The sequence below is a fragment of the Manduca sexta genome, chromosome 28 (assembly GCF_014839805.1).
Source record: "Manduca sexta isolate Smith_Timp_Sample1 chromosome 28, JHU_Msex_v1.0, whole genome shotgun sequence".
Taxonomy (NCBI): domain Eukaryota; kingdom Metazoa; phylum Arthropoda; class Insecta; order Lepidoptera; family Sphingidae; genus Manduca; species Manduca sexta.
The window spans coordinates 2,157,743-2,218,690 of NC_051142.1; the positions used below are offsets into that span (position 1 = coordinate 2,157,743).

Consider the following 60,948-nt stretch of genomic DNA (forward strand, 5'->3'; position numbering starts at 1 on the left):
GCCAGACTAAGTATATCATCACGCTATACCCAATAAAAGCGGAGCAGTAATGGCTCATCTCAGGAAATACCGGTCCAAACTGAAAAATTCTTTTTGCGTTGGATAGCCCTTTGTTTAGGAGTACTATAGGCTATATATCATCACGCTATACCCAATAGGAGCGGAGCAGTAATGGCTAATCTCAGGAACTACCGGTTTCAACTAAAAAATTCGTTTTGTGTTGGATAGCCCTTTATTTGTGGACCGCTATAAGCTATATATCATCACGCTATGACCAATAGGAGCGGAGCAGTAATGGCTAATCTCAGGAACTACCGGTTTGAACTGAAAAAATCTTTTGTGTTGGATAGCCCTTTGTTCCTGGAGTGCTATAGGTTATATATCATCACGCTACGACCAATAGGAGCGAAGCAGTAATGAAACATGTTGCAAAAACGGGGAAAATTATTAGTTTTGAGAGCTTCCGTTGCCTGCGCTGCGTAAACGGTTAAAGTTATGCAACAATGATTTATGACGGGATTGTTCCACTTAAAAAGTTCTAAAAAATATATTATAAAACAAAGTCCACCGCTGCATCTGTCTGTCTGAACGTGTTAAACTCAAAAACTACCCAACGTATTAAGATGAAATTTGGTATGGAGACAGTTTGTTTGGGAAGAACATAGGCTCCCGGGAAACTTCTACTTTTATAACGGAAAACTTTAGCCTGAAAAACTTTATAACGCGGGCGGAGCCGCGGGCAAAAGCTAGTTTTAAAATAAAGTTGTAAGTTAAAATAAATATTATTTTATTCCAATAGATTAAAAAATAATAATTAATAGTGAGGGTTGTAATATTCTATAGTCGTGCAAATATTAGCAAATAATAGTAAACCAGAGTAGCATCATCATCAAGTGGTGACTTGTCTCCCTACTGGCTAACAGACGAAACCTCGTCTTTGCTATGTCCATCGTTTGGTGTATAAGTTAAGAAAGTTAAACTTTAATACTTGTGAACTTTGGCTCGTACCATTGATGTATGTTCCCCACTATGGCTCTTTTTACTTTAAACGTCTTAGTAGCAGTGGCGAAGTATCCATACAGCTCCATTTTTACCGGCTTCCCTTTAAAGTTTATCTTAGTTTTTTTTTCTCTTAAATTGGCCACGATAGATTAACTAAGGCAATTTTTTTTACCTCGGGTTTCCTTTTGAAAAATTCCTCCCTTCGCCACTATTGAGTAGTATTTTAAGTCATCACTCACTGTTGGCTGTACATTAAAATACGTAACATACTCCATAAATATATATTTTAAAAAGGTCAATGAATCTATAATTACATTTATTTCATAACAATAAAAAAAAGGCTTCGCAACCTGGAAAAGAAGACACATGTCCCACAGTCATCTTGTAAGCCTGACACTAATACGGCGGTAGGAATTGTAAGGAAGGCATTAGGAAGCCCCTTGGTCCCCCCGCACCTCTCCGCCCCACCCCCGCTGTCTCACGCAGCCGGGACGCCATTATCCTCGGATGGCGCGCGGTTTAAATGATCATCAAGGTTTCTGGGTCACTGTTCTAAATATATGTTACACTCGTTATTTTTTAATGCAAGTATGTTTAGTTAGAATGGGTGGGGTATTTTAGGACAAGCGAAGATATCATGAGCTTTATGTTTGAATGATAAGTAGAGACGTAATTGGTGGAGTCAGGGAAGGATTTCAGTATTTGTTTACTGAGTTTCATATTGTGTGTGTATTTTTAATTGCCAGCTACTTTCAGATAGATAAGAAATCACAAACATCTACATTATTCCCAACATGAGGAAGGGAGATTGGAAAACACAAAGGGTTTTTTGGGTTTCCAAACTCCTTCTGCCTCTATCAAACTACATGTTGTCGAAAGAGAAATCTTTTATAGATAAACGTAGTTTTTTTGTACATTCGCCTATGTTTGTTAGTTTGACAAGGGTCAGCTTAGGAAACACACCGGACTTTTGGCGCTTTAGGCGCTCAAACCCTTGAAAATTGAACGACCATGCTGAGGGCCACCCATTAACGGGTTAAGAATTTCGGACTGCTACTGGTAATTAAGCTGAAACCATTACGGTGAATTGTAATAGACTTTTAGCCACGCACATGCGCATTGCGCACTTGTAAAATTGTCTTTTCGGTGTTTCTTTCGCGCTGACATGTCAATCATCAAAATGACATAAAAATACTAGCTGTACGACTAAGTTGCTTAAGGCGCTTCGCCGAGCACACATGGCCGTAAGCATAAATTCTGTACATTTTCGGCGCACTAGTTACGGGCAGCAGACCTTTGCATGATGCCGAATTACGAATAATTTAAAGGTATTTTTGAAAAATTTAATCTACCAAAACATTCCCCTTTAAATTGTGTATCTAATGGTGTTAGTTCCAAATTAAGCGAAGTGTACATACTTTACAACAATTTTAGAGAATTTTTTATTATGGTATTTAAAATAATATCCACATTATAAAATAAAGTAAAGATAACGTATTGTAGAAATGTGATGTTTAATTGTTTTTCTATATGTGTTATAAATTTCGAATGTATAGTTTTAAAAACACGATGAGCGTGGAGTTTTTTTGGGGGTATTGCCTTAAGTAAGGATAGCAAAGAACAGATCTCGTGCAAGTCAATATATCCGGGCAACAGGACCACTGAACTGTAGCTGAGAAATCAGCTTTCATCTTAGTTTGGCAGTTATAAAAATTGAAATTTTTTGCCGATTTCAAAAAAAGGGGGATGTTTTCAAATCGCCTGATATTTTTTTGTAAGAAGTTTCCCATTGCGGTCTAGCCATTTCATATAATACATAGTATGTATAAAAGTCAGCGTGACTATCTCATAACACATTTCCTAGGGTAAAATAATTAGCTTGGACTCCTAAAAATGATTTTCAATAATTACTTGCCACGGACAGTCGCGACTGGCTCGTAAATCAAATGTGAGGGGTGTATGACGACTTTCTCTCTCTTCAAAGTTTCTCTATACTCTGTCTCTTTCATACGCATGCATCCCCGAGGGGTGTGTTATCTCCGGTTTCTAAACGTTGTATGTACTAAAGCTGTAAGAGTAAAGTGGAGTTTAATACTGAGTTGTGGAGTTTAAAATTGTCCGTATTGTATAAGTAGTAAAATCATAAAAGAAATAAAGGTGAGGATGCACGTATTTCAAATATAGTAATATATTTTTGGAGTAGTTGATGGTAACTTTTGGGAGAGTTGCTGATATAAGTACCGTATGAAATAGGGATCACTGTGCTAGCACAAAAAATAGTCATAGTGGCTATAAAATTGTGGTAGTGTTTTTCGTACTTACTTATGCATAAACCAAACTGCATAGTAGGATGAAAGTTACTTATACATATATAGGTTTTTGTTTTAGTGAAATCTTAAACTGTGGCAAAATATATATTTAAAATTACTGTGTAGTCCGCCGATTCATCATTCGTAAAAAGAAGAAAGGTTTGAAGAAGATCTTTGCTTATCACTAAGAGTAATGAAATATGACGTTTTGGAATTCACTGAAGAACTTAACCGGGCAAGTTCGAGTTGGGAACGCGCGCCGAGTGTTGCAACTTGTAGGTAAGATAGGTGTATAAGTTATACTTAAGTTTGGACTTGATAAACTTAACTTTCCATTCGATCTCTTAACACGGTTATTTTACCAATCGCAAATAATGAGTTAATATTAAAGTAAATTAAATATAGCTTTGTGCTAAATTACGTCATTCTATGTTAACTGGAAGAATCCTGTGGGTTATGATTGCCTTGTAAAGTCGCATATGCGAAAATATTAGTATGACAAGTTTGGTTTAATCAAGCTGAAATAGACCTTAAAACAAAGTATTTAATATAAATTTCTACTTGACATCACTAAGCGTTCCTGAAAAAAAGTTTCTTGTCAGACAAACAGATGGACAGCATGGTGATCCTATATGTTTATAGGATTACCAAGGATCGCTATCCTTTTGACGTACGAAACACTAAAAATTACTTAAGGGTGGGTTTTGATAGGGTGTATTGTGCTCACAACTTAACATTATGCGAGTAATAGATGCAACTGAGAGTATGTCATATGCACTTGAAATAAGGATGCATTTCGCTTGTAGACGTATATCCTGTGCACTACTGCCGCCTACTGGATCTTATTTCCTTCAGTGTAGCATTTAGTTTTGAGTGTCACTGTGCATTCTTTGTTGCAATAATCTCTTCTCGCCTTCTGATGTCCTAGTAATGAATGCCCTTTAACACGTGACGTCACGCCCGCGATTCTCAAGCCGAGGGGAAACACGCCACTTGGGGCGCCGAGCGTGTTCCGTGCGTGTTTGGCGCGAATTAATTACCTTTTGTACAATATAGATCCAGCAACATCAGTAGAGATTTTAAAGTTTGCTGGTGCACACTAGAAGTAGAGTTACGAATAGAGTTGGTCATAAAAATATAAAAATAATATACATTATAAAATATCGATTTAAAACACTTGAATGTAGTTTTTTATACAGAACGGATGAGTAGCATGCAGCATTAAGTATAGTTGTATTCTTCTAACTTCCATAGAGTATACAACTAGAAGAATTCCTCGCCATAGTGGCCCATATCACTGTCACGTTACGGGATCAACTTGGTTCCAAATTCGAAACAAGTCGGTATAATTGTGTTGACTTGCGGGGAATGAACCAATGGAGGAATAAAATAATTGTAAGTGGACTGACCAAATATTTGGTTGAAGAATGGTTAATTCCTCGCCAGTCGACATAACTACCCGGGCTTATTTGGAAGTTGGAACCAGGTTGATTCCGGAACTAAACACACTGACGTGTGCTACTATGACGGGTTTTAGGGTGAATATTTGACATGTGCATATTACGCGGCTCTAAGCAAATAACTACCTAGACAAATATTATTAAATGTTTTTTTTTATTTTTCCTAAAGCTTGGTTCCTGGTCTATATGTGCATGTGGAAAACATATCCGTATTGTAATAAATAGAAAAGCTATCCTCAAAAACATGCCTTAAATCTAATTACCATCCGTGTCACAGTTTCCAAATTTTAGAAATAAATGTGCGAAAAGTAGTAAAACCTTTTGAAGATCGTATTTTTTTTAAACTATTCAGATAATAGAATACATACTCTACAAGCTACCCAAATTACAAACTATAAAGAACACTTTAATATTATTTTTAACCACTTCGAAATTTGTCCCAACACATTATTCTACCTACCATTTGTTGAAATAGTCATAGTGTTAAAACTTAAACGGAACGTGTCGGTGCCTGTTTGGTTTATTCTACGGCTAGAGCTGAGTTTCCTCTCGCGACTCAAGCAGATTACACATGAAGATTTTGTTATACGGCAGCTGCAGCTCGTATTTATCGTCAAAAAAAAGCGTTTGTCACAATTTTTTCTCATTTCCGTTTGAGCTTGCTGTGGTAAGTCTGTGTTGCTTATTTACAATTTGGATTAACTATAATTATCGTCATAAAAAACTGTCCCGTTTTATGGTTTCTTAAATTATAAAGTAGTATAAAGAATGTTTTATAAAATAAAATGTAGCAAAAACTACTTGCCGTCGTTATAATTACCGTGTTTACCGTTTGAATTTTGGTAAATGGTAATTGGCAATAACAAATTGTAATTAGTATTGCGTAAAGTTGAAGTAAACAAAAATGTATTATTATCGTATTTTATACTTTGTTTATATAAACTTAAGACTATAAACGTTATTTGATCCCTAAAAAGAAAATAATAGTATAACGAGTTATGCAATTAATGGTTTAATAAATTCTTATATTAGGAGAGTTCACTAATAGTTTTTTTTATTTTATTAGCTTTGAATGAAGAGACGAGCCCTCCATTCGCCTGATGGTAAGCGATACGACAGCCTATAAACAGCAGAAACACCATCCAACACCTTAAATTACAAAGTATAGTTTGGTATTCCACTGCGCTCGCTATCCTGAGACAAGAGATGTTAAGTCTTAGTATGTCCAGCAGTTACACTGGCTACAATGTCCTTCAAACCGAAACACAACAGTGACTACACACTGCTGCTTGGCGGCAGCAATAGACATTGCCGTGGTACCTAACCAGGCGGACTCTCACATATGAGAGACTTACCACCAGTCAATAGAAGTTTTAGATAAAATGAAGGTAGCTCTCTTGAGTGTCTATTTCTGCTGCCAGGAAACAGTGTGCATGCACTGTTGTGTGTCAGTTCGAAGAAAATTGTAAACAATGTTATTACAGGGCATCTTGAGACTTAATGCCTTATGATTTCTCAGGATGACAACCGCAGTGAAGTATCACACAGTACGTTGTAATTTAAAATTCCAGGTAGACTTGCTACTGTTTATGGGTGATCGTATCGCTTACCATCTCACTGTTTTTGAATTTAAAGATGCCTGGGAATAAAAAAATCTAATCAAGAAGTATAAGCAAAACACTTGAGAATTGTCCTTAGAAGTAGATACACAAAAATTAAAGCTGATCCTATTATTATACGCCCAGGAAAAACAGAAAGAAAAATAACGATAAAAAAACGAAGAGCACAGAAAAAATATTATCAGCTTAAGAATTAACACCAAGAGCTAGAAGACTGCAAAGAAAGAAATGTTGAAAAGATTTTACATCTATCGGAATTGTTATATGAAAACTAAAAATCAACTAAAAATAATATTTTGAACAAGTCGCATGTAAATGTATTTCTTAATTAAGGTTATGAGATAAACTGATAAATTATAACATAGCAAGTTAAAAGATATTTAAACTTGAATTAGAATCAGATTCATAATATTTTTGAACAACAGGACATCCAGGGTCTTCTGACAGATCGTCTAGCACAAGAGTTTCACTAACCCAACTCATCAATAATAGTTTCTTTATTCATAGTATTAGTAGATTCATTTTTGCTATCACATTGTAATTTTCCGACATACTTAGTATGTCTACAATTCATTCCAAACACCCAAAGCAAATAGTCCCTCTGAATATCAGGTGGTCCGTCGACATTCGACATATTGTATCATTTTAGCATTATTTCCTTGAAGAATTAAGTCAAGATCAATGTTTAACGCATTTTTATAATGGATTTTCTCATTTCTGTTGATTTTAAAATATAATATTATTGTAATAATTAAACAAGACTGTTGTTTTGTTAGATGTATTTATTTTGCTGACCAAACTCTGTTGATTATTAAGAGCAAAATCGGTTAATCATGTTGCGTTACAATTATTATATATTATAATGTTGGCAATGAGTAGATATGTTTGTTTTCAATCTTTATATATTAGAGACTTATATATAATTCATAAATATAATATATTATATAATTTTAACGGTGTTTATTTATTTACTTATTACCTACCAACCACCTATTATAATTACCATTTAGCAAATATTAATTACCATTTTTCAAATACTAATTACCATATGTGTCATTTCTCATTGCTATTCGTGAACATTTTTCAAATCCAATTCCGACCTGAATATCGATTTACAGACTGTGCCTTTAATTTATATAGTATATAAATACGATAAACTTTACATCGAATCGATAAAGATCGCGATTAGGAGCAATATTTGAATTTATTTTAGGAACACCGAATATGTCTATTTTCAAATATTCACCCTTTAACACCTTGTTTACGGTGGTCGCTTTCCGGGCGGATATAAAATATATCTTACCAACAGCAAAATGCACACCAGTTCTTAAGATAAGTGATGTTTCCAGTGGCCCAGATATTCCTTTTTTCGTCCTTGTCCTAATCCCAAAGTATTATTGTCTATTAGCTGGAGATATCTTTTATACGAAGACCTGGTTCTACGCTAAAAAAAAACACAAAATACCTACTCTCCGCCATCCTTAGATGTCAGCTGGTTGAGACACAATATTCAACAAGTTCAAAAACATTATTATTATAACCGGATAATTCCACTTGCGGCTTACATACCTACTAAATGATTGGTATAGACAATTTTTATAGAGTTTTAGGGCTATTTAAAAATAAAATAATTACGATCAATTAATTCTGAAGAAAAGGAAATGAATTATACGACCTCAAATGTTTTATTTACTTTAGAGTTATCCATCCATTAGTAAGTATTTTTTGAGTTTATCCATTCAACACACACAAAAATCAAGTCTTATCTCTTCATAAAAGTTTAGATGCCCACTAAATAAAGGTCTTATTCACTCTTTTATTGGCGTGCATAAAAAATCCTAACTTAGTGTATCAGAGATAGCGCTCAGTTTCGCTTGTACTGCAACTATGCATAGCGGTACAGTGATCTCTTAGTGCCTTCTGTGTGCCTAGTACCGAATACCCTTTAACACGTGACGTCACTCCCGTGATTCCCAAGGCAAGGGGGAAGCGGGAAATGATTAGGGGATCCATGTTCCGGTCTTGACTCGACAAAGAAGCTGTTAGTGTTGTATCAAGTCGATATTTTGCATTTAATTATTATCGTAGTTTATTTTTTTTTTTATGAAATAATTAGTTTAATGATTTGTTATGTTTACGCGAATGCTAGACATTAAAATTAAACTAATTTTCCGGATTCTATCGCGGTAATCCGCAAAGTTGTATAATTGTAAAATGTAGGTAGATATTGTAACTTTGACTTTGCGGATGAACAACACCTCAGTCCCCCCGTGACCATGAAGGCTGCAAAGTCTTCGAAACGTCGGAAGAAAAATAAAAAACAAAAAACCGCGATAGAATCCGGAAAATTAGTTTAATTTCAATATAATTAGTTGTTGTTCGCGCCTTCGCTCGCGTGAAAAGCCTTTCAAGCAACAAAATACTCAAGAACATAAGCGCTTCAAAGAGTCAATTCGACGCCATAGATTTAAAAAAAATTGATTATACAATTGCACTATGTACATTAAACTACCGGGATAAAAGGTAGCATATGGTTAATCTCGGACACCGGTAATCCGTGTAGTAAATTACATCCAATTTTGTTAAACTTTTTCTGCGTTGTATTCTGACAAACATCCAAACATGTATTTCCACAAAAAAACTTATTTATAATATTAATATAATAATAATAATATCAGCCCTGTATTATATACTGTCCTACTACTGTTGGGCACGGGTCTCCTCTACTAATGAGAGGGATTAGGCCTTAGTCCACCACGCTGGCTTAGTGCGGATTGGTAGACTTCACACACCTTCGAAATTCCTATAGAGAACTTCTCAGGTATAATATTATTTACCAGCCCAGAACTTCATCTACGTGGACTTAGATCTATTTGAGTTTTTTTTTTATTAATTGGATATATCTTAAATAACGATAACTTTTTTAAATGAACCAAAGCTATATTCTGCTCCGGATTATAATACTCTGTCCAGTTGTGAAAATCTAAATTCATTCAGTGCTTTCGGAGATACATGTTCCAACAAAAAAACAGACAGACAGAAAAGGGTTTTAAAAATGGCTGATTTGTGTTCTGTTTCTTTTTTTAGTTTCCTTTTTGTAACTTTTCTTTCACTTTACGAACACATCGAGACTGCTAGTTTATTATTTATAATATACATATCAGGAGTTTTTATAACCCACTTGACGTCTTGTTGAGTTTATTAATACTGCATGTATTACGGTATTGACTGAATGTGATCGGTGAAATCGTCAGACTGTAATGCAATTGGATATTTTCAGTTCTTATAATGTTAAAAATGCCCCCTAGTCTACCCTTCTCACTTGTAAGCACAACCGATTTGTTTATACATTACATTATTGTTTTTACATACTATAAACCCGAAAAACATTAACATTTTATAGAATAAAATAAATATTTTTGTCAATTTCACGCAGCGGCGGGATTCCGTAACATCCCTAGTAACTTCTATCTATTGGGGATACTTGGAGTTTATAGATTCAATGTGTTTAAAAGGGAACCTTATGCCACAAATCATACAGATGCTATTGGCTTGTAAAAGCTTTCGTTTACTTCTTATTTAGGTTAAAACGAACTTATCGTCATGTGAATAAGGTTGACTTTGAATTGTACACATGTTGCATAGATCTGCAGTGATCTCTCAGCGCCTTATGAAGTCCTAGTACAGAATACCCTATAACACGTGACGTCATTCCCGTGATTACCAAAGGAACCGGAAGGCGGGAACGGGATGCGGGAACAATGTAGAGGAACTCTAGTTTCCTGCAATGTTCCCGTTATAAGTTCGTATAGTTTCCTATACTTTTACCGGGTAATGTTTTTAGTTTTTTATATTTATAGAAAAAGCTGCTATTTCAGTATAAAATTTTAGAATCAGTGCTTTGGGCTATAGTTGGTTTCAAAAAACAGTATTTTTTTGTTCAATATGATTGCGAGAATAAAACATACATGATTTACATTAATCACAGATTAAAATATATTAGATGATTGGCAGATGTTTCTCAGTGCTCTATTATTCGAATTATGCATTATAACTTGCATTGGTAGCTAAAACTGTTAATAATAATATTGTATACATTTTTTTTCATAATGTTTATAAATATTGCGTGGAAAATATATAGAAAGGTGAGGTGGTGGGTATCAAAACAAAATGTTATAAAACAAAAATTAAATTGCGATAATATTTACACACACACACACACCTTCTATTCCTGAAAGGTTAGGCAAAGGCGCAACTGTTGCATCTACTTTTCGCCCTATATATTCCGTCCCATGATGTGATAAGAGGCGAAATTCAAATTTATGTTTATCAATATAATCTAACTTTATTGCTATAGCTTATTGGCGATTTCGCACGTTCAAATCCCAAGGGCACACACCTCTGATTTTTCTAAAAAATTATGTGTTTATTCTTTGTGAATTATTGCTTGCTTTAACGGTGAAGGAAAACATCTCGGAGAAACCTGCATACCCGAGAAGTTCTCTATAGGAATTTCGAGGGTATGTGAAGTCTACCCATCCGCACTGGGTCAGCATGGTGGACTAAGGCCTAATATTACCCTCTCATAGTAGAGGAGGCCCGTGCCCAACAGTGGGACAGTATATAATACAGGGCTGATATTATATTATTATATTATATTGCTAACACATATTTATACCTATCAATAAGTTTTTTCACTTTTTGAAATAGCAAATATTTTGTGCGGGTAATAGACGACTAGGGTAAATAGACCTCTTCCAACATATCATCCAGTAGTGGTGAAGGGTCCATATAACCCGATTCCCTTTTGTAATTTATGTAAAATCTATTTATCAGAGCGATTTGTAGACCACATTTATACATACTAGTAGCTATATGTTGTGTCGGCTTCGGTGGCGTAGTTGTACTGCGTGCGCAGTAAGACAGCGCTCTGAGGTCCTGGGTTTAAATCTCGTGTCGGGCAAAGTGATATTTGGCTTTTTCTGCTTAGTTTCAGCTGATGCCCAGAGTCTGGAATTTGTGCCCGATATGGCGATAGGCTCGCCCCCTATCACATCATGGGACGGAACATACTTGGCGAAAAGTGGGTGCCTTGGTTGCGCCTCTGCATACCCCTTCGGGGATAAATGCGTGATGTTGTGTGTGTGTATGTTGTGTCGGGTGACTCTTCAGAAAACTACACCCTACGAGGCTTCGCCCCTGCCAACCAGAATACACAACCAGCCATATGCTTAAAGACCTACCTGAGCTCGCAAATTCCTCTGGTACCAAGCGTGAGGATATGAATCAGTTGTACAATAAATCCGTCGATAACAGCTCCCAGTACATTTTATACACCCGTTTACCATTGCAAATTAGTTTAAAATGTCTAGACTAACATGAGCTGCGGCGGTTATGGGAAGTGATAGTTAGTGTGGATCTTCAGACATTGGGCTTACGTCGGTATGTAATACATTTACTGGAGATATTCATAGATGTTCAAATAGGTGTACTGCGGTGGAGAATTTGGATCTATAGATTATTTCTGATTTATGACCTGGTCAAAGGTTTCACGTAATTATTTCTTGGTGTTCGATATTTATTTTCAAGATGATGGCGCCGAAAAGATTTGGTTAAGTTTTACGATTACAAGTCTGTCTGACGTTCATCCTTCCTAGAGGTTTAATTTCAGATAATATATTATAAAGCATTGCCCATATTTGATGCTCCAGGGTCAAGATCCAGGAAATTAATCTGCTAGTCTACAGTAAACTTTTTGGTAAACTTATTATATTTAAACTCTATCTTAACTAATATGTACACTTATCATACTTTACAAAACACTCGCTCATACCTTTTATTAGTGTCCTAGTGCATTCAATTTTCTCCCTATGTACCCTATAAAGTGATTGGAAGCGAGCGTATCGCCATAACGAGCACGAATTCCAGACTCTGGGCTGATATTTACCGGTAAAACAAAATATAATTTTATCCCACCTGGGATGTTAACCCGAAACATCAGAGTGGTGGTTGCGTGCATGCAAAATAACAACAATATATACTGAACTGTTCAAAGGTTTTTACCATCTCGATCCATGTTCTCAACAGCCGTGCATTACATTATAATCGTAAAGGCAGATTCCCCGGTCAATTTGTAACTATTTCCGTTCCTCGCAGACCACATGCTGGTAAAATTAACTCCATTCTATAAAAAGGTTTATAACCCTAGAACAGGGTAAAACCATGGACAATTGAATACTTTTACAGTTCAGGGCCAGAAACAATTACAAATACCTGATATGAGTATGCTATATATTGTACCTCATTAATGAAAATCACAATTAGGGATGGTTTTGAATAAAACTTGATGCAGTGGCCGAAGTAAAAATGGAGTTTCGCCTTGCAAAGATTAAATTGTAAATAACGCGCATTTTCACATTCCACAGATGCACACTGCCTCGGTGGCGTAGTTGTATTGCATGTCCGGTACAATAGCGCTCTGAGGTCTTGGGTTCGAATCCCGGGTTGGGCAAAGTGATATTTGGGTTTTTCTGCTCAGTATCAGCCCGGAGTTTGGAATTTGTGCCCGATATGGCGATAGGCTCGCCCCCTATCACAATATGGGATGGAACATACTTGGCGAAAAGTGGGTGCCCTAGTTGCGCCTCTGCATACCCCTTCGGGGATAAATGCGTGATGTTATGTATATATGTATGTATGTACAGAGGAATCAAAAATTTTAACCGAACAACGTCTTGGAAATCGAACCCCAACTCTCACGATGCGCAGCCCAAATAACACGAACGAGACAAGAAACGATGTTAAAGGACGTCCTTGAATTCGACAAAAACAGGTCATCGACATTAGTTAAAGTAACCCGTCGAGAATTATATCAGTTTTTATGTGTTTTTAACTATGGAGAGACGCTGGCGCTGCGAATAAATTCACTTCGCGAACTATTTCACTTTATTTGTTGACGTAGTTCCGAAGATGTATGGCCGCTTTAGTTGGAATGAATATATATAGCCTACGTTTATTGTACTGGATGATACGAAGACAGTTTCCTGCCGAAACGCCTTTTCGACCGAAACAGCATCGAGGAATTTGAATAATGGAATATTACATCGTTCTGCTCAGAATCCGGAGTCTGGAATTTGTGCGCGATATGCCGATAGGCTCGCCCCCTATCACATCATAGGACGGAACATACTTGAAAAGTTGGTGCTGTGGTTGCGCCTCAGCAAACTCCTTCGGGAATATATGCGTGATATGTTTGCTTGTACATCGTTCTGTCACGTATTGACACGAGATATTATATAATACCCAGAAATTACATGATTAAAATATCCTTTAAGTAGAAATGTAACTTTGAACCTTGCTTAGCGGTAGAAATAGACGAAATGCCAATATTAGTCCGTAACCTATCATATAAGAGATAGTCTAAATGTTTGAGAAAAGCGTTCAAACTTATTCAGAGCAGACAGTAATAAAACAAAAATAGCTGCAAATGATCAAAAGAAACATTATAATTTCAGTACCCAATGATATTGAAATTCACCGCCGTTCAAAGTATATTGATATAGAAGAAGCCGCAAAACTATTAGATTAGTGAACGCGGATTAGTGACGTCACTGGCCTAATTACCGCATATTTTGGGTATCTAATAGGCGATTTGAATTATCCGATCGGTTTCATCTTCATTTTAGTTTGTAACCTATTTATATTCGACCATAAAATATCTTATTAATATCCATTTTTAGCTTTAAGTTGTGGCTCAACCGGCTTGATTTATTTCCTGTATAAGAAGTAGCTTACGGCACTCAGGAACAATGAAGCGAAAAAATATTATTAGTGACAAAAAATTCATTGATGTGCTTGCTTGCGGCTTTTATTGGTCATAGCGTGGCGTTATATAGCTTATAGCCTTCCTCAATAAACGGGCTATGCTATAATACTAAAAGATTTATCAATTCAAACTTTTAGTTCCTGATATTGGCGCGTTCAAACAATCAAACAAACTCTTCAGCTTTATATATTAGTATAGATTGTTTTACCTCCGAAAGCAAACAGGCTAACGGTCTACCTGATGGTAAGTGATCACTGTCGCCCATGGACGTCGACCATACCAGGGGCACAGTCCATCCGGTGCTGAACATTAAACACTTTTTTAAGTCTCAAAGTCAATGGCATACCGAGGAAACACATGGGAAGTGTATCTAGAAACTTTCGCTTTCCCAATAAAAGCTATAATATAGCTATTTGGAAAAATTACGAAAAGTAGTCATATGATTTTTTTCAAAAGAATTTCTAGAACCATGTTTTTAAAATCTAACTAGAACTTTAATGTATTATAGATCGATTCCAGTTCATACAGGCCGACACACATTAATCACACATGAAGTAGAATTTCTGAAATGGTTGTAATGCAACAGACTTCCATACGAGGAGATTTTTGGCAAAATACTCGTTTGTTTGTTGTCTGAGTCACATGTCCGGCTCGAAAATGTCCAACCTTTTTCCTTTACGAGTTTTAACTCCGTGTTACGCACATTTAGCACGTTTATCGACACTGAAAGTTCATAACGTTTGCTTTTAGATTGCTGCCAACATCAGATCAGTAATTATATTTTGAAAATGGAATGCTTGAAGGTAATTTTTTTTATTTTTAAAATTATAAAGCAAATTTTGACTATGACTGAGCAGTTTCAAAAATACAAAAATAGTTCAAATGTAAAATGGTTATTTCGTGTATATTTATGAATAAAATAAAATAAGTCGTAACGTAAAAGTGCATATTGGGCGCACATAAGTTTCAAAAGATTTATTATTATATTTATAATTCTAGAACACGGCAAAACAGACCACTTTTCTATCAAAACAAAACCTTATGGACGTATACTGTAGAGATATATTTATTTACAACTCAGCGAGTTCCTAGCTATCGGATTGTGTCCAACACGGACATTCCATATAAGTTTCGTCTAGTGCCCGTGTACCTGTTTGGGACTTAGCTGTGGTTTTTGTAGGAGGTCATATAGATACATCTTTTTGGAAATGTGATTGTATGGTAGTAAACCATCAGCCATCGATCCTGCAGCTGTGGTAAGATCATCAGTTATTTATTTTATGGAATAATTTAATAGTTTGAAGATATTCAACCTTACAATGTTGAATGAAGGAATGGGATTAATTTGCTTTAGTAATTACAACGTAGCTGTCATATATTTGTTTTTAAATTATAGGTATCTATAATATTAATATCATCGCATTTTAGAATGAAATGATATACAATATTATAAACAGATTACAGGCTTCAATTAAATTGTTTGATATTTGGGCTAAAAACCCGCTGTAGAAAAATCTTAGTTTTTATACTAAAAAGTTCAAGAAAGACTTCATAAAAATGTTCAACGAAGATATAAACGTGCTATTAAATACGTTGACATTTAAATCTCATAAATTTCGGCTAATGGGTTCGCAAACTATCGTGTTTTTGAATGTAGGGCCAATTAAAAATAGCCTCAGATGTTCCCACATATGACACGATCCGTTGAAGAAAAATCCAATAGAATGATGTGACACTTCGTCGAGCCGCTCGCCTCCAGTCCGACCCACAACTTTTCGCGCGCTAGTCGACACCTACGCGCTGCCCTCACGCTAAACAATAACTTTTACTCAGAAAAAATATAATCTATGATATAAAAAATAAAATATTGTTTATACCAGTGACATCTATTCGATTTTTAAAAAGTGACTCGTTCCAAATATGATATTGACATTTGGTTGTTTTCGTGTTAATGACATTTCATTTTGGCGGCAAATGAAGACGGGTTTCACTGATGACGTTCTCGCACATTTCCCTCAGGTGTGTTTTAGTCAATAGCTTCTATTTTCTTTAAATATCATTAATCAAAGGACACATGAATTTTCAGGCAAATTACTCTAAGTTTAAAACCGACGTGGAGAAGTGTCATTTGGTAGAATAAATTGCTTTGTCCCATTTAAAGACCTATCGGTAAATAAAATTGATATGGAAACATCACAGAGACTCCGCACAGTTTTTATTGATTTTAACAAATGGTATTGCGGAACGTTTGTGGCATGTAAAGTGGCCAGTAATTTGTTTTTTTTTTGTATGTAATAAGAGTCAGGCACGTCAGATTTGATTAGTGAGCGCAATGGAGCGCACGTGGCCGCTGTTTGGACACAAACAAGTGATTCTATTTTAGTTTTGACGTTTCGTAACAAATGTCCCTTTGGGCCGGTGTTATGATAAATTGACGTTCCGATACACGATGTACGCTATGTTGTTTTATGTGTCTTTTTGTGGTTTTCGATTTGGACGTGACGGTTTCCTACTTTTTTGATGTAAGTTTTATTTATCATTGACATTGTTTCTTCAGCAATTTTGTTCAAGGTTGAATGATTTTAGGTTTTAGTTGACGATACTACAGTTTTTCCAATTGTTCGTTATTTAATAACTGCCATATAAAATGTATAATTACAACAATAAATATGTGAAAATATGAACAGTAATAAATCAATGAGACAGATAGCATTTGCCGAGTGAGCGACAGGCGTTATGACTCGCGTACAATTAGGGATGTAACATTTGGTTAATGACCGAGGCGCACTAAAATATAGATTGTCGTTTGTTACCGCAAATGCAAAATTAGTTCACGAAGCAATTTGTTACGATAGTTAACGTTTGACGTAAATTAGACTCAAAGCTTTGAGTTTGAAATCGCAATTGGTGAGTTTAGAGTGTGGGATCGGACCGGCAAAAGCTAAAATAAAAAAAAAATGTGTAATTGTAAATATAGTTAGGTATTGTAACTTTGACTTTATTGGGGACCAATACCTCAGTCTGTCCCGTGACCACGAAGGCTGTAAAGTTTTAGAAACATCGAGAGGAAATTATGATATTAAAATCGCGATAAAATCTGCAAAATTTATTTTAATTTGAATAAGTTTCTTGTGTGGGTATGTGGTGTCGAAGTTATTAAATATAAACATATAAATTAATGTTGACTGTTAATTAGCTCTTCGGGTTTCAAATCCAATACAGCTGCGTAATTTTCTAATTGGACTTGTACCATTTTACGTTTAATAAGTTTATGTAAGCTCAAATTAAGTAAATTTAAAAAAAATTAAAGCAGTGTATGTAACATAGTTATGAATTATATAATGACGCTGGCTCATTAGTATACGGTCCAATGCAATTTTTACACTTGTAAAAATTTGATTAAAAATTTTCATGCTGGTAAAATTTTGAAGACGAAGATGAAGAAGAATTCATCGTTCCCCTTCATTCAGGTACCTTTCGTGATTATTGGATTTTTTTACTGAAAAAGATTTAGAATTGTGTGATATATATACTTCGATCAGTTGTATTGTTAATCGACGTCTATATAATTCAATTTGCACATTAAAAAATAACATAGAACCTTGCAATAGTGATCGAACGATATATACTACGGCTCCATTCACATGCAAGCTTTTTCTCGAAATAAAAGTCCTACTTTACACTTTTCCTAAATAAAAACTAACTTATAAGTTTATCCCAGTTGCTTTATATATAAATATATCCCTTGAGGTGTTTATTACTTAACGTATAACAAATATCCAAACAACTTATAAACATTTAAAATATTACAACAACATCATTTATAATATTCACATGATTACACGCGGTTCGTTTTAAAAAAACTTGCCATTTTGATTTATAAAAATCATTTCCATTTTTAAAAAAGGAATACATTCACCACATAGGCATTCTTCTATTATAGTCTTAAACAAACACCGTATTGAAAGACAATACTATGAAAACGCAAAGGGCGCCCGAAGGCAGAGTGTGGGCAACATAGTTTTCTTAAGCATTGCTTATCTCACAGTCAACTAAAGTTAAATTGTATTTCAATATTAACCAATCACAGCGCCCTTATGCCTTCGCATTACGACGGTGGTCATGCTGAAAGCACTGAGAAACAATTTTATTATCACATCATTGTTAGCTAAGCTAAGAAACGTTTGTGAACACGGCCTTAGCCAGACATCTTTTTGTAGACAGCTTTAGGTGTTTAAAAGTGCTTATTTTGCGATAGCTTCATAAAAATCGCGAAAAATACTCGATAACGGGTGAAGTGTCGCCATTCACACGCGGATAAGCGAAACGTCAGTAATTTTGAACAAAAGCGTTCGTTCAATATACGTTTGTTACCCATTGTCACTATGAGTGATGAGCGCTTTACATTTTTTTCAAACTGGGTTAGAGGTCATGGAAAAAGAATCTAATTCGGCAGTAATAAGTTCATAAATTGAATAAAAGGTCTGGTGAATTAGTAGTGTATGTTAGTTATGATTTTCATAGCAATGATTTTTTTTTTGGCCAAATATATTTCTATAGATCTGCGTATGTAGGAATAGTAGACTGCGGCCGTGCTGCGGCGAAACCGTTCTTCAGTAATATAATTATACTAATTAGTAGGTTAAATTTAATTGGTTGCGGGCGGTTTTAATAGTTTGTAGGTCTTGTGAGAGTCCAGTCAGGTAGGCATTGTCTAATCCGCCGTCAAGCAGTTTTGCTCGAGTAGTTGTTAGTTATTTCGAATTTTACATTTTGTCTTTTAAATTCCAAAAGCTTTGTATTACTTAGTAATTCAAAGATTGATATAGTATTACTGTTGCTTATGAGAAATCGTAACGCATATTCAGGTTTATAAAAAATGAGTCAATTAAAAATATATTTTATCATTTAGGAATAAAGCTTAAAGTTTCTTTTATCTTATGATCATTTAAAAACTCTCAGCCTCAAAACAGACTTTACTGTACACGTATCTAATTCACTAATATCTGAAGTATTTATTCCACTATGCCTTAAATTCTGTTGTTGACATATATCACAACACATTGTTGTTGTTGTTTTTACAACACTTGTTCGGACAAAAACAAGCATGCGTCTGGACGCATAGCCTGCCCTACTCCGCGCCACCAAGTGTTGCTCGTTAACGCCAAGTACGCTCATTAATGGGTGGTTAGAAAAATGAAAGGCAACGCGATACGACACGATTAATCGTATTGATATCATCTTGGTAGAAAAATATAATAGAAATAAAGAAATGTGTGTATTGCATGGCGATATTTGTTAAGTATGTGTGTGGGAATTTTAAAAGTTTGAATTTAACAGGTAATTGCTTGACTTACGTGCAAAATTTAAATTGGATGCATTTGTAAGCCAGCGATAGCATATTTGGGAGTAAAACAGACTGTCGAGACGAATATCTTTAAGTTCAAAACCCAAGGGCACACATCTCAGACATTTCTAAAGTTTATATGTATTCTTTGTGACTTATTATATTTGCTTTAACGGTGTAGGCAAACGTCGTGAGGAAATCTACATACCTAAGAACCCTAAGAAGTTTTCTATAAGAATTTTGAGGGTATGTAAAGTTTTAAATGGACTTTAGGCCATCGTGGTGGACTAAGGTATAAATCCTATTTGTATCAGAGACGGCCCGTGCTCAGCAGTGTGTCAGGTAATGTAATAATAACCCTGAATCATTATACAGGGTCTTTTTGACATTAATTTCCAAACATACTTATCTTCTTTAAAATAACATTTTATAATAATTTACTCGAACCGTGGGTGTAAAATAAATAAAAGTAATTTGAATTTTGAGTACCGTAATGACATTACTTCTAAATTAAGGAATTCATTACAATATACATATACACAAAGGCGACCAAAATTATTTGTTCTTTCATATAGAAATATACTCACGATGACACCATATTCGCACTAAACTACTAAATGGTCATAAAATTAAAAAAGTAAAATTGACAGGATCGGGATTTTCGGTGATAATATTCGGTTATTCATAGATGATTTTTGGTACAATATGAGCAATGCTAATGACGAATATGTGGTTTTATTTATTGCGTCGCCCGCGTGATTTAGTTTTCCGCGACAAAAGTAAAAACTATATACTTTTTGGAAATAAAATTTAGCCTATGTACTTATCTTAAGGTTTAAGGTTACTTAGTACATTCTTTTAAATAGTTTCAGTGGTTTAACCGTGAAAACGTAACATACGGGCAGACAGACAGATTTTCGAATGTATATTATAAATATGTATTATTAAAATTCGCGATAAAATCCTGAAAAATAGTTTTATTTCAATGTCTAACAATGGCGTGAACATAAAAAATCATTAAAAGTATGGATTACTTGAATTTCCAGAAATTCATACTCACTTATACGATTAATCGTATTGTATTTAAAAATCGTCTCTATCCCTCTTTTAGTTTTATCAGCATCGTTTTGTGAATGTGTTGTATACTGAATTTAATTAACATTCGTTCGGGTCGTTTACGCGTTGATGCGCTGTTTTTAGGTCAATGTTAAGGGCGTATAATGAAAGTAATTGTCACACGAGTTGAAATGGCAGTCACAGAAAAAAACTATATCATGCTTTTATCCCTGGAGAAGTAGGCAGAGAAGTAACCAGGATACTCATTACTCGCCGTGTGAGTTCCATCCCAAGATAAGATAGGGCATGACTCTATGGGGCACAAATTATAGACTCCGATATTGAGGAGAAAAACCCAATATTTGAGACTTTAAGAGATTCGAAACTGGCATATCAGAGCGGGGGCAAACCACGCATGCAATACGATTACGCGACCGAAACACTCACTGATCGAGGTAAATTCGCCCTGTAGACAAATTTGTCTCCACCGTAGTTGGGTCAGCTGGACCGGAATACAACCATTAAAGTGATGCTGGTGCGTTTCAAGTTTGTCAAATAACGAAACAAGCCTTCTCTTTTTCTAATTCTGCTGTTTTGCTTTAATAAGGGCTTTTACATTGGCAGAAATTGTGTGTGATTGTTATGTGCGGCGGAGGCCATCTTGATTTCAAGTGTCCGATTATCTTGTATACTTATGCTATAAAAAATATTTTTCTATGTTTTAAGAAGTTTAAATAATATATTTTCTTTGTTTTTTATAATATTATTTTCATAATAATAGATCCAAATACTCTACAAGTATTGATGTTAGTAGCTAGACAAGCTTTATCTAAGGATTTATGGCTGAGTTAGTTTGACACTAGACTGGCTGTCTAGCTAAATTTAACCGGGCCACCTTTATGCTAAGGTCTGTATACTTTAAATTTTGCACAAAGGGTCTATCTTTTACATTATTAAAGAGTACACAGTTAATATGATTTAGTTAATAATATTATTATAATTATTTATTTAATTTCTAACAATATTTTCTCCATATTGCACATTGCAGTCACGCCAAACAGCAACTCCCAGTTTCCAATTTATGTTTACCGTATATTTTATGAATAACCGCCTATTGCCTAACGCTTCGTGCATGGCACGCTATTGCTAAAAAAAGTAATATTTTTGTCGATATGGCAGGCAATATGTCAGGCCATTGTCTATGTTATGGCCCGAACATGCATGACCCATCTAGATAAAGCCAACGCAGCGTGATGTGCGCCGACAAACTGCCTGTTCCCACAAATTTACTGTGCCGACGCTACGGGGGTTTGACAGGGTTGCATTCGGTTAAAGGTCGTACTACGTTTAAGCGAGGTTTAAGCAATCACGACAAGCTGCTAATATTGAAGCTTGAGAGACTTGCTGCGAGTTCTGTGTGTAGAACTATTTTAATAGTAGTTAGTGTCAACGTATGTGGAAGTTCTTGATTAATATATTGCTGAGAAAAGGGGTCTGAACTTAGCTTTTTTTAGTTCATGTTTTGTGATTTTGTGTGCGTGGCATTTGATATGTAGAATATTTAAAAAAATCTGTCTGTAATTGGGATCTAAGTTTACCCCCAAAAACGTTTTATTAGAGTTATGCAGTAGTCGTGATAGTAATAAACAATGTTACTGATGCATTTATAATATTACCTTTACTGGCGTTTACATCCATGACTAACAGTTTAGGACTTTGCGCTAATGCAATTTTCATAATAGTTTCTTTCTTTGCAACCAATTGGAACCTTCAGTCAAACCTAAATAGTCACTGACAACGATGGTTGTCACAATAAAGTAATTACTTGATATGGGAATTTGGGTAGTTACTACCACTTTGCCAAGTATTAGAGTGCAAACACTATTTTTCCAGTTAAAATATCAAAAGAATTGTGCCGATATGGCGATAAGATTACCCTATCACATTATGGGACGAAATACACAGACAGCAAAAGTGGGTGTACTAGTTGCGCCTCAGCTTCGGAGAAAATGCGTGAAGTATCAAAAAACTCAGGTATTATTTGTCATAATACCTACCTCTTATAAAAATTCTAAAAGTATTTTATGAAATGTATTCATATTATTCTTCCTAACGCTAAATAATTTTAGAACAAATTAACAAAACAAGGATAGGGTTGCAAATTTGAACTAGATCTTTTGATATCCAAAGTTAGGGTTTAACTGCTGATTATGAACGGTCGTGGACCACCAGGCGAACGGGTTACTCGTCTCGTCCAATTGTATAAAAAACAGGCACTTATAATTAGGTAAATGACTTGTTCGTCACATTAAAAGTTTTAAAAAAAATATATTTTCACATTTACGAATATTTTATTTTTCACATTACGTCCCTGGTGCAGAGGTAATGGAGAAACGCGGTCGACCTACCCATGGGGTGCAGGAAATGCTTGCATGATTATTATTTTAAATTTAATTATTTTTTTCACCTGCGCGTGGTGAGACTTGGGTAACGTAATTAATATTAATTACTTGGCGTTTTGTGTAACTAAGTAAAATCTTTATGACCTTGGCTGATGTCGTAGGTCGATGTCGATCTACTATGGTTAACAGTCAAAGAAATAATGGCTTATCGACTAACTAAACCAAATATAATAAAATATAGAAATATCCTTTTTTAAAAAAGTGAGAAGGCTTTTGATGTTGGTACAACTACAAAGCAAATGGTAATCATATGAGTGGTATTTACATCAGCCATGATACGGTTAACGAGTAAAATTAAACCTTATTTATATGGAGAAATGTTTTTTCCGCGCACGTACGAAAGAAAGGACATAAGAAAGTTGCCCCGTATATACGCAATGGCGATGCTATTTTCGCCCTTATTCACAGGCAATACTTCCCTGGTCCAATCGTATATAAGTCCTTAACAGATATTAAAAAATATATATGATAAGTACTTCCACTTTCGAATACAATGCCATATTGTCGTGGTCGTAGTGGTTCGTAATTGGCTAAAGTGTTTTTTGCATGACAATTGCCTGCATCTAAACAGTGTGATGAAAAATCTCCTGACGATATAATCGCTATAATTTATCCACCTAGCCGCCATCTACAAATGATCTTAATTGCTTATTTCGATCTTCAAAATATACCAATCAGAACCTTTGTTTTCAACATGCTTACAATGAGTTATTTTGATTGGTATCGGAATCGGATTGAGGATTGAGATTGGGATAGTTCATTGAAAACGGTAAATGAGTATTTACATTAACACTGACCTCAAACTAAAACACGATTCTTCCTTACTAAGAATTCAAACCTGAACCAAATTCCCTATCAACTCCTCTTCTCTTTTTTAATGCTTTGAATGACGAGACGAGCTTGTCGTTCGCCTAATGGTAAGCTATACGACCGCTCATAAACAGAAACACCATCTAACACCTTGAATTACAAAGTATTGTTTGTATGCGCTCGCCATCCTGAGACATGAGATCTTAAGTCTTGTTATATCCATTTACACTGCCTACAATTCTCTGACCAACTATCCCAAGGTTAATTTATTAATATATTATGGAAATACAAAGAGTCCTCCTACCGTTCGACAAATGTTACTAAACTTCGTCCCGTTTTGGATCTGCTCCAATGTTGTGTACGCCTCGTGCTGTAATAGCTATAAAGATAACCTGGTGATATATGGACGATTATCATTACGACAATGACTATGGTGGATGGGTAGAGTTGGTTGCGATAACTGTGTGGCAGATATTATCTTTATTAAATCTGCACTTGAATTAAGGGAATGAATATTCATTTAGCGAGGTTTAGATTAACAAGAAACCTTGCAGAAGTCGACTACCGCAAGCAAATTTTATAATGTATACAATTATGGCGAGTTAATTTTTGAAGGTTACAAGTACTTGTGGAAAGTTTTGTGTGTTGAAATAAAACCGACTTTAAACTTTCCTGTCTTCACACCTACTACAACTCCTATAAGCCAGGATCAGCAGTGGCACGCATTCTATGACACCGAGCGGTGAAGCTCTGCGAGTCTCAGGGAACACTAATTTGTCTTTATCCCGCAACGAAGGAAATAGAAAGATAGGGAGTTAGAAATATTAATTGTCCAATTCCATAGCAAAGCGGGAGACACAATAATGAACTATGGAGGTATTTAAAGTGTACACGCATCTGGAAGTTCTTGCTAGTCTAACTTAGTATTAGAGGATTCAAACGGAGGTTATTGAGCCCTGACACTGTCTAGAAAGGACGCGTCAAGTGCTTCTTGTGACGAAAAACAAGTCTCTTTTTATAACTACTACATAGAAACACACACACTTTACCGTTTCATGTCGGTATAGACTTAAATAATATATGTATATAGCTCTAAACACTTGTCTGTTTTACGCACACTAACACAGTTTTTATATATGTGCGCACGAGTAATTGGTTGTATACTTTGGTAGAAGGAAAGATCGTATAATGTGATCCTTTATTTATTATATTATACCTGCTGAGCCTGTTTTTGGAATGTATAGTCAGGTGGTATAAAAGTATTGCAAAGAATTAGATTAGTACTTTGTAAAAATAGGTGATAGTAGGAAGATAGCTTTGAAGTTGCGCGTGTTTTTAACAATATAATAAGTAGCTGTTGTTAAAGTTTTGTGTTCCAAGTATAACGATATAACTCATATCAAAAACATTTAAAGGAACAGACTTGTGTGTTGACTGTGGTACAGTCGGCGACAAAAATTGCTGAACCAATCAAAAAAATTAAATGGTACCTACCTATATAAAACGGTGTGTCTATACGAAAAAAAAACAAAATAAATTACAATTAATTTATACAAATAAAAATAAATATTATTTAACTAATTAGCCTCTAAAGATTTCTAGTTTTGAATTTGTTGAGCAATTTCTGTGGCTGACTTTTTAGAGTGTAGTAGTGGCAAAGTATTTTGTATAAATAAATAAAAATCAAATTTAAAACCTTTATTGAAATGTAAGCTAAGTCTATTCGTCAGAATTTTCTACAGCACATTTCACTTGGAGACAACAATCAGGATAAGATTTTTCTTTGTCTACGAATTCGTAGCAGCTCGGGTTGTTGTTGTAGTCGAAAGCCACAGGTGCACACCTAAAAACAACGTTTAAATTAACTTGAAAGGAGTTCTATAAACAAGTACGAGACTAATCTATCAAAAGATACCTTGTTAGTCTAACTGTCTATAAATTGAGGGACATAACTTTAAATGATTCATTGTATCCCTTAAAATAGCGTGAAGCCATATCAGTTTATTTCGCTCTACAGATAAGTCTAAAGCAAGGATATTATTCCCATAATTTTTGCTTATTATCTATATATATAAAAATGAATCCCTATTGCCCTTGGTCACGCCATCACGCGTGAACGGCTGGACCGATTTCACATTTTTTTTTTGTTATGTTTGTTATTGTCAGTAGAAGGTTCTTATGAAAGAAAAAATTCAAAAAATTGCGCGGAAAATTAGAAAATTTAAGAAAACTTAACGACAATTTTAGTTTTACATAACTGTCAGTGGTTTGAAATAACTATCAGCGATCGACAGAATGCGTGCGTGCATACATAGTTATAAGACAGGACAACGTCTGTCGAGTCAGCTAGTAAGAGATAAAAAATGTAAAAAGATATCTTGTGTAACGTCCCACGGATACAAATACAAGAACACAACTTACGAGTATATAGAGACGTAAGATGCTTCGCAGTTGTATTGTTTACAGTCGGCCGAATAAACTGATGAATTGAAAGGAATGACCACATCTAATTCCGGAACGTAACATCCTTCCAGATTCTCTGAAAAGTAAAGATATTGAGATATTCATCATTCATTCATCATACATAACCAAAAGGATCAAGTACAGAAGTTTGATAAATTAGTCGTAAAAATATTATCAGATTCATTGTGAATAATTGTTTGTGAATGAAGTTCAGTAGAAGAACGAAAGTCACCAAAGTTGCTCATCGGATTAGCAAGCTGAAGTGGCAGTGGGCACGGCACATAGCAAGCAATAGCAAATCTAATGGCAGATAGGGCAAGAAGGTTCTGAAGTGGACGCCACGAACTGGCAAGCGCAGCGTCGGACGTCTACCTACGAGGTGGACAGATGACCTAATAAAAGTCGCAGGAGGTGGCTGGATGCGGGCCGCTTCCGATAGGTCGATCTGGAAATCTTTGGGGGAGGCCCATGTTCAGTACTGGACATTCTGCGGCTGCTGATGATAATGATGATTTGTGAATGTTCGACGACCAAGAATTTCAGTATCAAATGTGTTGTGCTCATTTCACACTAGACTAATAGGGAACTTGAAAACCCGCCATAGCGACGCGCGTAAGTGTGTCGCGTTCTGGGATCAGCCTGTATATAAAGGGTTCAAACAGGACGGCATAATTGTGTCGACATCTCTCCTCAGGCTACATTCTATTGGCTCCACTCCACTTACCGTTAGGCACAGTGGAGTCAATTTGGCGTGCTCGCATAAAAAAAAACTTAGGGAAATATTTCAATTATGTATTACTTACGGAATTTTTCCGGTTTTGGTTGGGGCGGAAGTAGAGACACAGCCGCTGACGCCACCGCGATACAGACGCAAAATAATACTGCCTTGGAAAGCATGATGATAGCTACTAAAGTTCACTAGAGGTACCACCACGGAAGAAATTATTTATAGGTGTCGGCCATAGCATCTGTGTAAAGGAAGAATTCAAAAATATGTTTACAAATGCTTCGCAAATATGTGGTTAGTGCTGTCACGTTGGCTTATAAAAGAATAAAACATTTGTGTAAAGAAATAACCGCGGAAATATATTATGGCGTGTAGTTATTGTGATTATATATAAGTAATACCGTTTGGTCATGGCATCGTGCGATTAAAAATAATTTACTCGATATAAAATTATTGGGTTTAATTACCTACACGGCTAAGGCATTGCAGCAAATATTACCCAAAATAATTCAGTGTCTACATATATTATGTATATACATCGCAGTTTCACAAAAATAGACAAACGCCATTGTCACTGCATATGATCTAACATCTATTAAAAAATAAACCACTAGATGGATCATTTACCTTTTCACGCCGCTGCTGACGGTACCTGTTTAATCATCTTAATGCCGCTCTAATTAAGATTGGAAGAATGGCATGTTCCTTTGCCACATTTGAAGCGTACGCCCTGCGCAAGATCTTTATGTTAAAAACTGTTTTTAATTACATAGGATCGTTTGAATGTCTCGTTCATTCATAGCGCAGTCATTACCGCGGAAAACTCATGCTGTTAAGTGATTTCCCTGAGGTGTGCGGGTATTTCATGTCAGTCGAACTGAACTAGTACACATCAAAAATATATGTACTGGTGAACATAGCACATGTCTTGAGGTATGAACTAGTTCTTGAAATGGTTTGTAAGTATAATATGATAGGTCATTCTTATATTATATAAGGATCTTTTGTTGGAATGATAAGTGTAATTTTAGTTTGATATCATTTCTTTTCTGGGTTTCGTGGAATCAAAAGTTCCTCATAGTTCGTGGTATGATTGTGTAGGTAGGTACATAAAAACTAAGTTAAAGACAAAAGTAAGGAATGCTGATGTAAATAAGATTAGGTTCATCAAACATAATTTTCCTTCCTATCCTTAAATTTTAATGGTTACAGTTACTAATCGAGAAGTGAACTAGATCATTTTATTCAATTCATGATTCTATGCGAATCGGATAGCTCGCGAACTACAAACACTAAACTAGGATGTTTTATCATACAATATTGTCACGTGTAAAACCTTTTAAAAAAATTATTAAGCGGAATCTAAAAGAACGTACGTTATATTCTTTAAATATAACGTATGATATGTACCGTACATAATAATTAAGACATCTTATGTCTTCTTGTGAAGTTGTATGTAGTAATAAATGTTCAGAATTTTAAGGGAATCCTGGAGCTGTTGTCGATAGTAATTGTAAAGGACTGTTTTTTTTCTATAGACAAAATTGGTTACAATGTGGCCAAACAACGAAATTGCTTAAGGTGTAAGTGATGAATCAACTTACCATTACAGTACCATTGTTAATTACCAATAAACATCCATCTTCATTTAGCGGCGATAGCCTAGTTTGGTGTGGAACAGACTGCCGAGACGAATGTCCGCAGGTTCAAATCCCAAGGGCACACACCTCTGACTTTTCTAAAATCATGTGTGTATTCTTTGTGAATTTATCGTTCGCTTTAACGGTGAAGGAAAACATCGTGAGGAAACCTGTACATCTGAGGAATTCTCTATAGGAATTTCGAAGGTGTGTAAAGTCTACCAATCCGCACTAGGCCAGCGTGGTGGACTAAGGCCTAATCCCTCTCAGTAGTAGAGGAGGCCCGTGCTCAGGAGTGGGCAAGTATATAATACAGGGCTGATATTATTATTATTATTATATCCATCTTCAATGCACTATCCCAAACTCAATCTTTAATCCGATTCCGAGAATTAACCGTGTCAAGCGTGTCATAAATGCTTTGATCTGATTGGTAAATTTTCGAGTTAGATCGAAAAAAGTGATTGAGATCGTTTATTGAAAATCGCGGTTAGTCGTTGACGATCTACGATTATTAAATTGTAGGATATTAAAATATGCTCTTTCTCTTCCCTAATCCTTTTCTAAAGTAAGCAATGTAGTATTTTCGGCAGTGTAGATCACTTGCAGCCGTTAGTAATGTTGGTGGCGTGAATCGCGTGCGTGGTACGAAATCACTCAAAGGTACCTGCTTCGAATCCCAGGACACGCAAACTGGTATTCGCTTTTCTGCTTAATATCAATCCGGAGTCTGGAATTTGTGCCAGATGTGGTGATAGGCGCGTTCCTTATCAGATCATGAGACGTAACAAACTTGGCGTAAAGTTGGAAAATTGCAACTCTGCCTACCCCTTCAAGGATGAGGTGTGATGAGTGTGTTGTGATGTTCAGTAGACCGGACTATTGTAAAAATCAATATTGGCTGCAGTTCGTAACTGGCATGGCTAACTGTCAATTAACTTTGTTTTAGAGTTGTTAGTGTGCCAATTTGCGGGTTCCCTATTGTAAATTAAAGCAATCTTCTAATAAATGTAATTGGCCAATTTGTTATAAATAGAGAACTGTAGTTCTCTTACGTACTAGATTACAAACATATCCATTGTTCCTTTTTGTTACGTCTTTATTAATTAGCATCTCTATTTTGGAATGAATTACGATCGATCTTTTAAAGAGTGGATTCGCCAGATGCAAAACAACACTGTATTCATAACCAGTAAAGCGTAGAATAATCTAGAATTCTAGACTGAAATAATCTAACAACGAAACGTGAAGTTAGACAATCTCCAAGTTACATTTAACAGTAATTTATCAGAGTACTCCATGGAGGGAAAAAATGTTCGCTCTTTATTTTAATGGTATCGTCATTCGAAAGTTTCGAGGTTAGTAGGTGACGTGGTTTTGTCTTTTTGTGTGTGTTTTTACAAATGGCGGGATATTTCATTTTTCTAAGTTATAACTTTGTTTTCTCGTTGATCAGTGACAGTGGTAATGGCGAGGTTCTGAATGTGAAGAAAGTTTTTGAGGAATATAAGTTTTGTGTTAAGGATTTAGATGGGATTTAACTTATCATGTGAAGGGACGATAAAGAATTCTAATTGCCCTTCTATCTACCATTTTGGGGAAAACTGTTACCTCTAGTATAAAAATCATTACCTATTTTTTTGTCTGTTAATTAGCAATTATGAAGGTATCTGAAAGCCAAGCCATATAGTGTTAATGTAGTGACTCACGTTGTGCTAGCGTGGTGAATAAGGGTCTCATACTTCCAACAAATATACGAGGCTCCTGTCCAACAGTGGGGCGCTATAACACAGTACTGAAATTATTATAATGCTTAAGGTTTAAGAAACATTTTCGTTTTACGCTAAGAGTCGGTTTAATTAATCAATCTCATTATTCAATAAGATCTCAAGTAGGCATTATGAGTCTAACTTATACACTTGTTATAGTATTAAGAGGTGTTAAGAATTGCTTCAATAGCTGACAAAAACATCATCTGTTCCTAGTTTAAACCTTATTAAGAAGCAAAATGGCGGGTTTTGACTTACAGCTGATTGACTAAATATTGTTTTTATAAGTAAGACTGTAAATGTATTGAACTATTTAATAAACAATGTTTAGATAACAATTTAAGAGTTTGTTCTTAACTCAGTCGGCGCTGTTTAATGAACACAACTTAACTGAAAATACGTCATATGCTGTGACTTATAATATAATTTAAGATATGGTTGATATCTGTTTATAAAGTAGCGATGACTTTAAGATGCTAACATTAATTTGACGGCGTCTCAGCTGAATCGCACTTAAGAGCTCAACTGAGTTGTATCTTATATCTATTAATTTATCAAACTTTGGTTACGAAAATTCTAGATGAACAGTCTTGATACTGATGTACAAAGTATACAAAAGATGGCATCAAAGAGACTGTCTTTACCGTAAATTTTTCGGAAAGAGCCAATAAAGATCCTTCTCTTAATTAAAATTCCCTAAAGCGCAGTGCCGGCGCAGGTGGTGTACTGCGTTTACATTCTATTACTATCGGAGAATGGCTTTGGACAAAATGTCTATGAGAAAGTCGATTGATTGCGAATACAAATGTTTGATGGTGACTTCATTTATTCATTTAAGAATATTGAATAAAGTTCCAAAAAATCGTCTGATAATTCCTTATGGTTTTAATTATGTATTTATTTAAGTATATTCAGTAATGGTTTATAAAACCAGCTGATAAATTCGCTAAATTCACAAACGGACAGACGGTGTGATATATACAGACCTCTTAGAGGGACGTAACGCCCTTCACCCTCCGGCCCTAACCTCGGGCCCTCCGAACTTGCTAATTTACATCATAATTTTCCGATAGCATTTTGCTGCAGTCATTTGCAATGGTAATGAGATGATCGATATGGCCCCGAGGTGAGTGAAAAAAAGTTAATGTGAGGTTTTTTTATTGCAGATAGGTTAATAGTGTTGTTGGTTAGAGGGTATTGATTTCTTTTCCCGATACTGCATAGTGGAGCGTACCTCAGTACAATTCGTGTGTTGGTAAAATACAAAATTGCCAATCGCTCACGTCTGTAGTCAGAGAGGTACTTTACGCGGTTTGCCTCGTTTATAAGTGGGATATTTATTTATTTATTATAAGTTCTCCAAAAAAGATAACACATAAATCAATTACCGTTTAACATAAAAATAAAATATGAAACAATATGCATCTTACATATTAGGTTGTTTATAGATAATCATGACATATGCCTAGCTAATTGCAATATGGCCAAAAAAAAATATTTTTAAAAACTTAAAGAAAAAAAAAATTGCAATCTGGACAAATTAAAATGTATTTTTTTATATAAAAAAATATATTTTTACAAATAAAAAAAACACAATTATTTTGACCTGAGCGCAGAAACCAGGATCTCCAGTTCCACAGATTACTCTGTCACGAGATCAAAGGGGCATAATATCTCAAAACAACCCTTTGTACGTCAAATAACAAAGCAACCTCGCAAATGTTGAAATGTTTGTACTAGAATGGGATTCAGTTATCGCGGCACGTTAAATCATATATCACGTTGGCTGACCATTTCCGACCGTTACAATGCATCGTTCTCTTCCTACTGTGGGATAAGGCCCGTCGCACACTAGTCGCGTAGCCTTATTATGCCTTGGATTATTATATATTATTATACATTATTTTGGATGACTCGTACTGAATGACCGGTTATAAACAAGTGGACAGTTCGATGAGATGAAGAATACATCACAGGAATTGTAATGTCAATATTCACTAATTATGTGAAGGTAGATTTCAGTTTGTACGAAATTAAATTTTCTCTCCATGCGACAGAACTTGTTTTAGTGTGTGCTAGACTTTACGCGTAGGGTTGCCAGATTATAGTAAATTCACTAGATTAATTAATTATTACACGGTCATGATTTCACGTCATAAATAGCATTGAATAATTGCTGAGCGTTATTTGGCGAATTGTTTGGCAATGGAAATACTATTCACTATACAGAGCCAGTGTTTAGATAGTCCGTTTGAGTATTGTTTAGATACGGTCGTCTTATTAATTCCTGTCGCCAAGCTGCTGTTTGCAAGCGCAGTTGTGCACAGATGTCAAACATTGCGGCCTATGTAACAACTTAGCTCTGTGAGGTTTAAGTCATTACATCTAATACAAAGCATGGAACGCATTGCAGTATTATATTTTAATATTACCGTTGCGCGCCCGCGTGACAAAGATTTTCTGGTATAAAAGTCTAGCTATATTTTTTCTGGTATAAAGCCTATTTGTCACCTTACCAGAGTCTCAACCTCCGTATAAAATTTCATCAAAATCGGTTCAGCATGAAAGCATACCAGACAAACAGAACTACCTTCGCATTTATAATAACCATACGGTTGGCGGATAGTGTCGCAATACATTTACTCACAAAATTGTACAAAGACAGTTAACTCTGACAACCCTATTCGCTGCGTCCGTCCGCTGGGCCCGGAGTCCCCACATCCGCGCAGTTCATATCAGCATAGTTGTTGACAGGTGGCAGTACGAACAATCATCCAGTCGTAACTGTTAAATGTATGTGTGCTTCATGTAGAAAACATTTTGGTCATACAATAATAACTACCCTCTTTACCCTTACGAGGGGACAGTGGGGAATTAAATATTTTTCCTGCCAGTAGACAGAAGGAGCATTGATACGTTTGAAATGTAGTGCTGGTGCAAGACGTTAAGAACACTGTCTACTGCACATTGAACTAGTCTATCCTAAAAAAGCTGCATCTCGAACAAAGACTTCCTGCGATTTGCTTACACAGCAACTTAAAGTACTTTGGACATATCACCAGACACGAGCTAGACGATCTGAAAAAACTGATCATGGTCGGGAAGTTAAAGAGAAAAGATCACGAGCCACGAGGTCGAACGCCAAAAGATGGGTTGATGTTGATCAGGTTTACAAAATGGTAAAGGTCTCCATTAATGCAGCACTTTATCAGGCAGATGACCGAAGCCGATGAATACACATCATCACATCATCATCAAAATAAATGAGAGTCACGATCTTCATAAACGAGGGACCGACTGGACCCTTTTTTATATGCAGTAAAGATGTCATTTACTTTTTAATAATCAGCCGTCTATCTGATGTCAAACAGTATCACCGGCTAGGGAACCTAAGACTTTCAAATTGTTTTCTTAATACCCTTCCACTGGATTAAGGCAATAAATAATGAAGTGATAAGTACAGAAGATAAAGAAAAAAAAATATGCATCTGTATTACAACTGTATTTAGCTTATTAAGCGGCGATAGCCTAGTTGGGTGTGGAACGGACTGCCAACACGAATGTCCGCAGGTTCAAATCCCAAGGGCATACACCTCTGACTTTTCTAAAAATCATGTGTGTATTCTTTGTGAATTTATCATTCGCTTTGACGGTGAAAGAAAACATCGTGAGGAAACCTGCCCATCTGAAGTTCTCTATAGGAATTTCGAAGGTGTATGAAGTCTACCAATCCGCACTAGGCCAGGCGTGGCTAGGCGTGGTGGACTAAGGCCTAATCCCTCTCAGTAGTAGAGGAGGCCCGTGCTTAGCAGTGGGCAAGTACATAATACAGGGCTGATATTATTATTATATTATTATTAATAGCTTGTGCCAAGTAAATTATATTCTAGGAAAATAATTTACATTACGAACCACGCAGTTCTTAAGACGCATCATAATCCAAAACTTTAATCTCAGTAATAAAACCAGTTTCGCTCTTTACTGTCCATATAAAAATCGAGATTTGGCGAAAATAAAGCGTCTATAAAACATAAAGGCCAGTTCACACCGACCGCGACTGCGTTATCGCGTATATCAAATCCTCGGTGACTATTAAATGTCCGCGCGTTAGGACCATGGGGGGAGGGAGCAACCAGGAGCGCCTGCAGAGAGAACCTTAGAGCCTATAGAAATAGTTGCTGCTTAAGGTTTTGCAATTATTGATAAAAACTATGTTAAAATGTTAGTGTGAAATAGACCAACAACAGTCACTTTTTGGGAATGTCTTTCTGGACGGACGGAGGCTAGGACTTAATGCAAGCTATTACTTAGTTAGCCTATATTTTTGTTTATTATTTATTTTTGAAATTCCTATAGGAAATTTTCTAATTTCAAGTTTAATTATTTCTGATAGTGTCAATATAAGCAATATGAACAATGTAAACATTATATTATAAAAATCAGAGCTCTCGAACCTACTATAAACTAACTCAGAAACAACTCAAACTCAACTCGACGGATTGCCCCACTAGCCTACCGCTGCCCTTTAAGATTTGTAACTATAAACAAAAATCAGTTCACCAAAAAAAAACATACCACCTGCGCTCGGAAATCTTATTTTAAGGGCTTTGGTGAAATATATGGGTCTCACTACGTCTCTGTAATCTGTGATAAGGTTGAATTTTTACCCGGGCCGGGTCTCAGGAGACGGCGCGCCGCGGCCGCCACGTAAATCTCCTAAGATTATTGTGCGAACACGTATTAACTTCCTCTACAGGTAATTGATTTGTGATGTGGATTTTGTTATTGCTCTGAGGTTTGTAGTTGGTACTGACATAATGTGAAGAGAAACTTGTTTGAGTGAAATAAAAACAACTTTTCCAGTTTTAGCATTGCACTTCGCTGGAGGTAGCATATATTTTATATTCACCTAGATAGTGACCACTGTACACAAGGTGTTAAAACCCACCAGAATAGCCCACGTAAGTGTGTCGCGTTCCGGGATCATTCTGTGTATATCCAGTTCCAACAGGCCGGCATAATTGTGTCAACTGCTGAGGGGTAACCATCACTCGTCAGCCAACATTCTATTGGACCCAAATCCACTTACCATCAAGTGCATAGAAAATCGTCAATAAATCTTATTGCTGTATTATTTATGTTATTAGTTAATTTTGTAACAAATAGCATCTTTCCTTATCTCTAAGTGTTGGCCCGCATAATATTTTTCCTCACTACGCCCTACCTCCATAATTTATCCATCGATCAGACGCTTCATTACGCTGTAACGACGGTATATTAGCTAATGGTGTTCCATGAACCTCTTTAACCCTTGATATGAGGCTGATAAGGTCTATGGTACGGTTGATGTTTGAGAACTAGATGTGGCTGCGAGGCGAGCATGGTTTAAAAGGGTATTGCGGCGTAGTTGTGTTTTTAATAGTTTTTGGCCAGACGGTGTAGAAGAAAAGAGTGACATATTCTTTGTACAGGGAAGGTGTGTTGGGCACGCTTTGTCACTAAGAGAAAGGGAAAATAATGGACTAGCTTTAAATATTGCCTAGCTAAGGGCCATACAATTACCTCGACTTCAAAAACTGACAGGTAATTTTGTAGATTCTAGCAGTTATTAATTGTGGCTATGGTAGAAACTTACACAGCATCTGATAAAGAAATTCTTGTTAAACAAAGTATCGGTCAGCGAAAGATATTATGCTTTTACATTTGCCGGTGTTTTTATTCCAATTGAATCACGAGACGAGTATGCCGCACGCCTCATGTTATACCGGCCAGTTTAACCCTAACATATAAATGCGACTCCCAAAATAAAACAAGCCGCTTCCATACTCTATACATCTCGAACCTCACCGGAAGGCCGGACCGTGTCGGACCGGGGCCCGCGCCCCACGCACGTACCGTTTGAATATTTAACTATTGCTGATTCATGGCGGTACACATTACCTGAAATATGAGCCTTGCTTCAGTCCGAATGTAGCAATAACTTCTGTGAAGAGCCACTACTGATGTTTATTGTTTTTGGGCGCGTAATTATGGACGAGATGTATTGGCACCCTTAAATTGTGTGTGTTGTGTGGTAGAGTGCACTTTGCCTTATTGCAGGCTATTTACTTCTTCGGGTACGTACCGATATATAGTTAATATTTTTATATTATACGTTACTCTTAGCATTGGTGGATTTATTTTTCCCTGGACTGCATAGAAATTTCAGGAGCAAAAACTAACTTTAATTACCTGAGAATAGAATTTATAACTAATATGGCAGCCACTGACTAAGCCAGGAAGAGAAAAGGGAAGACTGAATATTATAATAACAATACATTAAGGCTGTTTATTATTAACAATGCCGAGCCAAGTGGCGGGGCAGGTGTCTTTAAACGCGGGGCTGGAATGCGCCAGATGGATATCCAACAGCTCAGCGATGGGTAGAAACCTGGCAGCCAGCGCCTTCAGCATCTCGATCACTTGGGGACCCACCATCTGAGGTTTGGTGGACAGGACATCCAAAGTCCTGGATCGTATCGCGAAGTTCACAATGTTGCGAAGGTGATACTGAAAAAGTTCAAAAGGATTATTGGACACCAGTGGCGAAGGGTGAAAATTTTCAAAAGGTAACCCGAGGAAATATTTTTTTCTACAGTTAACATGTAATACGCTGTTCACAATAAATTAAAATCAATAAAATATTATAATACATAATGATTTCCTTCTAACATAAACATTATTTCTAAACTCTAAATTTAATAAATAATCACATATTTTAAACATAGGTACTTATTTAAAAGAGCCCTACAAAAATTAATAACCCACACTATACACAAATACTAATATTATACATTCTAAATTATTAAAGAATTTCGCGCCAATGGCCCAACATTAAGCCGCAAATTCTCGGGTTACCCTGAAGTACACATACACGCACGCACACAATTATTTTTACGTCACTTCCAAAAGATTAGACAAAGACACCGCGCTGCGTGTGAAGGAGACAACAATATCGCGAGGGAAGCTATGCGCGGCCGGGTTCACTTCGAACACTATAAGGCGCGGGCACGGCGCGCGAGTTACGATTTAACGAATTGATAATAATATGAACTATATACCGTAATCGTTGAAATATTGATTTAATGAAATAAGTATAGGATGACTTCTTTGAATATACTATTATTATATAATTATATTTTTCATTTATTATTTTAAGTTAATTTACAAAAGGTAACCCGGTAGGAATGGGCTTGTATGGACGCTTCGCCACTGTTGGACACTAATCAGTGAGAACGTTGAGTTGATTCGGCGAGATCGTATTTTTTGATTACAGATTGTGCAATCGAAATTCCAGTGTAACTGCTAAGATGTATCTACAATTGGATTAGGTAATTCAGTATAGCATTAAGTTTACTTTAGTACATTAAAGGACAAAAATCATTACTACTAAACCAGAAACTAGGAGAAATTTTGGTCCATAATCCATATGAAAAAAATATACGCTGGTTATATTTCTTGGTAATAGGATCAAACCTGCAGACTTCAGTTCCGCACCCAGTTTAACGTCTACTACATTAATATAATGTCGGAATGAAGGAGAACCTGCTCCTTACTAACCTGGATAAGTAAAGCCACTCCAAGATGTACGGGTTTGATTTCCATTCCCTTCAGCTTCCTCACGAGAATTCTCGGTGTCAGATCGTCCAGGTTACCCAATTGTGCTAGTATTCTGGGAGCCTATATAATAATATATTCATCAGTATTTAAAGTGTGTAAATTGTAGTAGGATATATTTTATATCCGCCCGGATAGCGACACTTGTACAGAAGGTAATAGAACCCGCCATAATAGCCCATGGAAGTGTGTCGCGATTCGGGATCAGCCTGTGGATATCTGGTTCAAATAGGCCGGCATAATTGTGTCCCTGATTAGTCGACATTCGCTTCATTCGATAAGTAGAATGGGATACATTTGTACCCCATTCTACTTATCGTAAGGTGCAGCGGAGTCACTTAGCCTTGCACGGAAAAAAAAGCATGGGTCTCCCCCAAAGATTTCCAGATCGACCTAATGGAAGCGGTCCGCATTCAGCGACCTCCTGTGAATTTTATTAGGTCATCGGTCCACCTCGTTGTAATGTGTGTTTTCTTTGATAATAATCCCTCGTTATAACTGTGAAGGAAACTTGTGAGGACCTACCTAAGAATTCTCCAAAAGAATTTTGAAGGTATATGACAAACCGCATTACTTTGCTGCGGTGAATCAATCCTTAACCCCTGTCAGTAGTACAGAAGACCCAGCAGTAAGGCTGTATATACAGGTTTAGAATTATTACTTACGGTAAAGACAATGTCGTAAATCCTGGCGCACGCATGGAAGACCTGGATATCTGCCATCTGATCGTGCATGTCGCGGCTTTCGACTGACATGTAGTATCGATGCGCGGTGTCGATGCGGCTCGTGCTGCTGGTGTTGCGGGGCAGGTCCTAGTGTAGTAAAAATTGTATTGACTGGTTGGCGATAATTATGCGATTGATATACTAATATAATAATACGAGTCTTGTATTATACTGTCCACCACGCTGGCTTAGGGATTGGGAGACTTCACATACCTAGGATTTTTTATGGAGAATTCTCAGGTGTTGGTTTCCTCACGATGTTTTCCGTAACCATTAAAGCGAGTTATAATTAACTATCAATACACTTGTAATTTCGAAAAGTCAGAGGTATGTACCTTGGTTTTGAACCTGCGGATTTCGGCTCTGCAGACTTTTCCATTCGCAATTAAACTATCACCGTATCATGCTATTGATATATGCTAAAATAGGGGTAACTCAAGATATCCAAATTAATTAGAAAGGCTGTATGTTTATGATACAGCTACGTTGCTAAAATAGAGGTTGAATTTACGTGAAGAGAATACGACGAATAAAGTTCGAGAAAAGAGCTGGTTTTTAATAGATTTCTGTCATATAGATATTAGAAGAGTACTTTTTACAAATACGTTTTAAGAGACATCTTAGTTTTATTCTTTGAATAAATAAAAAAAAAAAACAATAAAATTAACCTCCATCACTTTTGCCATTACTTTTATTTCTCTTATTGAATCGTATAATGTTGATACCTTCGCAATGTCGATGAGCTTCATGACGAGCGAGGAGTAGATCTTGCGGCTGATGGCGTCGGTGCGCCGCGACCGGTAGTTATCCACCTCGCTGGAATTTATAACCCGACATGTTTGTGCTTGCTGGCTCTATGTAAGTTAAATTTGCTAAAAGAGGCGATATTTTTTTTTGAAAATAATAATGTCAAGTTTCTATGACGTAAGAAAAGATGAGACTTAAAAGTTGGATTTCATTAATTATGTAAATATACACTGATTTGCTATTTTTAGACGCAATTATATTTCTAACTAAAACGTGTGCACATGTCTTAATTATCAAATTCAGTGTAAGACATGTTGTATTTAAGAAACTTTATATAATATGAATTTAAACAACATAAACCGTGCTTACTAAATGTATTAATTACCGTTTAACAATATACTTGATGATGAGCGACATGGTGCGGTTCAGGTACACCTGGTTCTCCTTCTTCAGATCGAAGAGTATCTCCTCATCGAACTTTGAGTCTTGTAACGCTTCCACTATCGCCTTCGCTAGCCGACGGTTATCTTGGAAATATCTCTGAGGAATCAAGTACAATATAGAGTTTGTGGGGAATTTAGAATTAAGAATATTCTATCCTCCTTGGATTGTTAATTTCTCGCGTGGTGTGTTTCGTTTGCTGCAGTTAACAATCTGACCAGTCATTTTACATTGGCCAGTGTGGGTGTCCTAATGGCTTAAATTCCCTCATAGTAAAAGAATAGGAGTGGTTTTTGTTCTAAAGAGTTGTAGATACTATCGTTTAGTTCTTTTTAAGTTCGACCTACAATTACAAAATGGCATTTTTATTTTCACATCCACAGAAGTGGAATAGTTACATTTGCTCACATTGGCTATGAAACTGTATGAACTGAAAATTAAAACTACAACAAAAAGAACGTATAAATTCGCCACAAGTCCAATTTAATTTTCTTGCCTAAAATGAATTTAAAAAACAATTTTAGCCGCCTCGACACCATTCTCATTCGCGTATGCATACAAAATACATTTAAATATTCGCCAATTCTCGCAATGTTTAAAATTCAAAAATAGAATAAAATTTGGTGTAAAATAAAATAGGCGCGTACCTCCTGAGCGCTCTGGCTGTACGATGCATGCGCGAATGCGAAAAAGAATAAAAATCCGACCATTTTAAAACACTCGCGTATTTTTATTCCTACATCGGAGTATTATCCGCGAATTCGCGTATTATTCTCCACTGCTGTTTGAGGGTTGTGTTTGTTGAAAATAAATTAAAATGCAACAGAGATTGGTATGAACGCGCTGAATACGTTAACTGAAACAATAAAAATTGTATTGTTATATGTTTGAGTTATTTTATTGTTTATTTATTACTGTATAATTTGGAATGGGTTTGTTGTGGACTGCAATGGTTTTATTTATTGCAGATTTATAAAATTTGGTCTTTGGCTATCAATAGTCGAATTTCTTTTGTTGTAAATATCATCATTAATTTTTATTTAAATATTCCAATTATGTATGTCTCCACGATTTAAGCAGTGGAGGCCCTAAGGCATCCTAGGAAAGCATTCTACGACAGGTAATTAGAGTATGTACATTGTACAGGTTGCAGCTTCCCTATCGAATTACAACGGGATGATCTGGGTTCTTAAAGCGTTTTGACGTACAATGTTTCCATTTTATGATATGGTAAAATCTTTGTATTCCATTTTACCAAAATTACGCGAAAGGAGTATGGAATTTGACACAGTTAATGCTTATATACAGGAGCGTAGAAAGTTTATATAATATGCAGTAGAAATACATTAAATTATTTAAAAAGAAATACTTTACACACGACCTCGTGTGACACACAGGTTCATACTCTTTTGTTTGTGGTTAAAATTTGTGGTCAAATTAGAGTAGAGATTAACATTATTAGTCTATTCACAGTCTTACTAAATGTCACACATAATCATAATTTAAAACATTTATATTATATTAAATATATAGCTTTTGTTTGCGGCTTTGCTCGCGTGAAAAAGGTTTTCCAAGATATATATTCTTCTGCGATAAAAGTAGCCTATAGAACTCAGGAGTAATGTAGCTATTAGTGAAAAATCAAAATCGGTTTAGTCATTCCTGAGGTTAGCGCGTTCAAACAAACAAACTCATCAGCTTTATATATATTAGCATAGATACATGAATCTATAAATTAATACCTGAAGAGAAAACATTGCACTGTTTTATGTACAAAAAAATTTTTTTTTAATGATTGAGATTTTATAATGAATATGATCAATAACAAAGAAAATTAAAGCTTATTTACTTTTCAATTATCTTTATTATTGGTGCAAATGATTTTTAAACTTATTATTTATAAAACAAAGTTGTTTGTTTACATTCAGCGGTTCCCCTGAAACTGTAGCCATCGGTGTAGCTATAAACAGTAGTGTCACGTGGTGTTGGACCATAAATCGGGCCCAATGGTCGTCCGTGTACGAAATCCAATAAATTTTTACGTGCGCTGTAAAGTTTCCAATTGAAGTCCTGTACTTCTGGCATTGGTTGTAAATCTACGCGCGGCCGTGAGGCGATCTCGCCGAATAAAATATGAAATGCTTTGGATGCACACTTTCTGGACGGCTCGCTGGATTTTATTTGGCGCATTGAATGACAGGATTTGTGTTTGTGATGACTACGCTATAGTTTACTATGCTTAAATTGTATATGGATATTAGTCGCAACTTTGCCTGTGTTAGTAATTTTTGGTAAAATTAAGAATAATAACAGCCTTGTATTACAGTGGCGAAAATGAAGTTTTCTGAAAGGTAACCCGATACAATATATAGATACTAATAAGCGCAAATAGTTTTAATGATAATAAGATTTTACATAAATTATGGAAGGGAAGCCGGTAGGAATCAGGTTTTCGCCACTGCAGTATTATGTACTGCTCACAGCTGGGCACTGGCCTCCTCTACTACTGAAAGGTACCTTCATCTACTACATATAAATTTTTCCAGTATGTAGATACATATTAAAAATTACTGTTTGTCATTCAGGAACATTTTAGTGTTTTGTAATTTTTATTTTTAATAATTGCAACTAATTTTTGTCATAAATATTTTCGAGGAAAGCTGTGGGCAAATTAATATTAGTCTGAACTTAGGTTTCAATAGAGCGGTTAAGTTTATGTTTGATAATTGATTTTCTTAAATATATTTAAACTGTAATAAGTTTCTCTGTAACTACAATAATATCTCTCCCATTTGAGTTTAAATATGTATTATGACGAATGATGTGCGAAACGCTCGTCACGGTGATACGCGAGGCGTCACCAGAGAGTGCGGTGTCGTATAATATATTATTTTGTGCTGGGTACATGGATGTATGTTCAAGATTTCTAGTGCAATTTTTATATTATTTAATTATTATTTTATTATTAAACCGGCTTCACTGTACGTTATATTAAGCGAAGTGAAGCCTAACAAAGTAACGCTCAAAAAAAGTCCGGACCGGCAAAAGAAGCAAGCATCCCCGGATTTTATAGCGACATAATATTTAAAAAGTGACAAACTATCGAATGCGACATCGACTTTCGTGTAATTACCGAAAGTCGATATTGCATTCGATAGATTGTCATTTTTCAAATGTAAATGGTTTTTTGCAAATATATATAATAATATCAGCCCTGTATTATATACTTGCCCACTGCTGAGCACGGGCCTCCTCTACTACTGAGAGTTAGAGGACTTTTTGCAAATCCCTCATTGTAATTCTAAAGGTGCGATATAGGTTATGATAAATTATTTTTTTGTTTTTTAATTTATTTGGTACAAGAAATCATAAAATGAACACATACTAAAAACGCCAATAAATAATATCACAAAACGATTACTACCAATACTAATAAAGAATTCTATTTCATTTTAGCTACTAATAGATAGCCAAAATCAGGTAAAATTCTCCATTCACCAAAATCTCCTTAAATACTTAACACGTCGTAAAACAGGATCTCCCAAATAGAATCGCGTGGGAACTGATTAATCAGGCGGGACACTTAATCTAGCCATGTTGGCGGTTAGGGGCGCCTAACTGGAGCGTTACCGTCGAACCAACGTCGTAAACCGGGCGAAGATACGTCGAAAATAACGTGTTATCATCCTCGTATAATATTACGAACGCTGGCGGGTTTTGGAAACTGAGTATCAAGTTTATACCTACATGAAGAAGTGGTATCAAGATGGAGGTCTTAAGATCGCGTTCGGGATATGTTGCCTAGAGTGTTTTATTCGTATAATATTACGTACGCTGGCGGGTTTTGGAAAACTGAGTAACAAGTTTATACCTACATGAACAAGTAGTAAGAGTTTAGTATCAAGATGGAGGTCTCAAGATCGCGTTCGGGATATATGTCGCCTAGAGTATTATACTTGTATAACATTACGTACGCTGGCGGGTTTTGGAACACTGAGTATCAAGTTTATACCTACGTGGAGAAGTAGTGAGAGTGTTAAGATGGATGTCTCAAGTTCGCGTTGGGGATATATCTCCCACATGAAGAGGTAGTGAGAGAGTGTGGTATCAAGATGGTGATCTCAAGTTCGCGTTCGGGATATGTCTCCTGCATTTTTTGAATGTAGCAGTCTGGTTTAAGGCGTTTTGACGAGTTTTAGTATATTTTTATTTGCATCAGTTTACTGAACTGTACGTCCTTTTGTGTCTCACGGAGACGATGGTCGCTATCCGGGATATAAAATATATCCTACCACCAGCATTGCTTGTATACTTCAAATATTATATTTGTGGTAAAAAAACCGGAAGTTATAGACACAGAGTGGGCGTGAGTATCACTTACTAGGTAGACAAGATAGCATGCAGACGCTATCAACTTGTTGCACTAGAAAATATATTAGAGCAACATACAACGCACTTACTAGTATTTTGTTAACAGACTTCAAAAAATGAGGAGGTTATCAATTCGACGTATTTTTTCATTGTTAAGTTTTCTTAAACAGTTAATTGCCTTACCACACACAAATATTTTAACAACAATCCTGCTGAGTTAATCCGTCGATAATTCTGAAATCTTAACATAAAACTTTCTGTAGTTCAGATTCACTCACACCTTGTTAACTATTCCGAGTCCACTGAAGTCCCATGAATTTAACCTTATAGCAGTGAAGTGGTATAAAAATATCGTTGCATTCGTCCGCCAGTCGCCCGCGGCCCGACGATATCAGACGGCGAAATCTCCGCGGGAACGAAACCGTATTCAATTTCCGCCCAGTTTTTCCGCGAAACTGCTTTTGTGGCATGAACATGGTAGGTTCGCGAAAGCGGATTTAAAGGCGATAAGCGGGTGAATTTTTGGCACGGATAAGTGTACATAGTAAAGTAGAATCCACTTAATTTTTACATGGACATAATTAAAAACAAGGGTAAAAGAGATAACTTAGTAATAAAATTACAAATTAACATCGAGTTTGGTTAAAATATTCGGTAGCCAGCATGTTTGCGCTTATTACAAATAACTACAGTATTATTTTTATAATAAATAATTGGTTAAAATATTCAGTAATTAGCATATTTGAAATTATTATAAATACTCTATTATTATTAAAATAAATAATTCAAAAGCTTTAGATTTCTAGAATTACCAAGATTTCATGTGACTGCGTAAATTTTTAATATTTGCTATTATTATTAGACTGACGAAATCACTAATAAATAGTAGGAAGTATAATATAAGATTTGATCTCTTCAAAGTTAACCCGCTCCCCACCATACTCCCACCTTTAATACTCAATCATACATCGGCGTGAAACTAATTCTGCATCGCTCGTGCGCGGGCAAACGCGTCGCACCATCAATTATGCACGGCATCGCGTATACCATCTGATGGGAATTTATATTAAACAATCATCCTTAATGTTATTAATGTGGAATGTTGTGGTAGCAGGAAAGAACCATTGATTTGGATGAATTTTGTAATAAATTATAAGTCAAACATTCTGAAACTACTTACCCAGGGTACCCAAAAAACTGGCTGCCAGACTTTAAGTAATTGTGAGCTGATTCTGCCTAGACCACATTCTAGCCAACAATTGTTTTAATCGTAAAATGTAGGTAAACATTGTAACGTTGACTTTTCGGACGACTCACAACTCAGTCTCACCTCGTGACCATAACGGCTGCAAAGTCTTCGAAACGTCGGGAGAAACTTATAAAATAAAAGTAACCGCGATAAAATCCGTAAAATAGTTTTATTTAGTTGCCTAACATTCGCGTAAACATAAGGAATCATCACACGTTCCTATTAAGCATATTAAACATTTTTTTCCTAACAATGTTACAAAGGGTAGATGTTTGCGACGTGAATAACTATTCTTAAATACATTTCGCTTAGCATTAATTTCTATTCTCAGCAGTTTAGAATGACACCGGCTTGTCAATTCTGTATGCTTGAAGTCAATGTGTCAAAACAAACTGACGTGTGGAATAGTTAGAATAATAATGGATAGGGACTAGTGACGGGTGTTAGAACTACGAGGAATAATATTGTCGATATAAATGAAATTGAAATATCCTCTTGCTAATGAGTATTTCTCAAAATATAAATTAAAGCGCATACATCCTTTGGTCCTGCGCTTGATCTCTATCCGATCATGTCGGATTGCCGCCTCACAAGAGTATGAGCCAAGCTTGGAAATAGGAAGCTCACGGTTCTAACTTAAGTTTACTAATTGGATTATTGGCGCCATTTTTGTGTAAATGAATGAACCAAGCTTACTCATATACAACTAGATCACACATAACACCACGCCTGTAACCCGGAAGGGCTAGGTAGAAGTGCTACTAATGATCAATTTTTTCTTGTGTATCCCGTCCCATGGCAGATGGTGAGCCAGTCGCCATATCGGGCAAAAGTTTAACACAATCAAACTTGACCGAGTATACCATATTAGTTATTTTCACAAGCATTTTCATTTCGCTTCCTTAGTACTTACATAATGTCTCATAACATTAATTTCTTATTTCCCGCGGATTTAAGAGTGCGGCGTCGTCGTTTCTAGAGAGGACACGAGAGCCGTCTAATAGTGGTCCGCAAGAGCGGTCAAAGTAGGCTGAGCACGAAAGTGGTATATATTTTCTCATTAGCGGTTATTTTTGAGACGTAAAATATGTTCCGTTTAGTTAATTTGTGTCATTCTGGATTCATGTTTTTTTTATTGTATTTTTATTTGTTAGTGTAGTTTTCTTTAAATTGCTACAGCTCAAAACTTTTTTTTAAAGTCTTATACCATCCTATTTTTGCTAAAAATAACGTATTGAAAAAGTAGGCATTTAAAAAAAAGGGTTTTTTTTTGTAACGCTTACTTTTTTCTTTTTTAGTTTCACTATGACACAACTTGCAATTACGTCATAAAATAAATAAAATATCGTACAACTTCTTACCTTAGCCGTAAGTCACGGCTCCCAAGTTCTACACAACTGCAATCGATTGTAATAAGTTTTGGACATGTTGAAACCGGAGTTTCGATATTTGTCATAGCTATTTTATATTTATGCACCTCACCTGGAACAATACTTCTTAGTAGCTAAGTTAAAAAGAACAGTCGCTGATGTGCATTTTATCAGTCTTACTTATAATCATGTTTTAGCGTTAAGAGGTGGTTAAGAACTGCTTAAATAGCTGTCAAAAACAGCACCGGTTTCCTAGTTTAAACTTTATTAAGAGGCAAGATGTGCGGGTTTTGATTTACAGCTGATTAAATTTGTGTTTTAACTAAGCATAGTTTTGCGATTTTTTTTTATAAGTGAGACTGTATATTAATAATTCACATGCTAGTGGCTTTGCCTGCATCAAGAAGTATTTATGGGATAAGTCCTGCTATGTATTTTTCCGGGGTAAAAATAGCTTGTGTCCTTATAACTAAATAACTATCTCCATAGCAAATTTCATTGAAATCCGTTAAGTAGTTTTAAATGTAAGGATGGACTTTTAAATCTCTGATCAATTAATGCTCTCTTTGAGAGTTTCTATCCCATGCAATTCCTATTAAAAGCCACAATTCACAAAAGATGTTTTCTAATCTGGAAATGGAACTAGAAACTCACAGTTAATTTTTCTATTTGCAGTAAATCATAGAATGACCAGCGCGGGCGCAGCTCGTGAGTAGACGCCGCTGCCTGCTTCACACGCCCGATGGGCAAGACGTCCGGGGGCCGCCTCGACGCCGGAGTACGCTCGCATAGAGTCGCGAACAGAAGGTTGGTACAAAATACTAATTCTAATGTATTTAGGAACATTTGAAAAGGAAATAATAATGAAAATTCACAAGAGGAAAAAGAATTATATGTTATGGCATTTACAGAAAAAAGTTATTTGAAAGAAGAAGAAAGAAAGCAATTTTGCAACAAACACAAGATACATAATTATTATGAGAAACAGACGAAACAGATCAAAAGCCCTTAAAACTATGTTTGTCCCAAAAAAGCTTCAACCCAGCATTATGCTGACAGTGAAGCTAGCGTTGATCTTCCGTTAGGCCGTTTTTTAGTTGAAATCACAGAGGATAAAAAAATCTTGTAATATTTATACGCAAAAGATAAGCAATAATAAATTTTGAACATATGTTCATGGTATATATACACTACTCAATATTATATTATGTACAGTATGTAAATTACACTCACGCCTTCTTTCTCCGAAGGAGTAGACAGAAACATAACTAAAGTATGTATCTGTTATTCAAGTGTATTCAGTCTCATGATATGATAGCGAGCGGGCTTATCGGCCATAGCGTAAACATTCCAAATAATTTTAAACAATTATTCGCTTACAACTTCTGATGCTGTTCGTAAGTTGTTTATTTGAATGTCTTTGATTATGTTGGCACTGAGAGATCGATAAACGGCACTATAAATAAACATGACACGGTAAGAATGAACTCGACGCTATACTAGTCAAATAATAGCTAACAAGGATGTACGAATATCTCATTAATATACTTACACTTTTATACCAGAAGGCAAAGGTAGGCCTCTGCCTAGCGCACTACTTGTGTCTCTACACAAGTAGTGCGCTTACGATTCGCCAAACTTATTTTCGACTGGCACACTATTATTAGGTCCAAGGTTTTTTTTTACACACACACACACACACACACATACACATTATCATGCATTTATGTTGTATTGTAGGGGTATGCAAAGGTGCAACCAGGGCACCCACTTTTCGCCAAGTGTGTTCCCTTCCACGATATGATATGGAATGAGCCTATTGCCATATCGGGCACAAATTCCAGAATCAGGGATAATACTAAGCAGAAAAATCCAAATATCACTTTGCCCTACCGGGTTTCGATCTCAGGACCTCAGGGCGCTGCCGTACCGCACAAGCAGTACAAACACGCCACCGTGGAGTCGTAATTTCAGTAAAGTCAATTTTTATTTATGTTGCCTAAATGAGTTTTAAATTACCCTGTTGATAAAAGTCAATAATTCATAGTTTCTCATTTATTTATCTCTCGAAATGACTTGAAACTTTAGTGAAAGTTATAATATTATACATGCAGGAATTCCCAGCAAGAGGTATGCAAAATTGCGAGTATATGGTCAGCGTCACGACACAAATAGAACTATCCTTCAATCCGCACACAACGGCTTTATAAAGACACCAACTACCCCAACTACTACATTTCTCCCACTTTACTGCATAAAGTGAATCATTTCCGGCGCTGACCATACTCGCAAGCCTGCACGGACCAAATAGTCCCCTCTTTGCCTTCTAATTTTTAATTACAATATTTTATAATATCTAAACATAATATAATTTGACACTTTTCTCGCGAATACTTGTTTCCATAAAAACTAAACAACCGGAAGTCCAAAAATAAATCAAATAATTCATTAAATCATAAAGAACGCGCCGTCATATATAAAGAAGTCATAGATTCATGTGAAATATATAATTTAATTTGTACATCAAATGTAATATTGAACCTTGAATCCTTGAAATAATGAACAAGCGATCTATTACTAGCAAACACCCATACGTATTTCGTTTGAAGTTTGGAGTTCGTGGTACACAATAGTTGTCTTTTATTTAACAGAAATTTATTCGTCCCAATCTTTGACCAGAAAAATTAAACATTGTTCTAAAATAACATCAAACAGTTGTTTCACTTCAATCAGGCGTCTCACCTCGTGGGCAGCTCGGCGGCCACCATGTTACGACACAAGAAATGTGTTACACGATGACACACAAAACAATATCCACATCCACAGGTGTGAGAAATTATAAGAATTGAATTTTTCTTTGTCTTTTATGACAAATATTTTATTTTATTTAGTAGGTTTATATACAATTGACATAAACATCTTTTAAATGACATATCGGTGTAAAGTAGGTAAGTAAGTTTTGTGGAACCAGCTAGAGAGCATTTTCAAATAAATACACGAAGGATCGTGCGAATCCACCTACAATTGAAGTATCTTTTATCCTTATTTGAAGTTAGGTTTTGCTATTTTTACTTCTAAAATACTTTATTGACCGCAAAGCGTGCGGTATCACAGTCTATCTAAAAGACATTTAATTTTTCATTTACACTGCCTTATTTTATCTGAAAGTCATTAAAAACTCCAAATGAAATTTCTAGCTGACCAAATAAATCATTTTCTGTAATTTCAAAAATGTCTTCATATCGAGGACCATATATCACTAACAGAGATTTGAATGATATGAGGCCCCAGGCGAAAGCAAAAGAAGCGAAGATAGGTCCCGGGCGAAGCAACAAAAAAAATCCCGGTTTCTAAAATGTTGTCGGTGCGATCGTAATGGTCCGCCAAGGCACCGCATAAGGTCCCTGTAAGCGCGAGGCCCTCGGTGGAAGTCTGTCTCACCTCCCCCAAAGTATCTGACAACTAACAATATATTACCTCCATAAAATAAGAAGTGTGAAGCTATAATGTTTAATTAACACAATCAGATCGCACGCCGTTAACTCAATATCTCATTTTTAACCCGTTGCTCGATTTGGAACCGTTCCAGACATTTTTCTGTGTGAATTAAATGAACGACCGACAATGATTTTAATTTGCGGTCGTCGCTTTGTTGTAGGACAATGACGTCATTGGAAGCTGTGAATAAATCGTAAAACTGATTTATGTTATATATTTTTCATTCTTTTAATTCCCAATTGTGCCGAGATAGTACTCTAATAAATAATAATAATAATTTAGAATCGCAATAGGTAGGCATAGTTAAAATCAAGCACTAAAAAAATATCGCGCATAAATAATATCTACGCAAATTTATTTTAGTTTCTTATTCCTTTATTCAAAATAGTCTTTACTATATTAGTGCAGCATCAAAGGCAGACGAACACTTTAATTTCGTTAGGTTCAACTAACACAGATAATAGCGGCACAGTTTAAACGAAAGTAACAAATCACTCAGCCACTAACACAAGTACAATAACAGTAACAATATATAAAATAACAGCAGTAACTGTTACTCAAAACACCGAATCGGTTTCGGGTTGTGAAGAAATATCACATCCTTTCATTTCACATTTCACGCGCGGAAAAGAGATAATGTCAAAAGAAAAATGAATGTACAAATAAAGAAAATAAATGACAAAAGTAATGTGTCAGTAAGGTCGCCACCTTTCCTCCAGAAAATTGAAACACCGTTTCCACTAACCATATTGTAATATTTCTACTTACCCCTTGTTTAGAGAGTCGGGAGTTTGCTGGGGCAGGCGCGGGCGTGCGGGGTGCGCGCGCGCAGGGGGCGCGGGCGGCGCGGGGGCGGGCGCGGCAGTCGCGGGCGCTGCGGGCACGTGGCGGCGGCGCGAGCGGGCCGTGCAGCCGCGCAGGCCCATGGAGATCCTCACCAGCATCTACGCGCTGCTCTCCGGCGGCGTATGTCTCAAGATCATCATGTAGAGCTAGCTTAAATATAAGGCTCTATGTAGTTTGATACATAGAACCCTCTTTAATTTTAGCTCTTATTATAACTGCATAATATAATATTAATATGAAGTACCTACTATGACAGTTATACCCTGTCAATACATGCAGCATGTAAAGTCCATACTACAAATAGCTTAATTTTTTTCCAATATATTAAAATTATAATATGAAATTGACCAAACGATTTTGTTTGAACTTGTATCTTAAAACCTTAAATATAATTGTGCAAAAATTATCATCCCTCTCATTCAATTAAAATATTCCAAATTCCATACATAAATGTTTCATTTCATATTTTCCTTTCAAGCAGCAAGGAGTGAACCCCAAGATCGACTCGATAGCGTTCCGACTTCACTGTGGCGCGACCACGGCGGCGCTGCTCGCAGCGAGCGCGGCCCTGACCACGCGCCATCTAGTGGGCAACCCTATAGACTGCATACACACAAGGTAACTAGCCAGGTGTTTAGATCACGTAGTTCCACCCGCCATTCATAGATGGCGTTTTTTACGGATTTAGCATAGATGGCGTGAGAAGGAATTATTTTCAGAATTTCAGTGATGATTTCAATGTTCTAGCGATTATAGAATTGGATGTAATTTTGTATCCAGTGCTATTCAAAGAAGGTAATTATTAAATATATTTCTATTTTTGAAATTGGTTTTGTGGCATAGGATTTACATTGTGATAGGTACGTAACTTAAGTATATTTAGAAAATATTCAAAAGTTTCTTACGGTGCCTGCCGCTAAAATATTCAATAAGCTATAATTTCTATTCTCTGATCCCAGGGACATCCCAGAAGACGTACTAAACACGTACTGCTGGATCCACTCCACATTCACGGTGGCTGGCGAGGCAGGCACAGGGGCCGTACCCAGGCGTGCGCGGCGCGGGCACGTCCCCCAGGCGCTACGGGAAGTACTACCAGTGGGTCGCGTTCACACTCTTCTTTCAGGTCAGTGCCCTACTCTTTCTGTGTTTATTCTTCATTTAGGAACAATGCAACAATTTTTACAAAGAAAGAAGCGTGCATTATGACGCTATCTAAAGACATCTTCTTTGAAATATACTTTGGGATAAGAAATTACTATTGGTTTTTCGAAGGTTTAACGTTTAATAATATAAAAATAATACTACTTATTTAAATATTTTTCCAAAAGAAACATCTTAGGTTAAACTCGTGTTCTACGCATATAAATAATCCAAATCTACAATTGTATTAATTTATTAAATAACTATTTAACAAGTTATTTACCTCAGCTGTATACTTTTTATGTGGTTTATTTTATTTGAACTGTATATTTCAAGAGACGACTCTACCATGCAAGGTAAGTACAAATTTACTTATTATATCTTTATTATTCGAGTCAAATAATCAATTTAATTTATATACATTTTTAAAACATATTATATTTATTCCATGTTAGTGGTAGATATGAGCATACAGCTCTCTTTCGCACGATTTGACTTACTACATTCTTTAAGTCTCTCCTTAACTAAACTCGTTTCAAAAATGTATGCGAGTATTAAAACTATTTACAACTTTTAGTACGTCTATTACAGCATTTAGTTAATTTGATAGTTATTCGCGTTCGGGAGGTCGAGTGAGCCCTCAATCTGAAGTGGCAACTCGGCGAGTGGGCCTGCAAACAATATCGATTCGGGATGTTGCTGAAATAGAAGCGATTCAAAAACCCCAATTCGTTCAAACCGATTGTAAAGAAGTGTTCGTAACATTGTTTTACTAAATCACTCTCTCCAGATGGTCCCTCGTATAATCTATACTATTATATAAAGCTGAAGAGTTTGTTCGTTTGTTTGTTTGTTTGAACGCGCTAATCTCAGGAACTACCGGTCCAAACTGAAAAATTATTTTTGCGTTGGATAGCCCTTTGTTCGTGGAGTGCTATAGGCTATATATCATCACGCTATGCCCAATAGGAGCGGAGCAGTAATCACTAATCTCAGGAACTACCTGTTCAAACTGAAAAAATATTTTTGTGTTGGATAGCCCTTTGTTCCTGGAGTGCTATAGGTTATATATCGTCACGCTATGACCAATAGGAGCGGAGCAGTAATGAAACCTGATGCAAAAACGGAGACAATTTATTAGTTTTGAGAGCTTCTGTTGCGTGCGCTGCGTAAACGGTTAAAGTTATGCAACAATAATGTATGACGGGATTGTTCCTCTTAAAAAGTTCTACAAAAATATATCATAAAAAAAAGTCCCCCGCTGCATCGGTCTGCCCGAACGTGTTAAACTCAAAAACTACCCAACGTATTAGGATAAAATTTGGTATGGAGACAGTTTGAGACCCTGGGAAGAACATAGGCTCCCGGGAAAATATATAGCGTGACTTTTATAACGAAAAACTTTAGCCCGAAAAACTTTATAACGCGGGCGGAGCCGCGGACAAAAGCTAGTATATAATATAAACGGTCCCTCGTAATTAAGGATTATTAGTCTCAATTATGTTCATGGTGATATATCTCCATCGGCTTCGGTCTTCTGCCTGATGGATTGCTGCATTTGAACTAATAGAGACATTTAAAGCATTAGAATCCTGGTCTATCCCTCTGTTGAGGTTTCGTAGTCTCTTCCCTTCCAACTCTCCGACCATGAGCAGCTTTTCCATGTTATCTGGTTCTCGTCTGGCGATAAATCCAAAATCCTTTAAGATTCTGTGTAAATAGGTGCAAAAAGCCTTTGTTTTTGTTCGAAATGCAGTTGTTTCAATACGAAATGAGTACTAAAATATCTAATTTATTTAGTTAGGTCTTTGACGATAAGCATTGTTAATCGCTGGTTTGTCTCAGAATTTGAAGTTGTTTTACGTCAAATAGTCACATAATTATAATGATAATTTACTTTTATTGATAACGATCCTTTCTTGCAGTTCTGCTCTCATGACAAAGTTTTCCCGAGATAAATATTTTCAAGGGATAAAAAAGAAGATTATAGCACTAAGGAGTAACGTACCTTCCTATGAGTGAATTAAAAAAAAGTAAAATTGGTTTACTAGTGCCGTCTTAAAACGCACAAACTCTTCAGCTTTATATTATAACTAGCTTTTGCCCGCGGCTCCGCCCGCGTTATAAAGTTTTTCGGGCTAAAGTTTTCCGTTATAAAAGTCACGCTATATTTTTCCCGGGAGCCTATATCCTTCCCACGGTCTCAAACTGTCTCCATACCAAATTTCATTTTAATACGTTGGGTAGTTTTTGAGTTTAACACGTTCAGGTAGACAGATGCAGCGAGGGACTTTGTTTTATAATATATTTTTGTAGAACTTTTTAAGAGAAACAATCCCGTCATCCATCATTGTTGCATAACTTCAACCGTTTATGCAGTGCACGCAACGGAAGCTCTCAATACTAATAAATATTTCCCATTTTTGCAACATGTTTCATTATTGCTCCGCTCCTATTGGGTATAGCGTGATGATATATAGTCTATAGCACTCCATGAACAAAGGGCTATCCAACACAAAAAGAATTTTTCAATTCGAACCGGTAGTTCCTGAGATTAGCCATTACTGCTCCGCTTCTTTTGGGTATAGCGTGATGATATATAGCCTATAGCACTACACGAATAAAGGGCTATCCAACACAAAAAATTTTTTCAGTTTGAACCGGTAGTTCCTGAGATTAGCGCGTTCAAAGAAACAAACAAACAAACTCTTCAGCTTTATATAATAGTACTAGCTTTTGCCCGCGGCTCCGCCCGCGTTATAAAGTTTTTCAGGCTAATGTTTTCCATTATAAAAGTAGTAGTTTCCCGGGAGCCTATGTTCTTCCCAGGGTCTCAAACTGTCTCCATACCAAATTTTATCCTAATACGTTGGGTAGTTTTTGAGTTTAACACGTTCGGGCAGACCGATGCAGCGGGGGACTTTGTTTTATGATATATTTTTGTAGAACTTTTTAAGAGGAACAATCCCGTCATACATTATTGTTGCATAACTTTAACCGTTTACGCAGCGCACGCAACAGAAGCTCTCAAAACTAATAAATTGTCCCCGTTTTTGCATCATGTTTCATTACTGCTCCGCTCCTATTGGTCATAGCGTGACGATATATAACCTATAGCACTCCAGGAACAAAGGGCTATCCAACACAAAAATATTTTTTTCAGTTCGAACCGGTAGTTCCTGAGATTAGCGATTTCTGCTCCGCTCCTATTGGGCATAGCGTGATGATATATATAGCCTATAGCATTCCAGGAACAAAGGGCTATCCAACACAAAAAGAATTATTCAGTTCAAACTCCTAGTTTCTGAGATTAGCCATTACTGCTCTGCTCCTATTGGTCATAGCGTGATGATATATAGCCTATAGCACTTCACGAACAAAGGGCTATCCAATACAAAATGATTTTTTTAGTTCGAACCGGTAGTTCCTGAGATTAGCCATTACTGCTCTGCTCCTATTAGGTATAGCGTGATGATATATAGCCTATAGCACTCCACGAACAAAAGGCTATCCAATGCAAAAATATTTTTTCAGTTTCGACCGGTAGTTCCTGAGATTAGCCATTACTGCTCCGCTCCTATTGGGTATAGCGTGATGATATATAGCCTATAGCAAGCACTCCACGAACAAAGGGCTATCCAACGCAAAAAGAATTTTTCAGTTCGGACCGGTAGTTCCTGAGATTAGCGCGTTCAAACAAACAAACAAACAAACAAACAAACAAACAAACAAACAAACAAACAAACAAACTCTTCAGCTTTATATAATAGTATAGATTTATATTGAAAATAGCAGTAGTTTATAAAGCAACATTTTTTAGAAACTAGTTAAGAAACCAGTTTTATTTGGAAGTTCTGACTGTTACTGCGATCCTCTTCTAAGACCGCAAATTGTAACCAATCAATGATTATTTCAATATTACTACACAAACATACATACATAGGGTATGTGTACCACCTATACTCCTTGTAGAACAGACAAAAAACAATTGATTCACACTGTGTTAATTACAATGGTAACTCCAAGGGCGCCCCATTCCCAAGCTTTTAACTCCAAAAACACGTCACAGATTTTTAACCGACTACAAAAAGGAAGATTTTTTTCTTCTTTTATTTTTATCACGGCAAAGTGACCACACTTCACCTGATTGTAAGTGGAGTGGGGTCCAATAGAATGCCGACTGGCGAGAGATGATTACCCCAGCAGTGGACATAATTATGCCGGCCTATTCGAGCCGGATATACACAGCTGATCCTGGAACGTCACACACTTACGTGGGCAACTATGGCGAGTTTTAACACCTTGTACGGTGGTCTCTATCCAGGCGAATGTATAATATATCCTACCACCAGCAAATAACATTAAATAGTCTATAACTGAGACTGAATTTCATCGTTTCGATCTTCGACATGGCCTGTTTACAAAGCGCTGGATTAATATAGTAAATGTATCGTCAGTTAGCAATCACTTTGTCCAATAATAAGATCGTTAAGGGTCATCGTGAGAAGGCATTTCGCGGCAACTTGATTGGCCTCTGGATTATATGGCACGCCATCGTACACTCACGCTGTGGAAAATTGGCCAGTGTAGAATAATATTTAAGCAAAGTAATTCGTTCTGCAATCATTATACGATTTTAGTATAGGTGGACGTATTCTTTTTTGAGCATTTTGCTTCACTTGGTTAAGTTTTTACGAGCGGTCGTTTCACTGACGTTCGCCCCCTGGGAAATACAATACTACCTATATATACAAATTGTGTTAAATAACCTATATAAAGTCTATCCCTACTTGGAAATCGTATCCAGGATTTCAATACATAATCTATTTAAGCTATCGCTGGAATAGGAATTCTAATTTAGAATTTGGTTAGGAATCGATATCAAAATCTCACGGTTTAGAGCCTGATACTAGACCTATGAAAACTTTGGAAACATTCACTTCGGTGAGTTCTCTTCATTCCGACTGTACCACAGTCAATAAATAAGCGATAAAACTAAAGGATTGCGGAGCGGCTTCCGCGTTGATTGATGCTACATACCAGCGCCATCACGCGGCACCACTTACATCGTCCACTAAGCTGATAGCTTCTTGAACGGTGTTTGATTTGTGTTATAATCTATATTTCTAATGTCGTGTCAATAAAATTATGTTAAAGAAGCGGGCTTCTTAGGTTTGGAGGGTAAATAATGTTGCGCGATGTTGAACATCTTCTATCATACTCTGTAGATGTTTCATCATCATCAGCCACAAGTCCACTGCTGAACATAAGCCTCCCCTAAAAATTTCCAGACGGACCTGTCGAAAGTGGCCATCATTCAGCGTGTTCCTTTACCTATATCAAGTCATCTATCCACCATGCAGGTGGATGTCCAACGCTGATCTTGCCGTACATGTTCACATTATGTATTTATTGAAACAAAACTATTTTACAAATTTTATCTCGATTATTCATACTATCATTAATAGAGGATACCTCAGTCCGCCCTGCGACCATGAAGGCTGCAAAGTCTCCGAAACGTCGGAAGAAAATAATAATATAAAAAACCGTGATAAAATCCGAAAAATAGTTTATTTCAATGTTCATGCAAATGAAGCCACGAGAAGAAGCTATATTGAAGTCCAACATTCCAAAGAGATTGCTGTTTCAAATGACGCACAGTTCAGGTGGTAAACGCTGTAACGATGGTCGGTGTTCCGCGACGGTGTCTCCGGTCCGCGCTCGTAATTTATAGATGCACACGTGCCCTCCCAGGATGGTACAGGTGATGGGAGATGGGCGGGATTTAGCGGAAACAGGGGGATTTTTGAGGATTTTGGGGAATTTTATGTCAGGAAAAACTTTAAGATAAAACACGACAAGGAGCTGTGTCAATGAAGTCTAACATACCTAATTGATTGATGTTTGAAGTGATGGACAATTCAAGTGGTGGTTAAAATTGTAGTGATGGTCGGTGTTCCGTAGCGGTTTCTGCAGTCCACGCACGTAATTTATATATCATATACACACAATGGCTTCCTGTGATGGCATATACTATAGATGATGGACCATGGGGGAAATGTCGAGGACGCAGGATATTTTCTTTGGTATATTAGGAATTAAATATTTGTCTATTAAAATTGAGTATTTTACGTTGCTTAAAATAGCTTTCCCTTATCATGTTTCTTGTACCATTGTGAGACTTTCAAGAGAAGAGCCTGATACTTTAAAGGCTGGAAAACCAGTGATAAGTCATGACTCCTCCAGTAATGTTGATTTGAATATGGGCAGAGGTGATGACTTACTTGCTATACCTATTCAATATATCAAGCCACAATATTTGGAATCCCAATACTCTCCAACGTAAAAGCAGTCAAAGTTGTAAACTTTTCGTCAATTAAAAAAACAAACATATTGTTTTTGCCCATAAAGACGCCCAATTTTAGAAGAACTATAGAAGCATTGCCAGTCTGCAAAGCATGGAACAGAGATTATGAAAGGAAAGAGTGTATGAACCTCCGAAGCTTACAGAAGCTCAGGATATAGCTGAAAGCTGCTAACTTGCGACGTACAATGTGCGTCCTGCGTGCATTTTACAAGCTTTGCACATGTGACGCATCGGGAGCGCATGTATTTTTGAAATACACCAGAACACTAACTTACATTGTTGTAGTTAAGTTTACTGAGAAGTTGATAGTTGCGTTTAACAGTATTTCTTGATACTAGCATTAGTCTCGTTTAAAACAATGGGTGTGTTGGTTCTGCGGTATTATCAAGTGGTTCTTACTAAAGAGATTGACCTCATGTTTAATTCTAACAAAGAAATTTATTTAATAATATTGAATAGGTAGAGTTTGGCGAAAGCGGCAATAGCCTAGTTGGGAGTGGAACGGACTGCTGAGATGAATGTCCGTAGGTTCTAAACACAAGGGTAACAATGTTGGGGAAATACCTCACAGTATTTACTAGTCGCTTTTTTTGTTGCTTTGAATGATGATACGAGCTTGCCGTTCGCTTGATGGTAAGCAAAACAACCGCCCATAAACAGTAGAAACATCATCCAACACCTTGAATTACAAATTACGGTATTCCACTGCGATCGCCATCCTGAGACATGAGATGTTAAGTCTTATTATGTCCAGAAGTTACACTGGTTACAATGTGAAGTCGTTTCATAAATATTAGATTTTTATAAAGACACAGAAAAGTGCCTACTGTATCTCATAATACGGAGTAGAGTCCAAATAGAGTGTTGACTGAACAGATCCCTCGCCAATCGACGCACTTGAAGACCTGTATGTATCGGATATAGAGGTTGATCCCGGTACGCACCACACGAGGTAAACTATGGTGGGTTTTGCACCTTGTGTACGATTATCGTTATCCACGCAGGTACAGATATTACCATTGGCCAAGAAAAGTACATCCAGCCATAAAAGCTTAACTTTATGTCCTTAATAATGTTTGTTTTGTTTATTAAAATAATCTTCAGTGTTTACTTTATTTAAGATAATCAAAAAAGAACATTTAAATTGAAGTCAATGTGCAGAACCATTTTTAAACTTTGAATCTGTTCAACTAGTATTGTGGCTGATTGGAACTTTCCTCGAAACAGGCAAAGCTGCGTGCAACACCTAGTTTTGTATTACAGTCTGTTGTATCGCTAAAGACATCGTTCGACAGATGTCTTTCGCGCGACAGATTACTGTGATCGGCTCTTAGAAATAGATGCGATATTTTCGGTACAAATACACTAGCTATTGAAAAACCGACTTTAAAATAGAGGATGGCAATATATTTGTAGAGCATTGGGAAATTATTCAACAATTATTTATTTTGTATAAGCCATTGATTCCCGGTGGTTCAGGTGGACCCCCAGGGGGCCACGGGAGACTTGACGGAATTTACGTTGGCGTGACCAAAAAATAGGGGTTCACAATTCATGAACAAGGGTTCACGAAAATTTATCTTTTTGATAGTTAAGAACTAAAATGTTGACTTGACTTCACCTATCAATGTAGGCAGAAAATATTTTAAGAAGCTCGGGAATATAGAAAAAATGAAGCTTCAGGGGGTCTACCAGAACAAGCAAATTTTTGAAAGTGGTTTATGAGCAAAAATATTTGGAAACCTCTGATGTAAGCCATAAATTTTAGTACATTATTCGAAATATCTGGGATAAATATGGACAAGATAAATAAAAAAAATATGCTGCAGGGTTTGCCCAAATTGCAAATTATTCTCTACGTGTGAATAAAATACACTGTATCTTGCCTTTTGCCCTTAATGGAGGGCAGAAGTGTGACATGCACATTTCGCCACCAATGTTAGCTCCAATGTTATAAGGCACTGGCCTCTTGCCATTTACCGGGTAGAGCTCCAGACTTTGGTTTAATGAAAAGCATTAAAGCTCATTATATACCACACTCGTCAG

The 60,948-nt window shown here is 36.3% G+C and overlaps 3 protein-coding genes and 1 long non-coding RNA gene across 5 annotated transcripts; 2 read left to right on the forward strand and 2 right to left on the reverse strand.

Annotated features, from left to right (window-relative positions):
• Positions 1–15,989: 15,989 nt before the first annotated feature.
• On the forward strand, positions 15,990–51,402 carry LOC119190982. Its single transcript, XR_005113324.1, has 3 exons — positions 15,990–16,234; positions 47,724–47,855; positions 51,326–51,402. It is a non-coding gene; the product is annotated as an uncharacterized LOC119190982 (long non-coding RNA).
• On the reverse strand, positions 25,574–27,293 carry LOC115453183. The gene is made up of 3 exons (XM_030181856.2): positions 27,157–27,293; positions 26,312–26,429; positions 25,574–25,733 (listed from the first exon to the last, which is right to left on the reverse strand). Exons 1-3 carry the CDS (start codon positions 27,248–27,250, stop codon positions 25,610–25,612), a joined length of 336 nt encoding a protein of 111 aa, XP_030037716.2. The 5' UTR covers positions 27,251–27,293; the 3' UTR covers positions 25,574–25,609.
• On the reverse strand, positions 36,792–40,963 carry LOC115453182. Of its 2 annotated transcripts, none has more exons than XM_037444647.1 (6): positions 40,766–40,963; positions 40,003–40,157; positions 39,596–39,686; positions 38,811–38,957; positions 38,089–38,208; positions 36,792–37,038 (listed from the first exon to the last, which is right to left on the reverse strand). In XM_037444647.1, the coding sequence occupies exons 1-6, from the start codon at positions 40,766–40,768 to the stop codon at positions 36,808–36,810; spliced, it is 747 nt and encodes a 248-aa protein (XP_037300544.1). In that variant the 5' UTR covers positions 40,769–40,963; the 3' UTR covers positions 36,792–36,807. The 2 variants fall into 2 exon arrangements, with proteins under 2 accessions (XP_037300544.1, XP_030037714.2); XM_030181854.2 differs by having other exon boundaries at positions 40,706–40,962.
• Positions 51,403–51,416: 14 nt separating the features above from the next.
• On the forward strand, positions 51,417–52,601 carry LOC115455093. The gene is made up of 3 exons (XM_037444665.1): positions 51,417–51,512; positions 51,874–52,010; positions 52,352–52,601. Exons 1-3 carry the CDS (start codon positions 51,471–51,473, stop codon positions 52,599–52,601), a joined length of 429 nt encoding a protein of 142 aa, XP_037300562.1. The 5' UTR covers positions 51,417–51,470.
• Positions 52,602–60,948: the final 8,347 nt, after the last annotated feature.

Bases quoted from the DNA above. Each gene is read 5' to 3' on its own strand.
- LOC115453183 (XM_030181856.2), bottom strand. From the start codon at position 27,250: ATGCTTTCCAAGGCAGTATTATTTTGCGTCTGTATCGCGGTGGCGTCA. The intron at 26,430-27,156 runs GTAAGTAATACA...TTTACTTTTCAG, and splicing joins ACCAAAACCGGAAAAATTCC to AGAATCTGGAAGGATGTTAC. The intron at 25,734-26,311 runs GTAAGTTGTGTT...CGTTGTTTTTAG, and splicing joins TCTTACGTCTCTATATACTC to GTGTGCACCTGTGGCTTTCG.
- LOC115453182 (XM_030181854.2), bottom strand. From the start codon at position 40,768: ATGGTCGGATTTTTATTCTTTTTCGCATTCGCGCATGCATCGTACAGC. The intron at 38,958-39,595 runs GTATCAACATTA...TTACTACACTAG, and splicing joins AGCTCATCGACATTGCGAAG to GACCTGCCCCGCAACACCAG. The intron at 38,209-38,810 runs GTAAGTAATAAT...ATTATTATATAG, and splicing joins TTTACGACATTGTCTTTACC to GCTCCCAGAATACTAGCACA.
- LOC115455093 (XM_037444665.1), top strand. From the start codon at position 51,471: ATGGAGATCCTCACCAGCATCTACGCGCTGCTCTCCGGCGGC. The intron at 51,513-51,873 runs GTATGTCTCAAG...CCTTTCAAGCAG, and splicing joins ACGCGCTGCTCTCCGGCGGC to CAAGGAGTGAACCCCAAGAT. The intron at 52,011-52,351 runs GTAACTAGCCAG...CTCTGATCCCAG, and splicing joins ATAGACTGCATACACACAAG to GGACATCCCAGAAGACGTAC.